This window comes from Lepidochelys olivacea (genome assembly GCF_965140295.1).
Source record: "Lepidochelys olivacea isolate rLepOli2 genome assembly, chromosome: 4".
Lineage (NCBI taxonomy): Eukaryota > Metazoa > Chordata > Testudines > Cheloniidae > Lepidochelys > Lepidochelys olivacea.
The window spans coordinates 127,925,735-127,997,823 of NC_140414.1; positions in this window are offsets into that span (position 1 = coordinate 127,925,735).

A 72,089-nucleotide genomic window follows, 5' to 3' on the forward strand; every position below is an offset into this window, starting at 1 on the left:
AAAACACCAGAATTAAATGATTAGAGGACTTAAGTTTTTTTATTATAAGAGGAGAAGTCTTGGTAGAATACAACAGAGAGCTGGGAAACTATAGCCTAAAATAACAGTTCACGGCAGCACTATGATCATCACAATGACAGTATTTCTAGCTTCACTGAATTATAAAATTGTATACAGAAAATGTGAGTTCAAGTTCATGAAAGTAAACACAGTGAAGTCCTAACATTGCTATGCCCCCAGGGAAAGAGAATAACCGTGATTTACCTCTAACGGGGGTTGGCGTTGAAAAAATGAGGCTAGATTCCCTTCTGCCAGAGCTCTGTTTAGGATTCGTGAGGGGAGGCACGGGTACTAGGGAGCTAGTTTTGTCTCCTTGATTCCCCACCTCCAGTGCCACTTTGAGCTGCTGCAGGGTAGCTCTAAAATGCCACAGTGTGACATATGGTCCCTATGCCATTAAAAGATTGGCATGGAAGAATGGAGCTCTGCTGTGCCCTCTTTCCCAGCCAGCCCCTGACATGTCCCCATGCCAGGAGGCAGTGCTAGGCCTGGTGGCAGCATACTTGTGCATAGGGTGACCAGACAGCAAATGTGAAAAATCGGGACGGGTGGGGGGTAATAGGAGCCTATATAAGAAAAAGACACAAAAATTGGGACGGTCCCTATAAAATCGGGACATCTGGTCACCCTACTTGTGCAAGCAAGGAGTTTCCCTCCAAGAAGAGAACTCTGCTGCCCATTTGCACCACTTGAGTGCTGCAATGTGGCAGGATCTCAGAAGAGAATCCAATCCAGAAACTTTAATCTATTTAAATACATGATGACTAGCACCTTCTCCTCTAGTTAGGAAGAATTAATATCATGTGGTTATAAGATGCAATATAAATGTCACCAACAAATTGATAATTGACACAACAAAGTCACTGACATGCTGCACATTGTATTTACTTGAGAAAGGCACAGATTGTAGGTCTCTTGTGCTGTTTATAGAAACCAGGGTTTCTACTGTTCAGAAATTACTCATTTTGGAGCATTCTCTGTTTATACCAGGTCATAAGGATACCATGAATGCTATAAATGGGGGACAATGGATCAGGGTTCATGATTCGTCCCCTGTAAGTACCCAGATGCAACTGTGGTCTGGAAAAACGGATGATCTGAATAGCAGACCGAATTCGAGGATTATCACGAATCTCGGTCAACCGCTTTGCATATGCCAAATAATAAATACTTTAAATGAAACAGGAGGCTCTCTCCTCTCTGCAGGGTACTGTTAAGGGGGAATGCACAGAAACACGGGGATTTGAGATAGGATGTTTTGCTTGTCTGCAAGAGTAAATCATGGGAAATCCTGGCTTTGGAGAACATCTAAAATCCTCTTGAAGAGTAATTTGACACCTGACATGCTATGCTACTAGAATATACATTACTTTAGCATCAAAGCTACATGCATCTCCCTGGAGACCTGTATTATCTATAATATTCTTTAAAAATAAGGACAGTGTTTCCTATTTTATTTAAGCATGTGGAGAGGGAGCAGGATTGACAGTCCCGTGCATCTTATTCTGGATGTGTAAATAGAGGATCTTTTCCTTTTTTGGTCCCTATATCTTTTCGCTTCAAAGGGAAGGCACATAACTTCAGCTGTGCCTAGCTGCTTACTTCATTATCTGACATTATGTAGTTAAAAGATTAGAGTTAGACAATTTTGGGGGGCCAAAAAACGCAGTTTGTCAACCCAAAATTATTTACAAATTTGTCATGACTTTGCCAAAGAGTTTCAGCCCCAAATATTTGGTGAGGGAGTGCAAGCTAGAGTCACAAGAGGCCCTATTCACAAAACACAACTGGAGTTGGTGCTTGCCTTTAACCCAGTGGTTATGGCACTCACATGGGATGTGCAAGGCCTTGGTTTGAATCCCTGCTCTGGCAAAGGGAATTACACCTAGGTCTCACCCATCCCAGATGAGTGTCATAACCACTGAGCTAAATGTTATAAGGGAGACATCACTACTACTGATTCTGCTTCCAGCCACTCTGTGGATTTAGCCTTTGATTGCCTTTAATTTTATTTTTAAAATGCCCAAGAAAAAAAACATTTCATAAGACCCAATACAAAATTTGTATCGACTTTTTTGATTTGCTGAAATTTTTCAGAATTTATGATAGCTGTTTGACACAAAACATTTTTTATTTTTATTTTGGGACTACCAGCATACTGAAAAATCAGTTATTTGCCCAGCTCTATAAATGATACCAACTGAAAATAACCTAGCAATATGAAACCATTGTTACACTAGTAGAAAGAAATCAAAGGATATCTGGTGTAATAAATCAATGTATGAAAAAGTAGCTGGCATGCACACTAATGAGTCAATCTATAAATAAAAATGTCTCAATCCTGCAGGTTTCGTTTAGGAAAAATCCCATTCCAGTCAATGGGATTTGAATAAATCTTTTCAAAAAGAAAATTCCCAGTCATGAGAGAATTTCTGCTTTAACGTTGAATATTTTGGAAAGTGCTGAGTGTATGAAAAAGGAAGCCATAGCAGAAATTGTTTTGCAACCTTAACTACAGTGGTTATTCGTGCCTGCTGTAATAGGACTATCCAACATGGGGTGTAAGACATTGGCTAGGTTTATCTGGGTATATCTCACTGAATCAATTCCCTGTCATTGCAGAAGCCTCAGGTATTGGTGCAACTCAGTCCTTCCTGTTCTCTACCTGTGGCACATGATGGTTTAGTCTCCTGAGGGCTGTAATATTTTGGTCTAATTCTGGTTGTTGGCTTGGTGTGGGGTGGCTGGGTGGTTTTTGGCCTGTGATATACAGGAGGCCAGAGCAGATGGATCTGGTAGTCCCTTCTGGACTTCAATTCTATGACTCTGTTGATTAAAGTGAGATGGGATACTTCTTTTCATGGGCCTATGATTGGTCCTTTATAAAGCTAAGTTTTAGTCTAGTTGGCATCTTGCTTCAGAACATCCTTGCGTTAGCTCTGGGAAATGTTTCCAACAGTGTTTTATTATCTAGCTTTTACCTGTGCTGAGAGGAATAAAGAAAAAAGAAATTTTGAACTAGATATCACATGAAAGTGGAGGTTTCCCACTACAACACACTGCATACACTGCAATTACTTTTTGATGTTTCTATCTATGAGAAATTGGTTTCCTAATATAGGCAGACAGTAGAGTGGTTTTGGATTTAGAAGCTTAAGTCACTGGCACTCTTGATAATTTTACCCAGGGTATCAAATATATATTGAATACAATTGGTGGCAGGAAAGAACCTTGCAGTACCCCTCATGAGAAGACTTTCAGGGGCAGGAGTGCAGTTGCCCAATACTACTGAAGGGGACCACCTTGAGAGAAACAACCAATTACATAAAGGGCCACTCTGCAATACTTTGTGGCCAAATAGTACCAAACACAGATGATGGATCTAAAAGAATCAGGATGATGCCTGGTCTGTGTGAAGGACTAACAGGAAACCATCACCAGAGTTATTTCCACACCATGCTGAGATCTAAAACAAGATTGAATAAGAACATAAGAATGGCCATACTGGGTCAGATCAATGGTCCTTCTAGCCCTGTCTTCCAACAGTGGCCAATGCCTACAACAGGGGTCCAGTTGCAAGATCGCAAGCTTAATCTCTAGTGTTTCTTGTTTTCCAAGACTTCCATTTTCAACCTTAAATATTGTACTGTTTTTTTTCCTGATTTGTCAATATATTCATGTTTTCCTTCTGAACCAGGCTTTGTCATAAGACTATTTGAATTGGTGTCAATATTTTGTAAACTCACAAATGAACTGAACTGTTTTCATTTCAATTTTAAAAAGAAATGCTAACTAAATTACTGCATGTTTTAGCTAGTTTGAAACTTTTTCAGGTAGACAAATCATCACTTCATTATGAAAACAATTTTAAATATAGCTCTAGAAATGTTGAAATGAGTGATCAGAGGAAGCTTAGCACAACAAACCCGTGCTCTCAGCTACAGCTAGTTATAGTCTGTATTGTGGTATTATCTGAGCCCTTTCTATCCTTATTTTCTTCCACTTACTCAGAAAAGTAAGTATTGTTCATAAGAAATATTTCTTTTTCAATTCACCTTAGTAGAGGGGCTCGAAACATAAAAACTGGATCAAGATTTTGAACACCAAATTTCAGGTGTACTCAAATCCAGGATTAAGGTTCAAACCACTATAAAAATCTGGGTCCAAAAGCCCAGTTCCCCAATTCATCTAAGTTAAGAGCTTCAGATGAGAGGATTTGGTTTGCCTCCATGGTAATACTATCAGGGCAAACCAGCACAGTTTTCCTCTGGATTGGTGGATGTCATCTACATTTAAAAAACTGTTCACACACTCGGGGCTCTCACAGTTCTCAGGTGTGCAGCAGCACTCAGAGTATTTCAGGAAGGGACAAAAGGTGGCTTAACACCACCTTCACCTTCCTCTTTTGGATCCTGGAGCCAGCTAGGGGGTAGTTTGGCCTTCAGCAAAATTTAAAATGGTGACAGGGTTCATACATTAATGATTTTGTACCTATTCTTGAGATACTATAGTCATGCATTCCAGGCAATATCCACAAATATCAGTAGCAACTTGAATGTCTTTTTGAGGGAAACACTATTCATTTTCTCCCAGAAAAGGATGGTGTATTCCATGTACAGTACGTTGTTTACTAAACATTTACATTCTGTGATTTTAGGATCTTTTTCTCCTTCTGATGTTTTCCAGTCTTCTTGTTTGAACAGGATGAATGCAATAGTTGAGGTAGTTTTCTGGAGGTTGTTTGAAAGAAAGATTGTCTTTGACTCATTCCAGAAAGTAAAGCATTGCAATAGTGCAGAATTTTTATAAATATAGGTAATTACCGACAGAACTCTCTACTGTGTATATACTATGTGTTGAAATGTAACAGTAAGAATCCACTCATGCATCTAAACGTCAACATTTCAAACTCATTTAATTTAACAAATTTAGAAGATTAAAAAAAATCATTTTTAGGCTCTCCCAACACATCCAGGATCCTTCATTCCCTCGCTCTCCCCCACACCTGGTCCCAAAGCACAATGCGGGCTGGAGCCCCCGTGGTGTTCCAAGGGGGACTGACCCATTAAGAAGACCCCAGGATCCTTTAGAAAGAAATAGTGCAGCAGCACCCACTGAGATATTAGGAGCCACCTGATGTCACATATAACCAGTCCCCTGCAAAGCCAGGATTCTAGAGATACGTAGCCCTAGCAGCTCCCCTTGACTCCTCCCTATCAGCTCAAGAAGACTGATGCATTCAGGAATCCTAATGATGTCAGAAGTTCCAGACTCCATGAGCAGCTTCGTGGGCCTGTGAGATTGAGTGTTGAGTGGGGAAGTGGGCCACTGAATAGTCAGACATCAGTTGCACCTTCACAGCCCCAGACTACCGTAACATCAGAGCATATTCATTCTAACTGCTCAGAGCATTTTCTGTCCTCTGCCTTCTTTGGGGACTCGCACCTGCTCTTTGGAGAAGCAGCAAAGTGAAATGAGTGAGATGACTGTTAGCTTTACTACTCCACTTGAAGCAGGCATCCCAAGGGAAAGAGGCTTTATATAGAGGGAGGAGGCCCATCATGGGAAGCAGTTGTGTGGACAGTGTAAATTGCAAGAGGAGAAAATGTAAAGAGAGCTTATGGGCTATGGTTTGTTTATCCTTCTAAAAAATCCCTACTTAAAATGCTACCTCATGTAAGTGCTGGATCTTAGCTCCTATTCTTCTCCTCTTCCCCCTGATTCTGCTGTCCCTTGTCTTTAGAGTGTGAGCTCAGAAGCAAGGGACTGTGTCTTTCTGTGGATGTGTATAACACCTAGCACAACTGGCCTGAATTTCTGATTTTTTCGGGGGTTACTAAAATATTAAGCAATTTTCCTCATCCGTTGGGTCCCAATCCTAGAAAGAATTAGGCATGTTATTAACTCGATGCACTGTGAGCAGCCCCACTGAAATTAATGGGACTACTCACGGTGCATAAAGTAAAAAAAAAACACCACGCTCAAGTCTTGGGAGGACCTTTTATAGGCCACATTTTCATCCTCAGGAGGGAGTAAATGTAACTTGAACATTCTTTCTCTATCCAATAAACATCAGACTTTAAAAGAAGTTATGGCCCCCTATAAAGGCCAGAGCTGACTCATTTCAGTACTACATGCTTCACCAAAGGATGTTGTTCTAAACAATGGAAATTTTTAAATGTTAAGAAGAGGTTGGATATATCATTCCACAATTGAAAGTTTCAGCTTAATGTAAAAATAAATAAATAAAAATCTGCTTTTAGGTAGGGGGAATTATTTCTGAGAGTAGGAGTTGGTAGAAAAATAAGAGTAGCACTCAAGATTAAGCAAGGTGTAGGAGGAAATGTCTGTAGAGGAGAAAGTGGAATTTAATATCCTTAAGTAACAAAGTTAAACCAAAAGGAAGCTAAAGTTACTTTAGCCATCAGAAATAATACCAGTAAAAAAGAGAATGCAAAGATATAGAGCATTCTTTGTTACACTACATGGCTACTTGGCCTAGGTTACATGGCTATTATGCTTTAAATACCTCAGTAACAGGGTAAAAAAGTGATTCATGTACATCTATATCCTGGAACTGGGTACTGGTTGATCTCATTCATACTTCCACTTAAGTCTGACTGTGTACTTGTTGGAAGCATAGATATTCAAGTTGAAAATGGTCCTCAGAGTACTTGCCTGGTGGTCTGTGGAGAGCTGGGAAGTCCAGAAGGTGCTGGCTCCTCCTCCTTGTTTCCAGCTAAGATAAATGGAGCAGATGGGAGCGAATGGAGAGCAAAAGCAGACAATGGGTGAAGTCCTGGCCCAGTGAAGTCAGTTGTAAAACTCCCATTGACTTCAGTGGGGAGCCAGGATTTCACCCATTGTCTAATTTTATTAAAAAAAAAACACTTAACATTCAAGACATAAACACTTTCCTCCTCTTACTTTCTCCATCTAAACAATTGCTTTAGTTCCAGGAATGTTGTCCATTTGTGAAGGGAGGAAGTGGTCTGTTCAATGGCAGATCAGAGGGAGAGTGGTCCACAACACAGTCGCTCTAAGAAGTTATAGTGCACATTATGAACAAACTTGTGAACCCCTTTATTAGTGGTTTATGTAAATCCCAATCCCTATGCTAGTGTAGCATGTTTTCCCATAGCATAATGTATCATCTGCTTAGTCCAGTCTATATTTAAATCTCCAAAAGGATAAAGTAGTCACCACCACTCCTCCACAATCTAATCTGAGTCCCAGGAACTCTGTCCATCTATTCAGCTGAAATATTCCCAAACTTAGTCTGATTCCATGATTCTAGGTAGAGGACTCATACTACCCTCGTCACTGAGGCATTTGAACATTAACAAATTGTCACTGGAATATCAAATATATGGTCCAGTTTATTCTTCTTTTCCATATGCAGCCTGGGGAATTTTTCTTCCCTTTTTCTCCTAGTCCTGTTTCTTTCTTTTCCCCTTTCCTCCTCCCACCCCACCCAACTTTGTTGCCCTTGTTGAGACTGTGGGAAAGCTAAATTTAAGATTGTGACAGGGTGCTGGGCAGGAACACCCGAGCCAGCCCTCTGTCATGCCAGTTCCAATTAAGGGAAGTAAATTGGAGCTGGCTAGAGAATCCTGTGCCTGATTGGCAAAGGGGAAACAGCTGTCAGCCTGATTAGCCTGGGGCTGCATAAAAGCCTCAGAGGAAGGCAGGTAAGGGGACAGACAGAAAGGGGGAAGTTAGAGAGTGGCAGTGTGTCTTTCCTGGCTGTAGAGCCTGAGAAGTCCCTAAAGCAGAAAACCCCAAACTGTACATGGTGAGAATTGCACACTGTAAATAAACTGCATTGGTGATTGCTGAGCCAGAAGGTCTCTGAGTGGTTTTTGTAGCAGAGGCGGGAGCCCTGCTATGTCCTGTTACAGAAATGAGTTTTACCACTGTGCTTGAAAGCCAGGTGAGTTGTGGTCTGCTTCTCTTCCATAGTCTTGAGGTAACTGCTGAAAAAGCTCGGTCTCCTGTTCTCATGACTTTCACCTTCAAGATAGGCAGTTTCATATTCAGTGAGTAACATATCAGTCTCGGATGACTGTTGTCAGATATGCAGAAGCAGCCTCTTAAGAAACATAGGTCAGTTCCATGCAGGGATATAAGAATGGGGATATAGGCCTTGAATTTGACCCAGTGTTTCCAATGCCCATAGGATACATTTCCATCCACCGATGAAATGTCAGTTTAGTTCCTGTTTTTAGTCTTTATGTTGGAGATTCAGAAGAAATACCAAGAACTGAAATTACACTGGGACATGAATAATTCTCAACCTTAGATGTAGTCACCCCAGGACAAGATTAAGGCACACTCATGCTGCAGTGTGAATGATCTGCATTACTTAAAGCTCATGGATAAAGAATAAATGGAGGGCTTAATTTCCACGGTTGGCAATTCAGCACCTCTTTTAAGTTCAATGCTAAATTAATTTAAAATAAGTGTGACTGAGTGCTGGAAAACAGCACTCTGTCACTGCAGCTACAAGTAGTTGCTCTGGAGTAGCTGTGATTAGGAAGAGCTGTGCCAAATTGATGGATTGGGATGAAGTGAGGAGAGCCCAAAAGGCTGATTAGCACACACGCAAGAGGTAGAAAAGGCACAGGAAGGAAGTGCTAAGGGGGAAGAGGCAGGCTCGCAGAACCAGGAAAGATTCCTTCTGTCTCTCCCCCTCCAGCCCCTCCTTGGCCAAGTGAGATAAGGATAGCATGGTAGTGTAAATACAGAATGGCATGAGTTTGTTTGGGTGATGGGGAGAACGTGGTGAAATAAACCATGAGGAGTTTGACCAGAAGGTCTCCAAGCAGTTTGTTGCTCAGAAAGAGAGAGGCTCCAGACACTACCCTGTCATAAACAGATTTCTATCCAGACAACAACATACCACTAACCTTCCTATCCATATATTATATACCTGCATAAATCTAACATTTGTCTTTGTGAATCATTTGAAACATTTATAATCATACTTACTCTTAAAAACCGCTATAGAGTGATCCCAGGCTGACAGTTTAATAGCTTTATCTCTACCTACTGTTCACAGAAAAAGCTCAGAGGAACAAAAGTGGCTGTGTATGGATGACAGAATCCCTGACGTTTTAAATGTAACAAATTTTAAAGCAAAGATGTTTTTATTGTTCCCTGTGTAAAATCATGATACAGACTAAATAATAATCCTACTATAAATTAAATAAAAACAGAATTTCCCCTTGTCCCTGGGTAGAGTATGAGAGAAAGTTGGTTTCTGGCACTTTGCAATGGATACTTGACTGAGCCATCTTCATAGCAATTCTTCGTTCTACCTCTGCCTTGCCACAGAAGAGAGCCTCAATCTTTTATACTGCTGAGTTGGGGCTAATGAGATCTGCTGGGTGAGTCAGCAGAAAAGCTCTATACCTCCAAGCAGAGTCATCGAGCCTAATCTCCCCCCAAAAAACCCAATACTTGCTCCCCAAATGGTTATATCCAAACTCTCATTGTTACTGTAACTCCTGTTTATAAGGCCAAGGGGGGGTGGGGTGGAGACACAAGGTAACAAATATCCCAGCAAAAACAAACAAAACCCCATGCTCCTGTTATGCAAAACTAATTACACAAGGATGGTTGTTTCAAAGTCCTGGGAATTTGCCATTTTCTACAGTATAGATGAAGAGGCTGGAGAAAAATGTGTCAGATAGGGTCTCAAAGGTCATTAGACTGTCTTACCCTCTCGGCAGTTATGTTGGCTACTAGTAACACATTATCAGCCCTATGGTATGCCATGTATTTACTTCTGATAGTACAATAATATGCCACTCTCCAAAAGTTGCTTGATTAGGGACTGGTCAAGGAGGGATTAACTTGAATACTTGACATGGCCTTTTGATGTTACTCCAGACTCCAAACACCTAGACTTTGTCCTGGTCTGCACTAGAAAATTAAGTAGGCTTAACTATGTTGCTTAGGGGAGTGAAAAATCCACACCTATGAGCAGCAGAGTTAAGCCAACCTACCCCTCAGTGCAGACACCCCTAGACTAATAAAATAATTATTCTGTCAATCTAGCTATCACTGCTCGGGGAGGTGGATTACCAATGGCGACAGGAGACCCTTCCCATTGGTGTAGGTCAGGCCTACACTGAAGAGCTACTGTGGCCCAGCTGTGCCACTGTAGCATTTTAAGTGTAGACATACCCTGTGTCAAGACAAGATTTGACATAGCTACACTCTATCATAGCTGCTCCCATTCCTAGCTAATCTTCTATCATCATTAGAGCTAATTAGAAAATTCTGGGGGGACAGGGCACTTGCAAACTTCTTTTTCCATTTTCTGACCATCTTGAGTCAGAACATGATCAATGTATCATGGTTGCTTCTGCTCTTGGTTAAAGTCACCCATTGTGTCATCATAGATCCAAAAGGTGGGCATTTATCTTGCCTCTGAAACTGGTTACATCTTAGTTGTACCATGCTGCATGGCCCAGTAAAACACTGACTGCTATGGGGCATTATTCAAACTCCTTGAACCAAGTGATGCTATATTCCTATTTCATATCCTTCACCCATTTTCACTTCATTGTATTGGGAACATATCACAACAAGATTGGCCCTTTGTCACAGAAATTATATCCCCTTCTCTTAGCAACTTTTAAAAAACTTCATTTGTATTGTGGAAAGCCAGTTCACTCTTCAGTGGAGGAGATATAAATAGGGAAGTCAGAAGCAAATATACATTTGCTAAAGAGTTGGTCTGAAAACAGAATTTCCATCCCATGGTCAATTCTGACACTTAAAAGTTTGTTTTTGTTTCAGTTCAGAATGAAAACAAGCCTATTTTCCACGGAATGGAAATTTCCAAAAATCTATTTGGAACCACTGAAATATTTTGTTTTAAACTAAAAACATAATGCATTAATGTAGTAAAATTAATATGTCAGAACAAAATAAGATGAAAATGGTTTGTTTCTACTTTATCAAAATGAAACAACAAAGTGGAAAGAAATCTTTCTTCTATCAAAACTGTCATCAAAATTGACACAGTCCTGTAATAAGTGTAGATTTTGACAAAACTGCATTTTCAAAAAAAAAAAAAGCCAACATTCATCTCTGGTTTGAAGGTTTGCACAAAAAGGAAGAAAGTGCATAAAGGAAAATCCTCTGTACAAGGTTAAAAAGAGCAGACTAATCTACTGGTGTTAATAGAAGTGAGGGTTTATTAAACCCTAGCAGAGGGCAAACAGTAAGAAGCCAAAGGTTTGTGATTAGAAAGGGAATGCTCAGTGGTAAAATAAAAAGGCCAGTGCATTTGTAAAGTCTATTATAGTTTGGCCAAAAAAAGAGACAGACCTGGAGAGAACCAACTCAAACCAGTTTTAGAGGTGCTTGGTTCTTGCAGGAAGAGCTGTTTGCTCTAAAGGAGGTTTGCGATGGGCATTTGCAGCATCCTGCTGGGGACTCCACAATGCCAACCCCAAGAGAAAAACAACAGGAAAGGTGAGTTCTCAAAGCTTGCCTAGAGAGAATTCCCCAGAGCAGCCATTTTGGAAACCACAGAGACCTGGTCCTTCAAGGGCTACAGCAGCTAGCAACAGCCAGTCATGGCCCAGATAAAAGGAGCTGCTGCATGGCCTCAGCAAGGCAGTTTCTAGCTGGAACCAGAGGAGTGAGGAAGGGGTCTGGTTGATAGAACCTGACCATTAGACAGAGTTTATGGCTGGCTGAGCTTACATAGTTGGGATTGCTGGAAGTAGAACCTGAAGATGTTGGTCCTGAGGTAGGGCTGGAAAAAAGGGCCCAGTAGAAAGAGGCCTAGGGAAATAGCAGTGATGGATTGGAATAAGGAGTATGTGGCTGCTGTTTATAGGGTCCCTGAGTTGGAATTTAGTGTCATGGGCAGGCCTGGGTTCCTCTACTTGCCACAGGTAAATTGCCATAAACCCTAAGAAGGGGACAAGGGTAATTAGGAAGCCCAAACAAAGGGTTGAATTTAAAGGGCCCAGAACAGGGACTGAAGACACTAGTGAGAGTAAATAGACTGTTTGTTTATTGGACTCTTTAATACCCTGGAAGAGATGCTGTCATAAATATAAAGGGAAGGGTAACCACCTTTCCGTGTACAGTGCTATAAAATCCCTCCTGGCCAGAGGCAGAATGAACACACTTGTAAAGGGTTAAGAAGCTAAGGTAACCTAGCTGGCACCTGACCCAAAATGACTCAAGATACTTTCAAATCTGGAGGGGGGACAAAGGGTTAGTCTGTCTGTCTGATGCTTTTGCCAGAAACAGATCAGGAATGCAGATTTACGACTCCTGTTAAGTTTGTAAGTAAGCTAGCTACAAATTTTGTTTAATGGCTTTTGTTGAATGGCTGGTAAAATAAGCTGTGCTCGATGGAATTTATATTCCTGTTTTTGTGTCTTTTTGTAACTTAAGGCTTTGCCTAGAGGGATTTTCTATGTTTTGAATCTGATTACCCTGTAAGGTATTTACCATCCTGATTTTACAGAGGTGATTCTTTTACCTTTTCTTTAATTAAAATTCTTCTTTTAAGAACCTGATTGATTTTTTCATTGTTCTTAAGATCCAAGGGTTTGGGTCTGTGTTCACCTGTACAAATTGGTGAGGATTCTTATCAAGCCTCCCCAGGAAAGGGGGTGTGTAGGGCTTAGGGAGGATATTTTGGGGGAAGATGTCTCCAAATGGTCTCTTTCCCTGTTCTTTGTTTAAAACGCTTGGTGGTAGCAGCATACGGTTCAAGGACAAGGCAAAGTTTGTACCTTGGGGAAGTTTTTAACCTAAGCTGGTAAAAATAAGCTTAGGGGGTCTTTCATGCAGGTCCCCACATCTGTACCCTAGAGTTCAGAGTGGGGAAGGAACCTTGACAGATGCACTTGGACTTTGTGACTTGGCCAGAGGACCAAGCCACCGAAGACCTGCCAAGGTCAGCTGGCAGCCTGCAGCAAGGACCAGGGATGAAAAAAGGAGTGTGATACCATACCCAGCTGCTTGGAGGTGTTCACAAGGCCCCTTTACAAGGTCCTATGTTGAAGAGTGGGATGGGGGGGAAAGAGAGCACATAGCCTAGGAAGTCTTGGCCCAGGGAAGTGGATGATGTGGCATGGTACGATCCTATTAAGCTGACTGATGATTAATGGAAATAAACTGAGCATTGGTTGTCACAAATGTGAACTAGTTTATACAAAAGAGAACTTATTTTACATCCTTTTATACAAACTTCCCTTAAACTCCTATATAGCACAGAGATAATTCCTTAGCCCTGGTCTACACTACAAACTTATGTCAGTAGAACTACGTCACTCAGGGGTGTACTGACCAAACTCCTGGTGTAGACAGCGCTATGTTGATGGGAGGGCTTCTCTTGTCAATGTAGCTACTGCCTCTGGGGAGGTGGAGTTCCTATGCCTACAGGAGAAGCTGTCCCATCGGCACAGGTAGCGTCTTCAGTAAGTACTACAGTGGTGCAGCTGCACCAATGCAGTTGCACTGCTGCAGCGCTGTATGTGTAGACAAGCCTTGAGGCACTCAGGCTGAAATTCACCAAGCAGCATTAGGGCTGCATGAGGCCTGTGCAGTGGAACTACTATGTGTATCATGACCAATGGAACTGGAGTCAGGGCCCATATTTTCAGGAGGGACTGTTATTGACATGACACCAGTAGAACTGGGAATGCAGTTAGGCTGGAAGCAACTCAGCCACATGAACAGAGCAGTGCAAAGAGCGTAACAGAGTTCCAGTTGTTCAGCTTGACCTGCATTCAGCTTCGCTCTTTGCAAAGGAAACATGGTGGCAGTGTTTGATCTGTGAGTTGTCTGCAGTGCAGCAGGTGGCAGCACGAGCCATGGAACTCAATCTGAAGCCCCCTAAAGTCTCGGATTTTGCAGACATAAACCTAGCCCAGTGATGGACCTGGTGGAAGGAGGAATTTGAGCTGCATGCAGCTGTGACCATGCAGGAGGATGACAGCAGCAGGAAAGTACAACTACAATTTTACCTTATTGGGGAACAAGGCAGAGAGATCTGTACCACTCTGAAACATACCAGTTGTCCAAGCCTCACAGCAGTCCTAGGAGCCCTGGGGGCCTGTTGTTCCCCAAAACAGAACAAAACTGTCCAGTAACAGAGGTTTTTCACCAGAGACCAATCTGAAGGGGAGGGGCTAGACCCTATGTCACTGCCTTAAGCACACTGGCAGCTACATGCAATTTTGGGGACTTAGACTCCCTGATGTAATTTTGAATGCTAATATGTATTATCCTGTTCAGCCACTAGGTGGCACTGCATGTAAAAATACCTTATTTAAATGAACCCGAGCCATACCTGGCAGACCATTAAAGGATCTTTTGCCCAACATACTTGGTGTGTATAAGCAAGCTCTGTAATCTGTCTAGGTCTGATACAATAGTATGACACCTCATTCAGGACAGGATAGCCTGTGGCACTTAGGATCAACACTTTTGGGACTGGTTGCTCCAGGAAGGCAATCTCATGTTAGAGAGATTCTTAGACATGGGGCATGCAGTGGAAGCCTCAAGAGAGAATGAAAGCCCTAGGAGACAATACCCAGAGAGACCCTACAGAAAACTCAGAATGGAGAGGCAGACAACCATCCAGAGTCCAGCTCTACAGGGAAGGAGAAGACTCCACAGAAAGATAGTTTGCTAGAGTCAGAGATCGGTCATTCCTGGTGAGGTCGCCTGTTGCGGAGACCACACTATCTCAAAGACTATGTAACTAGCTGGGTCTGTGCTAAAGATGAGACTCCAACTCAGCTATGTACTAGCAACCTGTGGCCAAAGGATTTAGCATTATGAATTAAATTGGAAAAGAGGTCCCATGTTCCCTTGAGGGACAATTATTGAGGGGCACCAGTAGAACAGGGAATGCAGGGAGTTAGGCCAGAAGCAACTCAGCCCCATGGACAGAATAATCCACAGGGTTTAATGAAGTTCCGCATGACCTACCTTCAGCATCATACTTTGTGAATGACACACTGAGGTTCCAATATGTGGGTAACGGCAGCTGAAAAATGGGTGAGCAGGCAGCACCTTCACCCTTGCATGCAGAAGAATTGAGATCTGTCAGCTCTGCCTAGGCCAGGGGTCGGCAACCCTGCTACCAGCCAGGGTCCCGGCCACCGGCCCCGCTCAGCCCACTGCCCGTCCGGAGTCTCGGCTGCCAGCCCCGCTCAGCCCGCTACCGGTCTGGGGTTCTGTTCGCCGGCCTCTTGCCAGCCGGGGTCTCAAAGTATATAGTGTAGGAGTGCAATGGTGGGAAGGCAGTCCCCACTTGGCCATAGATGCTACCAAACATTCACTGTCCCAGACTCTCCAGTGGGAGGGAGGAGAGAGTGTTCTGGGGGTATATGATACATGAAGTAGGTCCAGGGTGTCTGCTCCCCAGGACCAAACCAGCCACTGGAGGATAGTAGGATTCAGGGACCATAGCCAGGGGACCCTGCCCACCAGCACAATCATGTTTGGTGCAGAGGCTGTGATAGCACTGCCTAGCCCTCCTCAGGGCTCAACTCCCCGATCCATAACTAACATGGGGCTGCAAAGAGCCCCTATCCCCCCTGGCAGCCTCTGGTCTCTTCTCTGGCTGGGCAGCTCCATGGTGCCGGTGTTGTGTATGGGATTTTGCTCTCTGAGCCCCACCCATGGCTGCCCCACCCATGGCTGCCCCGGCCCAACACAGTGCCACTGCACAAGGTTGGGCTACTGAGCTTCCTCTGGGGGCTGCTCTCATGGCCGAGTCCACAATGCAGAGCTGCTGGAGAGATACAACTGCTGAACCAGCATGGGGACCCCCAGCTTCGAGGTTGGGAGTGGGAGAGGAGCCCAGAGCTGATGGAGGCTCGAGGATCCAGGTTCAAATTCCAAATCAATGTAAACTTCACCATGTTCAGATCCACCTCTTTGGCTTGAATCAATCTCAAAAGCTACACACTCCACCATCACCACTTTAAGATTTCCATGGAAGGAGTGGCTGTGGTTGGGTTAGGGAGATGGCACCAAAAGGACTTTTCTCCTCCCTGTGCCATTGGCTGCAGACAAGTGCCATAACACTTTTGGTGTCTCAGTTTAAACATCAACACAATGGGGATAAAACTACCTAGCTGATCTCGTCTGAGTACTGCAAGGCTAAATCAATATTTGTAATGTGCTCTAAGAACCTTTTATTACTCCTTAATATTCAGTACAGTGGGATTTGGCAGGTTCCTATGGGTGAGATTAGGGAGGGAGAGGTCACTGAGGTAAATGCCGCTTGGTATGTTAAAGTGACCTACATCACAAGTAGACCAATGCCTGGCCAAAAGATTGAGAGCTCCAAGGTGATGTTCAGGAGCCAGGATTAAAACCTAGGATTACTTTGTAGAATAATGTACTCGGTAAAAATGATTCATTAAACCATTAGATAAAGGAGTATGCAGAGATGCAAATTGCACTATGGAGTCCTGTTACAGGAACTGCAGAAAGTAACTGAGCTGCACAAATCACAACCAAATGATTTCACTACTGGCATTAAAAGACTGAGGCTTTTACATAATAAGCCTGTTTATATTCAAGACAATGTTTTTAGTTAAATCTTTATTCTCAGCACAAAAGTGCAAAGAGAATCTGTAGAAAATCTACTGCTAATTCTAAAATCACTGGACTGTTCATTTTTCAAATGAATAATTTATTCACCGAAAAATTCAGTTTTGGCCAACCCAAAACTATTTGTGAATTTGACCTGATCATTTTGGCCAAGGAAAAGTTTTTCAGGTCCCATGGATTGACTCACTCTCTCTGTCTCTTCTTCTTTAACCCAGTGCTTATGAAACTTTCCTGGGACATATGAGACTTAGGTTTGACTCCCCACTCTGGAGCAGAGATTTGATCTCAGACTCCTGCCAGATAAGCACCATAATCACGAGGCTATAGCCTTTTCTGGGATGGGCTGTTCTCAATATCTCCTGTTGAATGTGTTCCACTTCCTCTAAATACTTAAATAGTCATTCCATCAGAGAGTGAAAGAGAATGACTATATAGCCTGGTGATTAAGCCACTTCTTTCTTTGGCCCAATGAATATTTAAGTATTTATACAAAGTGGAACAGCTTCAACAAGAGAGACTGAAAGCAGAATAACCTATAGCCTGGTGGTTAGTATGAGGTGGGAAAGAGTAAATTGAAAATGACAAGTAAATTTCATCCGCTGTGATGGGGTGCACTCACCCCACACTGGACTGGGAAGGATTAACGCCTCATTGTGGGCTGAGGAAGCCATGCCCCCACATCCTTATAGGGCATGCTCCAGGTGCAGCACTAGTATAAAAGGGAGGAGCCCAGGTCACTCTGGGATGACTGCTGAGGAGGAAGGATACTCCCTGCTGGTGCCAGCCTGGGAGTAGCTGGAATCCCTGACCGCAGGAGCTGGAGACACCAAGACCATGTGCATGCAGACACCCAAGAGGGATCAGAGTCACTGGGAACCGTGTGCACCGAGAAGCCCAGAGACCCCAACGATGACTTAATGGCAGCTCCAAGAGACGTGGTAGGAAGTGGCCTGGGGCGTGGGGGGACTGGCTATAGCCCTATGGGAAGTTGATGTGTTTCGTTTGGAGCCCTGCTGACTCAGTCGTGGAGCCACTGCTAGAGCCCTGGGCCGTGGAGTAGTGTAGGCCTGAGTCCTCCTACCCTAGCTGCCATCCCTGCCAAGGTGGCAGGACACTGGCTCTGCCTGCAAGGCCTTACTGCCCCGTCTGTGAGGGCAACTCTGACTCTGGCAATAGGGCCCCACAGCCCTGAGGCACAGGGCACTCCCATTGACTCTGGCTGTTGGGCCACACAGCCCTGAAGGAGAGGTTATCCATATGTACCCTTACCGTTGGGTTTTTCTAGCCCTGAGAATGAGAGCAGGTGAATTGATTCTGACCACTAGGCCATACCATCCCAGAGGCAGAGGCAATCATAGCAACTGTAGCCATTTGGCCTCATTGCTCTGAGGTAGAAGGGGGCTTGGAGGACTAGGTGCACTCACCCTGCACAGGATGGGGTTCCCCCACCTCGTCACATCCCCCAAATTACTAAAAATATAAATCTAGAGTAACAAGAATTGGCAGGCCAGCTCTTACTATCTTTCTTCAGAGATGTGACTCTCACTATTGAGTCATAGGGGTTCTTTTATGTACCTTAGGGGACACCAGAAATACAAACAAGCAAAATAATTACAATTATTAACCATGGCTATTTCCTTATTAAAGAAAGGAAAAGGAAACATTGAGAAAAACAGAACACAAACGATAAACAATGGTTACTTCTATTACAATCCCTCTCTGTAGAGTTATTAACAAGGATTATACCTTTGTGATTGGGCCCAACAATGGGGGGGGGAACTTTCACTAGGAGGGTGGTGAAGCACTGGAATGGGTTACCTAGAGAGGTGGTGGAATCTCTTTCATTAGAGGTTTTTAAGGTCAGGCTTGACAAAGCCCTGGCAGGGATGACTTAGTTGGGGTTGGTCCTGCTTTGAGCAGGAGGTTGGGCTAGATGATCTCCTGAGGTCGCTTCCAACCCTGATATTCTATGACTCTCCTCTGTTGGTAAATAAAGACGGAAGTATTTCTGAAATTAGCAGTGAGTCCAATTTTAGTACACCTTAGATCAGTGGTTTTCAAACTTTTTTCATTTGCGGACCCCTAAAATATTTCAAATGGAGGTGTGGACCCCTTGGAAATCTTAGACATAGTCTGTGGATCTCCAGGGATCCGCAGACCATAGGTTGAAAACCACTACCTTAGATAATTTAAACAGTCCATAGACCATAGAATCATAGAATTGTAGGACTGGAAGGAACCTTGAAAGGTCTTCTAGTCCAGTCCCCTGTACTTAAGGCAGGACTAAGTATTGTCTATACCATCCCTGACAGGTGTTTGTCCAACCTGCTCTTAAAAATCTCCACTGACAGATTCTGCAACCTCCCTAGGCAATTTATTCCAGTGTTTAATGACCCTGACAATTAGGAAGTTTTTCCTAATGTCCAACCTAAACCACCCTTGCTGCAGTTTAAGCCCATTGCTTCTTGTCCTATCCTCAGTGATTAATGAGAACAATTTTTCTCCCTCTTCCTTGTAACATTTGATGTACTTGAAAACTGTTATGTCACCCCTCAGTCTTCTCTTCTCCAGACTAAACAAACCCAGTTTTTTCAATCTTCCCCCATAGGTCATATTTTCTAAACCTTTAATCATTTTTGTTGCTCTTCTCTGGACTTTCTCCAATTCGTCCACATCTGTCCCGAAATGTGGCATCCAGAACTAGACACAATGCTCCAGTTGTGGCCTAATCAGTGCAGAGTAGAGTGGAAGAATTATTACATGTGTCTTGCTTACAACACTCTGCTAATTTATCCCAGAATGGTGTTTGTTTTTTTTGCAATGGTGTTACACTGTTGACTCATTTTCACTTGTGATCCAGATCTCTTTCCACAATACTCCTTTCTAGGCACTCCATTCCCATTTTTAAGTGTACAACTGATTGTTCCTTCCTAAATGGAGTACTTTACATTTGTCCTTTATTGAATTTCATCCTATTTACTTCAGACCATTTCTTTAGTTTGTCCAGATCATTTTGAATTTTAATCCTATCCTCCAAAGCACTTGCAACCCCTCCCAACGTGGTATCATCTGCAAACGTTGTAAATGTACACTCTCTACCATTATCTAAATCTCTGATGAAGATATTGAACAGAACTGGACCCAGAACTTGTCCTGGTGGGACCCCACTTGATATGCCCTTCCACCTTGACTTTGAACCACTAATAGCTACTCTCTGGGAACAGTTTTCTAATCAGTTATTCACCCACCATCTAGGTTGTATTTCCCTACGTTATTTATGAGACTGTCATATGAGACCGTATCAAAAGCCCTTACTAAAGTCAAGATATACCACGTCTACCACTTCTCCCCCGCCATCCACAAGACTTGTTACCTACCCTGTCAAAGAAAGCTATCAGGTTGACAGATTTCTTCTTGACAAATCCACGCTGACTGTTACTGATCACCTGACTATCTGCTAGGTGATAAGCAAATTGATTGCTTAATTATTTGCTCCATTATCTTTCCAGGTACTTAAGGGTAAGAATTACAGACCAGTCATCTTATCTTATTCCCCTTTCTATAGATGGGCACTGTATTTTCCCTTTTCCAGTCCTCTAGAATCACTCCTGTCTTCCATGGCTTTACGAAGATAATCACTAATGACTCAGATATCTCCTGATCAGCTTCTTGAGTATTCTAGGATGTATTTAATCAGGCCTTGATGACTTGAATACATCTAACTTGTCTATGTAATTTTTAACTTGTTCTTTCCCTATTTTAGCTTCTGATCCTACCTTATTTTCATTGGCATTCATTAAATTAGATGTCCAATTGCTACTACATTTTTTGGAGAAAACTGAAAAAAGTCATTTAGCACTTCTGCAATTTCAATATTTTCTGTTACTGTCCCCTCCTCCCCCCAGCCATTGAGTGAGTAACGGGCCTACTTTGTCATTGGTCTTCCTCTTGTTTCTAATGTATTTATTTCTCTAGCTAATTTAATCTCATTTTTTGCCTTGTCCTTTCTAATTTTGTCCCTATATACTTGTGTTATATGCTTGTAGTCATCCTTTGTAATTTGACCTAGTTTCCACTTTTTGTAGGACTTTTTTTTTTTTTTTTAGTTTCAGATAATTGAAGATCTCTTGGTTAAGCCAGATTGGTCTCTTGCCATACTTACTATCTTTCCTATGCAATGGGTTAGTTTGCTCTTGTGCCTTTAATAATGTCTGTTTGAAAAACTGCCAACTCTCAAACTTTTTTTCCCCTTAAGATCTCCTGGGAAGCAATTCTGCCTACCAATTCCCTGAGTTTGCTAAAGTCTGCCTTCTTGAAATCCATTATCCTTATTGTACTGTTTTGCCTCCTACCATTCCTTAGAATCATGAACTGGGCAAAAGAAACTGCTTAAAGACAGGTGAGCCCAGTTTGGTTTAACATCAGTAACATCAACAGTTCAAAAATGGGCAAAATATGTATATTAACTAAATCCTATGACCTCGAAGAATTTAAATCACTTTCTTAGAAGCAGGCATTCACAGAGCCATTTTTGTAAAAGGCCAATTAATGAATTGTTTTAAGAGATGGTTGAGGAATTCACTGAACTGTTAATGTATATTTTCCATAAGTCTTGGAGCACTGGGCAAGTTCCAGAAGACTGGAAGAAAGATAAACAGGATGATCTGGGTAATTATAGACCTGTCAGTCTAACATCAATCCCAGGCAACATAGTGGAGCAAGGAACATGGGGCTAGATTAATGAAGAATCACAGGAGGATTATATAATTAATGACAATCAACACAGGTTTATGGAAAATAGATCCCATCAAACTAACTTAACTCTTTGTTTTACAAGTTTAATTGATAATGTACTGTTGCAGTAATATACTTGGACTTCTGTAAGGCATTTGACTTGGTAACATGACATTTTGATTTAAAAAAAAAACAACTCTAGAACATAAAATGAATATGGCACTCATTAAATGGATTAAAAGTTGGTTAACTGATAGGTCTCAAAATGTAATTGTAAACAGGGACTCCTCCTCAAATGGGTGTGTTCCTAGTTGGGCCCATAGAGACTGGTTCTTGGTCCTACTCTTTAACACTTTTATTAATGACCTGGAAGAAAATATAAAGTCATCACTGATAAAGCTTGCAGATGACACAAAACTGGGGGATTGGTAAATGATGAAGAGGACAGGTCCCTGATATAGAGCAATCTGGATTGCTCTATAAGTGGAGTGAGAGCAAAAAATATGTGCTATCATGTGGGTAAGTGTAAATGTATACATATAGCAACAAATAATGTAGACCACACTTTCAGGATGCGGGACTCTATTCTGGGAAACAGTGATTCTGGAAAAGATTTGGAGGTCGTGGTGGAAAATCAGGCAAACATGAGCTCCCAGTGCAACTCTATGGCCAAAAAGGGCTAGTTTAATCATGGGATGCATAAATAGGGGAATTTCAATTAGGAGTAGAGAGGTTATATTACTTCTGTATTTGGCACTGGTGACCACTGCTGGAGTACTGTGTGCAGTCGTGGTGTCTGCAATTTAAGAAAGATGTTGATAAACTGGAAAGGGTTCAGACAAGAGCCATGATGATAGTTAAAGGATTTGAAAATCTCCTTTATAGTGATAGTCAGCTCCTTTAGTCTAACCAATTTATTAGAGCATAAGCTTTCGTGAGCTACAGCTCACTTCCTCAGATGCATATCGTGGAAACTGCAGCAGGCTTTATATATACACAGAGAATATGAAACAATACCTATTCCCACCCCACTGTCCTGCTGGTAATAGCTTATCTAAAGTGATCATCAGGTGGGCCATTTCCAGCACAAATCCAGGTTTTCTCACCCTCCACCCCCCCACACACAAATTCACTCTCCTGCTGGTGATAGCCCATCCAAAGTGACAACTCTTTACACAATGTGCATGACAATCAAGTTGGGCTATTTCCTGCACAAATCCAGGTTTTCTCACATCCCCCCCACCCCCATACACACACAAACTCACTCTCCTGCTGGTAATAGCTCATCCAAACTGACCACTCTTCAAGTTAAAATCCAAGTTAAACCAGAACATCTGGGGGGGGGGGAGGGGGGTAGGAAAAAAACAAGAGGAAACAGGCTACCTTGCATAATGACTTAGCCACTCCCAGTCTCTATTTAAGCCTAAATTAATAGTATCCAATTTGCAAATGAATTCCAATTCAGCAGTTTCTCGCTGGAGTCTGGATTTGAAGTTTTTTTGTTTTAAGATAGCGACCTTCATGTCTGTGATCGCGTGACCAGAGAGATTGAAGTGTTCTCCGACTGGTTTATGAATGTTATAATTCTTGACATCTGATTTGTGTCCATTTATTCTTTTACGTAGAGACTGTCCAGTTTGACCAATGTACATGGCAGAGGGGCATTGCTGGCACATGATGGCATATATCACATTGGTGGATGTGCAGGTGAACGAGCCTCCAGACTCCAGCGAGAAACTGCTGAATTGGAATTCATTTGCAAATTGGATACTATTAATTTAGGCTTAAATAGAGACTGGGAGTGGCTAAGTCATTATGCAAGGTAGCCTGTTTCCTCTTGTTTTTTTCCTACCCCCCTCCCCCCCAGATGTTCTGGTTTAACTTGGATTTTAACTTGAAGAGTGGTCAGTTTGGATGAGCTATTACCAGCAGGAGAGTGAGTTTGTGTGTGTATGGGGGTGGGGGGGATGTGAGAAAACATGGATTTGTGCAGGAAATAGCCCAACTTGATTGTCATGCACATTGTGTAAAGAGTTGTCACTTTGGATGGGCTATCACCAGCAGGAGAGTGAATTTGTGTGTGGGGGTGGAGGGTGAGAAAACCTGGATTTGTGCTGGAAATGGCCCACCTGATGATCACTTTAGATAAGCTATTACCAGCAGGACAGTGGGGTGGGAATAGGTATTGTTTCATATTCTCTGTGTATATATAAAGCCTGCTGCAGTTTCCACGATATGCATCTGAGGAAGTGAGCTGTAGCTCACGAAAGCTTATGCTCTAATAAATTGGTTAGTCTCTAAGGTGCTACAAGTACTCCTTTTCTTTTTGCGAATACAGACTAACACGGCTGTTACTCTGAAACCTCCTTTAGTCTATTTCACTTAACAATGAGAAGGTTAAGGGGTGACTTGATTACAGTCTGTAAGTACCTACATGGGGAATAAATATGAAATAATGGGCTCTTCAGTCTAGCAGGTAAATGTACAATATGACCAAATGGCTGGATAAAGTCAGACTGGAAACAAGGCATCAATTTTTAAAAGTGAGAGTAATTAATCATTGGAGCAATTTACCAAGGGTTGTGGTGGATTCTCTATCATTGATGATTTTTAAATCAAGACTGGATGTCTTCCTAAAAGATATGTTCTAGGAATTATTTTGGGGAAGTTCTGCAGCTGGTGTTGTACAGGAGGTCAGACTAGATGATCACAATAGTCCCTTCTGGCCTTGAAATCTGTGAATAATAATCTTCCATCCAAATTAAATCTCACTATTTCTCTGTTTTCCAATGTTTAGCCCCCATCTCTTGTCCAGGAATACATAATCTAAACCAGGGTTTCTCAAACTTTATTACATCGTGACCCCCTTCTGACAAGAAAAATTACTACATGAGCCCGGGCAGGGGGACTAAAGCCTGAGCCCCACTGCTCTGGGAAGGGGTGGGGGCAAACACAAAATCTGAGCCCCGCTGCCTGCGGGGAGGGGGACCAAGCTGAAGTTGGAGGGCTTCAGCCCTGGGCAGTGGGGCTCTGACTTTGGCTTCAGGCCCAGGCCCCAGCAAGTCTAATGCCAGCCTTGGCGACCCCATTAAAACAGGTCATGACCCACTTGGGGGTCCCAATCCACAGTTTGAGAACCACTACTCTAAACAATTGGGTTAGCAGGAGAAACTTAATATTTTAAGTTATAATCACATTTCAGTATTCCAATAAAGTCCTCACAATATTTTTTTTAATTTGATCCCTTGACAATATTAGCTAATTTCCTTCTCACTGCTCCATGTTGAAGGACTGGTGATGTCATCTGGACTGAAAGATTATTTTTGCTACTGTGTAGCTGTTCCGTCCTTTTCTTGTTAGCTGTCTGTGACCACTTGCCTGTAGAGATGGACACGATGAGTTGATGAGCACTCTAAAGTTGCAAAGAGAGAGAGCTGGTGCTCAACTCAAATGTGTAGTCCCCTCCTGTTCTTGATTCCATGAAATCACAGGAAAACACACCTCTTTCAGGCTCTTAGTGCCCTCTTGGGTTGGTTTTGGTGACAACTTCAGCTCCTGAATATGCAGTCCACTTAATGAATATGCCACATATGTCTAATTTCCTTTGTTCTTCTGTGGCAGAAATGTCTCAGATTAACTTTAAAGACTGATTTCAGAGTAACAGCCGTGTTAGTCTGTATTCGCAAATGCATCCGATGAAGTGAGCTGTAGCTCACGAAAGCTTATGCTCAAATAAATTGGTTAGTCTCTAAGGTGCCACAAGTACTCCTTTTTTTTTTAAAGACTGAGTTTTACCTCTTTCTATTTCATCCATTTTCTGAGACATTTCTTCAGTTTTATTAGGGTTCAACAGGAACTGAAATTTTGTTTCTAAAGAGTTCAAACACTCCTGTTTACCATATAAAAGTATTCAGTTCTTAAAAGAGTCTTTTACAATTCAATAATTCTTTCGTCTTTGAACTGGAATAGTTATTGAAGTTGTTGTTCATCCTAAGCACTCTTTGAAGACATGACTCTTGTTCTTCCGAGTGGGTGAGGAGTTGCTTAAACTTGCCGATTAATTCCAAAATAATATAAATATTCTACACTTAAATGGCTTCTTACATCATTAATCAGTTTAGCCAGATTATTAGATTTCATGTTGGTACGGAAGGCATTTTACCATTTACATTTCATTACATTAATATTTCAATGATATTAAGAAATTACATTAGAGGCTTTCCATTTATTTGAAATATTTGCCAATATTTATTTCAAAAGGATTGCCATTTCAACATTTAAGAAATAAAGGTGTTTCTACAAAACATTCCCAACTAAAGTTTCAAGGATGTAGACTTTAGAGGGCTTATAAAGGAATTACTTCTCATAAGAATTTGGTGGGTTTTGACTGGGGTTGTTTGTGCAAAGGGGGAGGAGTGCAAAGAAAATCCTATTTATGTTTTAAGATTTTTTTCCATAGCTTTTGATAACAGTCTTTGTTACTTCTCTTCTGAAGCAGCTTTACCTTCTTTTATATAATCACATCCTTTCTAAGACAGGAATATTCTACAGCATTAGCTTTCTTGAGATAAAGATTATTTATACCAAAGTGGTATCTTGAAGAGGAAGTTTGCCTTTGCAACCAAATGATGCCTTCAAGTTGGAGCACAATTACAAGCTTCACACAAAGACTCCTATGTCAAACACTTCATACAACAAACACAACCAACACCTATATACATCCTTCAAATCTTAAAACAAAAGAGAACTTCATAAAATGTCCAAGCTGCATTTCAGAGCTCAAAAACAGGATGGTATTTTCCATTGACAGGCAACAGAACTCCCAGAGATTTACTTTTTGCTTGAACATTTTGTGATTAAATAAACTAAAATATATAAGCATTGAGCTACTTTTTTTTAAGTATCATGTGTGAAAGAAACTATCAATTCATCCTAAAATTCAGTGAAGGCACGGGCAGAATTGTAATAACATCACTTTATTAAAAATAAATTAATAGACATTTTTCATCAATATTGAGGTGTCTTCCCCACATTAGGGTGCTCACCTGGGAGGAAAGAGATCTGAATTCAAGCCCATGTTCCAGCAGGGGGATTCAAAACTGGATCTTCTGCATCTCTCACACACATCATGGTTTGGTGGACTAAAATGGACTTTTCCATTTTGCTAACAAATTCCAAACATTCTTGGAATCAAATGGAATATTTTCCCTGATCTTTAAGTTTGCTGGCTGAACCGAAAAATCAATTATTTGCCTCACTGTTTGGGTAACTCAATTGTCAGTTCCCATTACTGTATCAGACAAAATTCTAATGCTTAGTTAAAGGGAACAACCCATCACATTCACATGGGATATGTTACAAACTAAGGAACACTATGTAAGCATACTGCAGTGTCACAAGGTGATTGGCCCCTTTAAGAAGGAGCAGGGCCCAGTGCACCTGTGATTCATTACCTGCTGCCCAATTAGTTTTAAGGGAAGGCACCTGGGCCTAATAACGGCAAATGGATGTGCCCAGGATGAAGAGAAAGAGGAGAGGAGCTGCTGCTGTGAAAGAAAGCACCCAAGGAAGCTGCTGGAGTCCCACAAATACAGGTCCAAGAAAGGGGTTTGTATAACCCCTGCCTTCAAGGAGAGAGACTGAATCAGCAGGGCCTGGGAAGGGCTGATAGTTATACCTAGTGGAGAGCTTGGAACTAGTCAGACCTCAGGGAGCACTGTGCTCAGTGAAACACTGGGATAAGTTGTGGTGGGGAGAGAAACCTTCACTTCACCTTTGTGTTTATTTTATGTTAATAAACCAGTCCCCAAGAAAGGGGTTTGTGATTGGACATAAACCTCTGTACATTATTCCTAGGAACCTGTACAGGGAAAATTAAGGCAGGGTGATGCAGAGCTATGCTTGGCCAGCTGAGGATGCTACAGGCCAGGCTTGTCCCTTGACATACAGCTTTAAGAGCTGTACATCAAATCATAGGACTGGAAGGGGGCTCAAGAGATCATCTAGTCCAGTCCCCTGCACTCATGAAGGACTAAGTATTATCTAGACCATCCTTGATAGGTGTTTATCAAATGATCAGAAAACTGTCTTATTACTAAGAGATCATCTTGGGTGTCTACAATGCAGCTGTCTTATAGGGCCAAATTTTCACAGGCATCTTAACCTGGTCTCTGTATGACAAAGACTTGCATGCATTTTTTTTTTTGAACTCTTGCACCTGTATGCCCAGTTGATAGATTCTTATCCTGTGAGTGCTGGACGTGGATGTTGTAGCGTAAAATTGTCATCTGAGCATATAGGTGTGTGTTAGAATCTATAATCTGCCTGCTCAGGTACTGGTTCTCCAAAAGTCCAAAGACAGATGTTTGCATATGCGCAATTAGAGGCCATTGTTTTGAAAAGTTGTGCTATCTTGTTACCATAACTTTATGGTTACATTATATAAAAAATTGTTCTGAATCAATCATGCAGCAGACTGTGGGTCTGCATTCTGATCTCAGACACTATACATCCAGAGAAGCTACTGAATTCAAGTGATTCTAGTGACTGTTTCACCACTGTAAGTCTGGAATAATTGTACTCAGCGTCAGCGCGCCAGAGATACAACCATGTAGCTGAGATCAGAATCCTGTCAACTGAAAAGTACATTTTGTAGTATTCTTTTCCCATTAAAGAACACATGTATATTTACAATAGGATTATGAAATGACACAGACCCAGAATTTGTATAGCGTTGACCACTTGGATAAAAGCCCTTTTTATCTTGACATTGGCTAGTGTCTGGTTGAATATGGAGGGAAATTATTTACTGAGCACAATTAATGTGCTCAGTGGTGTCTTAACATCAAGAAAGACCAGGCACCTGCCACAGGAGTTTGCTGTAATTCTACCTTTCTGCAAACGAAAGATGTTCAGTTTCTCTGTTCCTCTTTGTTTTGTAATCTGGGCCTATTTTCTCCCTGGGGAAGTGAGAGCTGTCACCATGTCCTCTTTATATCCCCTGTTCCAATGGGCCCTTAACTGACTCCTTCCCGGTCTCCTTTGTGTTCAGTAAGTACACAATAATATTGTAGTATTTACAATTGTGTAATTCCTCCACAAATACACCCTTCCCTGCCAAAACTGCAAAACTAAAAACGGACCATCAAGATCAATACAACACATTTGACATTTGTAGGCCAAAACGTTTTGGCAATACAGTGAGCCAATATCAGATAGGTAGACCAATAAATAAGGAAACTTTTTTTTCCATCAGTGTCAGTGAAAATTTTAAAATTTCTTCCCTTCCCTCCTCCTCCCCTGTGCAAAAGAACCACTTTGCTGAAAAAAGCTACCTTGGTGACATGACATTTTGAGGGATAGATAGTTTGAAACTGATATTTTTAATAGGATATTATAGGATAATATGTAGCTTCAGCCTTAATAATGGAGCGACTGCTTTCACTCCAAAATGCAGACTGTCTTGTGAAAGTTCAGGCATCTCTAGACATACTCATTTGCCTGTTAAGTAGGAATTTTATTGCCCACATATCCACACAAGTGTTGCCATCTCTCTTGAAGTGCTGATCTCCTTGCTTGGAAGCACTATTCCCTTACACTCAGTTCTTTTGGAAGTGTTTCATTGTACCAAGTCGTTGGCTATGTGGGTGTAAGCTGGTATTTGTGAAATGGATGTAGGCAGCAGAATTTCAAGGTGAGGAAAGAAAAGTGGTCTGTGGGCTATAGACTTGAAATCAGTTACAGAAGTCAGCATAACTCAGAGCTAAATCTGATCCTACTGGAGAAGAAAAATAGTCAAATGGAAAAAGTGTTTCATTGGCTACACAGAAAGATGTAACACAGTGTAACTAATAGAGATGGTTGATAAGCTGAAAAATAATGTACAAACACTTTGAAAATGATTTTTCCAATGTTCATTAAAATTTCATGTTGATTAACATTTTCCAACCAGATTTATGAAATATTAAATAAAGCACTGAAGTCCTCCGGGAATGAAACAAAGAAGCTGACACACAGCTCTGTAAAACTGAAACATGGTACATTTATCATTTTTTATCTACCTAAGTCACCCATCATGGTGTCCAAGTGTCACTCACCGTGGCAACTTTAATTGTTAGTATGAATGACAACCCATTACACAATTGATTTTGTTCTCTTCTCTTTGAGTTCATGTCAGCTTTTCAACCCAGGCTTGATCTTATTTTTAATTTCAGTGGGAGTACTAAGATAAGGCAAAGATACATGCTTCATAGGACTGCCTTAGAAACTGGAGGAAGAGCGTTAATAAACATGCTTTACCCCTAAATGTAAGATAAAAGGAAAATGGCTTGTTCTGCATGGTTTCTTTAGCACTGTCTTTCGTGCAGATAAGGGGGCTATTAGTACTGTTCCGTATAGATTCTTAAGTTGGTGACCATTTGACTTGGTCCTGTGTTATCCACAAATATAATTTATGACCCTAAAGGCATTTTATGTGACCTCCACATGTAAACAAATTGTTTCAAGTGCAAAAAAAGGAGAATTTGGAAGTTTCAAAGATTTCATTTTGGAATTTCTGAAATGAAGGATTTTGACTTTTCGGAATGATATTTCATTTTGGAATTTACCTAAATCTAATTAACACTTAAACCCCCAAAGAAAACAAAAGGGTAAAGATTTGTGTCAGGTGAAACGAAACACCTTGTTCAACCTTCAATGAAATATTTTTGGTTTGGTCAAGAACCTGAGAAATTCTCATTTTGGTTCAATCAAAACAATTGTTCAGTTCTCCCAGGAAAGTGAAAAAATCAGTCACTTGCCTGAGCTGACTTCAAGGCAATCTCCTCCCTTCATGCCCTGCTAAATATATATTTTCCTTGCTACTAGTACCTATTTCACATCTCTTCTTTGTGCATTTCCATTTGTCTCTAATTAGAAAGGCCCATACTGGACTGTCTCCTAGCCTGAGCACACCACAAACTTGGAAACCCTGGGGCCCATGAGATTGTCTCCTCTCCCCCATGTTTCTCATTTTCCCTTGGGAAAAGAGAGCAGATCTTAAGATTTTTTTTTTTTTCACCCAGGCAGTGCATGCTTAGGCATGAGTTTAAGTTTTATGGGGGAAACCCAGAGTCCGTTTAAACGACAAGACTGCAATGTGAGGCTGAGCAGAAGCCCTGTTGAATTGCACTGCATGAGGGGGAAAGCACTGGGACGCTTCTAGGGGCAGAAATTTGACAGAAATTGGAGGAAGGGTCTTAGGCCACTCCTTAAAAGGACATCTGCCACCATAAGGAGTAATAAAACTATCAGACTGGCAGCTGCCAGTACAGGATCAATGTGTTTGAACAGGCAACATGCAGTAGGGGGTCAGCTGGCCACTAAACTTTGCACCCAGTACTTCTCGTACCATGCTGGTTCCGCCACCAATGCAAGGCAGAAGTTGGGGCTAGAGCAGCTCCCAAAGCAGGGAGTGGGATTCCCCCCATGTTAGACACTTTAGCCTTGCAAAGACTCCAGTGCCAGCTGCCTGAGCTGTGCATTTGGGGAGGCCCCAAGCAAAGCTGCTACTCAAGTGCCCCTGAAGTAAGGTGGTACCAGCAACCTTTGCCCTGGTCAGCAGGCCCCAAGAAGGGGCTTATTCTCAGTGCTGTTGGAACATTTGTTTTTCATTTTCCACTAGCAAAGAACGTGGGGAGACCCACAGGTGGCCTGAGAGGCAGAAACCCTGACACATTAGTAGGTGGATGTAACAAAGGATCCCAACCCCACTGGGTGCGGGTCCGGGGGTTCCCTAGAGAAACTCAGTTACAGTACCACATCTGACTTAGCAGAATTCCTCCTGAGAGTCTGGTTACATTATAGTCCCTCCTCACCCCCTTCCAGCATGTACCTATATCTGCCTACAAAAGCCAGAATCTAATTCAGAATTAGGGATTAAGAACTTGTTGCAATATAAGTAAGAGGGCATCAACATTTGCATTCTATGTTCTGGGATAGACTTTGTATGAAACACTCTAGAAAATAAAGCTGTGTTGTATCACAAGTCACTCACTGTGACAGCCACACCGAGTCAAATATGGAAGAAAAGGATTAGCCACTATCTCAGTGTCAGTTTAAGCAAATTGGCAAAATGAAACAATCCTGAAACACTGTACCAAACAAGAGTAAAACAGCTGCTCAGTGACAAGGGGAGAAAAGCAGAAAAATCAGACCTAGGGGGAAAGGGAGGCAGTTCAGAAGATTGCAAACAGGAGGAAAAGCAGCAAGGGAACGTTTGTGGGCTGAATCTGTAAAGACAGAGAGGATGTGAGTGATAGAATATTGTCAGATATTACAAGGCTGAATTCAATCATTTAAAACTGAAGTTATCCAAATTCAGAAGTTAAGTTCTTAAGCATGGAATATGACAGTGCTCAGTGTGAACCGATTTACCCTAATTAACATAAAAGTGTTTAACTGTTCCTGGCAATGGTTGTTAAATACTATGAACAGTTAAGATTTATGGTTTGCATTTTGAACAAAATAAACAAAAACCCCTTGTCCTACATGAAAAGAAGTGTCCGAGGAAGATATGAGGAAAAATTAAGAAGTCAACTCTCTTACTGGAAGGCTATAGAGAGTGCAGAAGATAGACAGCTTAGGGCCCAGTTTGTGTGTACAACTCCTGTATAAATAAATTTAATATGTATTTAATCAGTAACTCCCCATTCCAACTGCGGTGGGGGAAGAGACCATCCCCAACAAGTGATGGGTTGGGAGGAAGTACCTCTTTCAACCTTGGTATATAGCAATGAAGTGAGGCCAAGGGTCTATCTCCTCTCCACTGACGGCTTTTCTTCAGAAGAGTCATCTGTAGTACAATAGGCTTTCATTTCTCATCCCTGAACAAATCTAAACAACCAAAAAGACATGTCTTTGAGCCATGCAGACCCATTATTATTTTTCCCTCAACTGAGTCTGTAAACCAGCCCACTGTATTAGGGAAACCAAGGTGTTGTACATTCTCCAGCATCGATCTTAAGAGACTAGTTGCCAAATACCTCAATCTACTGGGGTGGAGTCACAGACTGTACCTCTGTGAAGGGGTCGTGAATAGCCATCTGATGTCTCTTCCACTCACTCAGTGTTGCCTTGGGCAAGTGGGAAAATGCTAGTACATACCAGAGAAGGGTGTATTAAGGATTAATTATTTAGTTAGTAATTGTACAGACTCTGTTGCATGCTCAGTATTTTAGCATTTATTAAAGCCTTAGCATTATCCAGCTGCTGCTGAGAAGGAGGTATCCAGCACTGGGAGTTGCCATTGGAGCTAGATCGCCTAGAAGGCTTGCAGAATTGGCCAGGCATTGTGGGCCGCTTGTGCTTTCTGCTGTGTGTGGTTTTAGAGAACAGGCTTGCTTGTTACAAATATTTGGTATCTGATACCACAGTGATGAGCTTGGTATAAGAACTAAGGCAGATCAGCTCAGATGGTCTCTGGGGCAGGAGCTATCCTCATGTTCTGTGTTTGCAGAGCTCCTAGCACAATGGAGTCTCTGTGCGTGACTAGGCCTCTTAGGCGTTTTGGTAATACAAATAATAATGTTTCCTTCAATCAGCCTGTTGCTCCCTTTCTGTCCTAGCTCCAGTGGCAGAATGAGAGGCATTTGTTCCTGGCTGCCAGTCTGTCTCATTCCATGTGCAGTAATCATGCCTCTCACGTCCAGAGCGCCTCCTAGCATCCGGGTGTGGTGTTGCAGGGGTTCTCTCAGTCTAATACCCAGTTGTTCTGATGCCACAATGGTCTGTCCTTGTGTGTGGCCCCAGGGTACATCTCACTCCATACCCCTTTTAGAATTAACACAGAAGTCTTTTAAAAAAAAAAAACCCCTCAAAGTCCAATATCTTTTAAAACCCAGCCTACAACTCCTGTCCAGGGCTTGTAGTTCTCGGCCACTTCCACTTCTAGTACTCGTACCTTCCTTCTTGGTTTGGAGGAGGGCAGGGGGACCCAGGCTTGCTCTTTCCTCTAGGGTCCAGCTCAGGGACCCTGTTTTGCATGGATAAGAACTGTGTTTTTGATCCCTTTGCCACTTCCCTGAGCTGCTCTGACCTTCACACCACTTATCAATGGTCTCTGGAATCTGCTGTTGCTGCCTGGATCTGTGGTTCTTCACAGCCTCCTCTTAACTAGCTCAGGAGGTACTTTGTCAAAGACGACTCCCAGCCCTTCTCTCCAGCAGCTGGGCTGTACTGCGAGCCGTCCCTCTGTCTCTCACTTTTAGAGCAGTCACTATCTCCCTGCTCCAGACAGGAGTTCCCCCTCAGCCCTCCCTCTGGGACTTGGGGTTGTATCTCAGGCTTCTTGCCTTAGGGCAATCTATCCTTCCTCTCCTTCTAGAAGTTCCCCCTCAGCCTCTTCCTGGAGTGGGGTTTGTGTCTCAGGCCTCTTGCCTTGGAATGGTCAGCTACAAGGCTTTTGCCAGCTCTGCTCAGTTGAACACGCTCGCCACTTAGCTTTCCAAGATGGACATCTCAGCAGGCTGCCTTCCCTGTCAGCATCTGTTTGCTGGGAGGGTGGAGGAAGCTTTTATGCTGGTCCCCTTCTCCCATTTCCTTCCCAGTTGATTGGATGAAAGGGGCCCCTTGCCCTCTGCAAGGCTTTTAGCCCTTAAAGGTACAGCGTCAGGATTCCGTCCCAAGCACAACTCATTCCCAGGACCCTTCTGAACCCTTAAAGTAGAGGTCCATGTTAGATGGCGGAGTGGACTGACCTCTAGGGACCTCAGGAAACTACTGCTCCTCCATGGCAGATTGCCCCACCACAGAGAGAATATTTAGAATTGTAAAGATGAAGGGTGATGGGAGGGCAGAATTCAAGACATTTGCATTAAGAATACCAACTAACTGCAATTTTGCCAGGGTTTAAAGAAATAAGGGCTGAAGAATGTAATTCACGATGAAGTTTACATCTAAATTAGGCACATCAGGAACTGCTCGGTGTCCAGGTATCAGACGAGGTATTGAATTTGCACTATTCATTTACATGCATAGCAAGGGAAACAGAGTTGCAAATCTTCTCACTTAAATGCAGATCCTTGCATCTAAGTGAGAGGAGATTCAACATCTTTGTCCTGTCCAAACTAACTCATACAACTTTGAATTTTAGACTTTGAATATCCTATAAATACAGCTGATTCCTTGTGAAGAATATACACATAGAGGATTATTCTACTTTAAAACAATGAATAAATTTGAGAAATAGGAAGCTGTTTGCATGCAATTTGCAAACAGAAGGATCGGCAGAAATCAATTTAAAACATGATTTGCTGTTACTTGCCCTGTTCCAAGTTATAGCAGCACAATTTTTACTCTATTACAACAGTTTAAATCTGGAGTAACTCAGATTTACATTGGTGTACTTCAGATTTCATTTAGCATAATGTAAGTTTGCCAAGCACTTCAAAAATGTTTGATCAAGGACACTAAATAGATGCCAATAATTTATCTTTTATGCTAGAACCCTGAAAGCAAACAGTTCCCCAGAGAATAGCTTGTTTGGAAGGAAAGCCTATCATTCAATCTGTAGGTCCAGATACTCAGCTGGGGGAAATCATTATAGCTCCATTGTCGTCAGTGAGCTGAAATGGGGTTATGTATAGAACTGACAAACTCAGGATTTCTAGTTCACAAGAAATTTCAACTTTTCAAAATTTGATTTAGTTCCAGTCAACACTAATTTTGTCTTTAAATTACTCACAAACTGGAAATTTAAAAAAAATAGTTTCAGAAACCCCAACACATGATGTTTCCAAAATGAAATTTGATTCCCAGGACCAGCAGCTGTTGAGTGAAATAAACAGTTGGCCTGAGAGACTGAAAGCCCTAGGATCTCCTGGCCTGGGGCAGCCCACATACTAGGGCTTCCAGGTTCCCAGGACTGTGACAGAGAGCCTGAGAACCCTGGCTCCAGCTCGGTCTTCCATGATCTCTACTCCAGAGCAGTGAGCCTGGAAGTCCTAGGATGGATGGCTGTCTTGGAGCCATGGACCCTGGAAGCAGGCGACATGATTTGATGGAAGCTCCTCAAATCCAACTCACTTTTGTGAGAAATGTTGGGTGCAATGAACCAGAAAATCTCCAACCAGCTCCAGTTACGTGTTTTTACAGCAGAATAAGTGATAGAATAAAATGGCTATATTTGTGAAGGTCTATGCTGTCAAATCCTCCCTTTTGCCATTATTATTTTAAAAGCTTCATTTTTGTTGTTGAGTGCATTTGAGAATATCCATTTGTGTCCTGCTCCACATAGCCAGGATTGCATCCCCCCTCGGATAACTGAGTGTAGTATAATTGTTGATACAATTTGTGTTTAGAATAAATCTGCCCAAAGCTCTATTGGAATAAAGGTCATTTGGTGTGATTCAAAACAGTGAAGGGCTATTGGATTTGCGAATTTACTAAGAGCTAACAAACTATTGCATACTTGTAGGGCCTTTCTTCAGGTTGTTTCAAAACACTGTATTTAATTTTTTATGCCAACTTTGTGACTTGCCATTGGATACCAAATGAGCAAGTGTTAGAGTCAGGAAGAGAATTTGTCACATGATGCTCAGTTTAACACTGATTATTTATATGACCTTGCTTCATAAGACCTGCATAATTGTAACACTATGCCAACAGAATGAGGCTATCCAGCTGGGCATTGGTAACAAAATGCCTTTTTATGAGCCAAATCAGTAATCCGCCTCATTCAGTTTCTACACGATATGTAATGAATTCAAAACTACAAGTGAAGCAGGTTTTGCTTATCCATTATACCTTTTTTAAAACCACAATGGGAACATTTCATATGCACCTTCTTACTGCCGCAGTCCTATCACTGCCTATAATGGACCAGTTTCCGATGTGATGTAAACGTAAACAGTAGGAGTGGGGAGGGGTGTCAGGGTTGTGTTGTTGATTCACCCTGCTAGGAGTAGTTAGAAGCAGTTGTAATCAACGGTAAACAGAATTTACCCACTTCTTATTTGGGGAATATAGTGTTTAGGTTAGTTTGCCCACTTTTTTTTAACTTCTATACCACTGGTTAGAACCCTGCATAAAGCTGCTGAAATTCTGCAAATGAGTGGCTTGTAACTTCCCCCTGAGACCTAAGGAAGGTTGAGTGGTTTTCTGGAGAGCGGGATCAAAGAAGCTAAGACCTGAGGAAAGCCTACAGGTGAACACAGCCGAACCCAGAGGATGTTTCAAGCTGAGATTTGTGATGGTGGTTAGCAGCAACTAGACAGGGGGTGACCTAGGACACTAACTCAGCTTCAGTGTGCAATGTAATGGGATAGGGATTTGGTTATTTACACTATGTATGTTGTTGCAATGGGTGGTGAAATGTCAGGGCTAGAGCAGGAAAGGCAACCGACAAGAGAGTGTAAGACACTGTAGTCTGCCATGTTCTACACCTGCTTACACTCGCCCCCTCTTGGTTGCTTTTCTTGCTGAACACCTGCTGCTATAACGCTGTCCCTACAACTCTTCCTCCCCCTTTCTCTCACTCCGCATGTACCTTACAGCGACTTACCAGTAAGTTGCATAACTTCAACCACGCAGTAGTTGCAATAGGCTAAGATTAGGCTATATATCTCATGTGCAAATATGAATGAACATTTTTTTCCATTAAAAATCTTGCGAAATGTTTAATGGCTTTGTGTAGGCCAGCAGTGGCTTGTTTACCAGAGCCAACTGTATACTGCATTTACGGTTAAGACTACAATGCTATTTAACTGTGTCTTCATAATTAATGAAAAATGTTCAAGACTGTGCTGAAGAGGGGGTGCCTTGAGATATTTATTATTATGGCTTATTCTGTAAAAAGGGGTAAGAGACTAGCAAAGAAAGAATGGCTTTGTTTCGTGCTTCAGGGGGTGACAAAGGTTTAAGAAGAATGGAAGAATAGTAGATTTTATTCTTATTCAACTAAAAAAGCTATAATCATGAAATCGTTTTATTCACTGAAATGAAGTTCTGGAGGTTTAACAGATACTCAGAATCACCATTGGCAGTCACAGTAAACCAGCATGAAAGATTTATCTCCCTCCATTCTGGTTTGCTGAGTTGTACTGAATTATATATTGGACAAGTTCATAGAATATCAGAGTTGAAAGGGATCTCAGGAGGTCATCTAGTCCAACCCCCTACTCAAAGCAGGACCAATCGCCATTTTTTGCCCCAGATCCCTAAATGGCCCCCTCAAGGATTGAGCTCACAACCCTGGGTTTAGCAGGCCAATGCTCAAACCACTGAGTTATCCCTCCCCCCATTGCTTATAAACAATTCTAAGAAGTAGAGAAGAACCTGATAGCACTAAACTTGTTTCACTGAGGATTTGTTTTTTGTTTTTTTAAATCTTGTCAAGGCCAATTTCAGAAGAATAATGTCTGAGAACACCCATTATGGCTCAAGCAAAAGCCTCTTTGGAATTTCCAGGAAACCCAATAGCTGCACCTTATTTCCATAGGTGTCGGTAGATAGTAATTTGTTCATCTTCAGTACAGAGATTAGATTCCGCAATGCAGTTTTCCCACAGGCCACAATTCCATATTAAACGATGGTAGGCTGTACTTTTGAATGCCATGGGCTGCTCTTGGCCCACAGACTGCATTTGGGACAACCTTGATTTTATATTCAGGGCAGACTTTATGGTATGTGAGGGCAGGTACTTGAGGTTTTTATAGTCACCCAGAAAACAGAATTGTTTAAAATGGAAGCAAAACCAAGCCAGACCCTAGGATCCAAAGACCCCCCATTTGTGAACTTTGTGTGGGGAGAGTGTTAAATTTGAACCTACTATACATTTTGCAATTGGTACCTATCTGTATCAGGCTGAACAAAAGCTCCTGAGTAAAACAATTCTGCAGTTAGAAGGTGTTTGAAATTCAAATTAGAATTCTGTGGCTTAAGCCTTTTTCTTGTCTAAAGATGACTTCTGTATGAGGTATTAGTGTAAATATTTTTTTCTAACTGATTCCAGCAAATGTTTTCACCAGTTATGGCCTGCTTCATTTAGTGTCAATTTCTTTTGGTGACATTAATTATCAGAGGTGCAGTAAGTATTACTTAAATTTAAGAAGCAGCCAGGTAGATTTTATGCAGTGACATGACAAAACGCCCAACACTAAAACAGCTTATGACAATATCAATCCCTCTTTGCATTTCAAATGTGGGCAGATGCATCTGTATCTTCTCTGGAATATATTCATCCTCACTGAAATTTTAAATAATGATGAATGAAAAATGTATCTTTGTGGCTGAAAGTGACATACATTTATGAACAGCAAATGTAAGTTAACAGAATAAGGTATGTACACATTATTGAAGTGTTTGGATATATAATGTGTAGCCTTTTATTCTATTTAATGTTAATCATATTTTAGTGGGTTCAGCTCTGGCGGCTATAGTCTCAAGTTCAACAGCATTATCTCTGTTTGCTCTAGATTTAGAGTTCATAGGAACAAATGAAACCATAGGCAAATAACACATACAATTACAAGAGCATCTATCTTTTAGTAGTTTTATTAAAGTTACCAACAAAGCTATAAATGTCACAGCATATACAATTCCTATAGATACGTATAATGAACCAAAGGAGGACTTGGGGCACCTTAGAGACTAACAAATTTATTTGAGCATAAGCTTTCGTGAACTACAGCTCACTTCATCGGATGCATGCAGTGGAAAATACAGTGGGGAGATTTATATACACACAGAACATGAAACAATGGGTGTCACCATACACACTGTAACAAGAGTGATCAGGTAAGGTGAGCTATTACCAGCTGGGGGGGGGGGAAACCTTTTGCAGTGATAATCAAGGTGGGCCATTTCTAGGAGTTGACAAGAACGTGTGAGGAATGGGGAGAGGGAAATAAACATGGGGAAATAGTTTTACTTTGTGTAATGACACATCCACTCCCAGTCTTTATTCAAGCCGAAGTTAATTGTGTCCAGTTTGCAAATTAATTCCAATTCAGCAGTCTCTCATTGGAGTCTGTTTCTGAAGTTTTTTTGTTGAAGAATTGCCACTTTTAGGTCTGTAATCGAGTGACCAGAGAGAGTGAAGTGTTCTCCAACTGGTTTTTGAATGTTATAATTCTACACGTCTGATTTGTGTCCATTTATTCTTTTACGTAGAGATTGTCCAGTTTGACCAATGTACATGGCAGAGGGGCATTGCTGGCACATGATGGTATATATCACATCGGTAGATGTGCAGGTGAACGAGCCTCTGATAATGTGGCTAATGTGATTAGGCCCTATGATGGTGTCCCCTGAATAGATATGTGGACACAGTTGGCAACGGGCTTTGTTGCAAGGATAGGTTCCTGGGTTAGTGTTTTTGTTCTGTGGTGTGTGGTTGCTGGTAAGTATTTGCTTCAGGTTGGGGGGCTGTCTGTAAGCAAGGACTGGTCTGTCTCCCAAGATCTGTGAGTGATGGGTTGTCCTTCAGGATAGGTTGTAGATCCTTGATGATGCATTGGAGAGGTTTTAGTTGGGGGCTGAAGGTGATGGCTAGTGGTGTTCTGTTATTTTCTTTGTTGGGCCTGTCCTGTAGTAGGTAACTTCTGGATACTCTTCTGGCTCTGTCAATCTGTTTCTTCACTTCAGCAGGTGAGTATTGTAGTTGTAAGAACACTTGATGGAGATCTTGTAGGTCTTTGTCTCTGTCTGAGGGGTTGGAGCAAATGCGATTGTATCATAGAGCTTGGCTGTAGACAATGGATCCTGTGGTGTGGTCTGGATGAAAGCTGGAGGCATGTAGGTAGGCATAGCGGTCAGTAGGTTTCCGGTATAGGGTGGTGGTTGTGTGACCATCGCTTATTAGCACCATAGTGTCCAGGAAGTGGATCTCTTGTGTGGACTGGTCCAGGCTGAGGTTGATGGTGGGATGGAAATTGTTGAAATCCTGGTGGAATTCCTCAAGGGCTTCTTTTCCATGGGTCCAGATGATGAAGATGTCATCAATGTAGCTCAAGTAGAGTAGGGGCTTTAGGGGACGAGAGCTGAGGAAGCGTTGTTCTAAATCAGCCATAAAAATGTTGGCATACTGTGGGGCCATGAGGGTACTCATCGCAGTGCCGCTGATTTGAAGGTATACATTGTCCCCAAATGTGAAATAGTTATGGGTGAGGACAAAGTCACAAAGTTCAGCCACCAGGTTTGCCATGACATTATCGGGGATACTGTTCCTGACGGCTTGTAGTCCATCTTTGTGTGGAATGATGGTGTAGAGGGCTTCTACATCCACAGTGGCATAAAGTAAAACTATTTCCCCATGTTTATTCCTCCCCCCCCCCCCTGCAACTGTTCCTCACACGTTCTTGTCAACTCCTGGAAATGGCCCACCTTGATTATCACTACAAAAGTTTTTTTTCCCCCCCCAGCTCTCCTGCTGGTAATAGCTCACCTTACCTGATCACTCTTGTTACAGTGTGTATGGTAACACCCATTGTTTCATGTTCTCTGTGTATATAAATCTCCCCACTGTATTTTCCACTGCATGCACCCGATGAAGTGAGCTGTAGCTCATGAAAGCTAATGCTCAAATAAATTTGTTAGTCTCTAAGTGCCACAAGTACTCCTTTTTCTTTTTGTGGATACAGACTAATATGGCTGCTACTCTGAAACCTATAATGAACCAGTTATACCTACAGACATACTCACATCCCCCTAGATAGCGTTAGAGTCTGTTGGCCCTCTCATGGATTGACTATCAATATGGAAGTGGTTCCTGCTGGAGTTTCCCATAGGAAGCCCAATTGTCCTGCTATGGGTACAGGACATACTGTGAGTCTGTCTATACCTACATTCTGTGCATGTACATGGAAGTGTCAGCCCTCTCTTTCTTATTGGTTGATGTCCCCTGGAAACACAAGGGACCCCAAATTCTATAGGCTGGGTAGATTCTTGCCAATGTTGATGTACCACCTTTGTCCTGTGGATAGGGCATGTGTTAGAGACAATATTTGTTAAGCATTTTATGATTAAATTTAATCTTCCCAGGTATACTTTCACAATATTACCAGTTTTCCATTATCTTTTGGATTATTTCTCGGTCATGAACTTGCACCATCATTTCTTGTCTCTAAGACCCAAAATAGCTAAGCTAGACTCTTGCAGGCTTCAGCCTACAGGCTTTTGCATTTCAACTTGTCTTACATATGTCTACTACATAGTTCCTCTAAATACTCATCAGTCTTACACTTTTGTAATCCTACAAATAAACTCCAAAGAACATACAGTGAATCTATGCAATATAACATTGATTAATAATAACATCACATGATAAATGGATACTAAACTAAAATCATTGCTTATAACTGGAAGTAAAGTGTAATAATAACTAACAGTATTATAGGGCATGTGGGGGGGGGGAGAAGCAATAAATCCAGTGCTGAAAATGGAGATGGAACTTATTAAAATAAGGATGAGCAATAATAATGTTCCCCAAAAATATCAACTCTGGGATAATGCTACAATGACTGTGAAAGCCTCTAGGGGTAACATGTGTAATGAATCTCTGGCCACCCACACTCAGTCATCACAATTGCCATCTTAAACCACACATGCAGCTTGAGGAGTAGAACTCAAAATTTCTGCTCTTTAAAAACAGTCCTCTGTCACTGGAGTTCAAATAAAATACTGTAGAGAATCACACTTCAACTTGCACCTCACTTGCAATATACAGTCCTATTTTAGCCCAGGGTAATTTTGAGTTGGGAAACTGGATTGGCCTGAAAACTAGCAGATTTTTTTTCTGATGTCAAGGGAGAATGTTTCTGCAAAGTCTGAAGAAAAATGTGTCAAATAGTTTGATTTGCACATCATTAAAATGACCCTGAGTTGAAATTTGGATTTTGTCTAACTCACTTTGTCTAGCTCTAGCTCAAAACTTGCTTGTTACTTCCTTCAAAATTTCCCCATCTGGTTAAATCTCTGTGAAAACCCCACACCAGCTCCATTTTGGGGGCTGGAGGGGATAGTATGTAATCAAGCAAAAATATTTACTTTGCTTTATCCTAGGTAGTTATGGGTCTTCTCCTATTCCACTTATGGGTGCAATAGCATTAAAGGTTTGTTTGTTTTTCTGGTCTTTTGTTGTTGACTTCATTAGGAGTATTATTTGTATGTCCGCTTGTTGCCTTCTATTGGATGGCGTCATCATAGAACAGATTGCTAAAATAGGCACATGTTGTTGTGTTGGTCTGTAGGAGTTAGTTAAGTCATGACATGTTTCTTTGGTACTAAAATACGTTTAGAACATCTTAAAGTGATGGTTAAAATTAGGAAAATGTATGGTGTTCTCTGTGGGTGAAACTGTTTCCTGATGTGGTTTAAAGGAGATTGCTGAATAGATAACCCAAATGTTGCGGGTGGGGGGGGCAGAATGCCATGACTAGTGTCCGTCTCAGTAGGGGTGCAAGTTGATACTATGAGGGATGGCTAAGCCAGTTTGAATAAAATACTGAATTTTTGCCCAAAACTCAAGTAGCGTATCTGTTTAGCATTTTAAGAATTTGATTAATTTTAGGTGTCTTGTAAATTAAGATGTCATTGAACCATAGAAATTGGAGATGGAAATTACTAAATTCTGATGCCCTTAGTTTTTAATCAGTTTGTACCTGGCCCTTAGATAAACTCACATCAGTGCCTGCTTCTGCCAACCTACCATCCTCCACTCAGTCTTGCCTCGCTGGCCAGCCTTCTTTCATCCATGCCCTAGTCTCAGCCAGATATTAGCTCAGACATTTCAGATACATTACTGAGCTCAGTGAAACAGTAACACAAAGCAGAGAGTAATTGGCACACAAACCCTACTCCTCATGTCTCTTCGCTAACCCTCCATTTACTCACCAAATGGTATAGACTTCTGCATTTGAGAACCTTTGGGGGGAAGTGGAGCAGTTGCTCACAGCTACCTGTTGTGATTTCTCTGTGGGAAAACAATAAAGCCACAAAAGAATATTTCCATCTTCTCTTGTTGCGGTATGCAGGTGAAACAGTTCCCAATTAATTGGATTGAAGGCAGCAGATATAATATGATAGTTATTCGTTTCCAGGAGAAAATCACCTGTCTCCATGCCAAATCTAGGTCCACACCCAGATGAACAAAGCAAATGGGAGGTATCCAGATATTGAGTCATTTCATCACAACCATCAAAAATCTTACTCAAAAATGAAAGATTGGACACTATACAGTATTTAAAAAGGTAGATGACATCATGATAGGTTCCTTAACTAAGACTGCACTCATGTGTCTTTCAGAGTAGACCCAGAGGTGCTAACAATCTACTCAAGTAATCAACCCAGAACTTCTTCACTAGCCACCACCAGCTGGGAAGGACATGGATCAAAAATGGCAGTTTAGGTGCCAAGTTTAACCTAGCATTTCCAGCTCATGCAGTGAGTAAAACTGGCCAAAATTGAAGCAGAGAAGATTTTGAATTAGTCACATACATACATACAGAGATGCAGAGAGCTTGCACTGAATCCACACCAAAAAAGAAAAAAGTTCCTCACAATTGATAGGATTCAGAGCAGTCACTCAGCAGAGACCGTCTAGATTAACCTGGCTATCTACAATCCAACACAAATCTATTTGGCGTTTTGTGGATGTGATGAGAGAAGCAAAGAGCCATTTCCCTGCCTCCTCACAGCCCTTAGAGCAGTGGTTCTCAAACCTTTCACACATCAAGACTCTGAGCACAACCCCCCTTGTTAATTAAAAACACTTTTTTTTAATATTTAACACTTATTATAAATGCTGGAGGCAAAGCGGGGTTTCGGGTGGAGGCTGACAGCTTGTGACCCCGGAGGTCATAACCTCATGACCCCTGGGGGGTCAAGACCCACAGTGTGAGAACCCCTACCTTAGAGCAGTGATGCTCAGACTGAGGCTCGGGAGCCGCAAGTGTCTTTAATGTGTCTCCCGTGGCTCTTTGCAGCACATGATATTAAAATACTGTGCAATTTCATTATTAACCAATCTAAGTTATTAACCAACCTAAGTTATTAACCAGTTGAGAGGCTTTTACTATGTTATTAAAATAATAATACGTGGTCAGTCATTCTGCACTGAGAATAATAATATATAAAGCTAAATATTTCCCTTCATACTGTTTAAATATGAATATATAGCACTATAGTAATTGAAAGAATGAATTCACACTACTGTGGCTCTTTTTCGTAATGCTGATCACTAATTTGTCTCCTAAACCACTGAGGTCTGAATATCACTGCTGTAGAGGATTTTAAAAAAAAGATTTTACCATTAGCTTGAGCCTGAAACCACTAACTCTATCCATCTCCCTTCTTTTTTCTTTTTTTTCTGCTGCTGATCACCTGAAAACCAGGGTGACCCATGAGGTCAGAGCTGGGGAAGAGGATGCCTGGGGGCTGCCCTATTGGTGATGAGGTAAAAGAGTATTATAAAGTCCCACTAGACTTTCAGTCAAGTTCTCTGTTGCAGGAGCAATGTCCTCCTTCAGAGCCTTCTGGAAGTTCTCTAATTCTATTATTAACCTCAAAGGGTGGACCATGAAAGGGTTTGTTTAGTCTGGAAAAGAGAAGACTGAGAGGGGACATGATAACAGTTTTCAGGTACGTAAAGTTTGTTACAAGGAGGAGGGAAAAGAATTGTTCTTCTTAACCTGTGAGGATAGGACAAGAAGCAATGGACTTAAATTGCAGCAAGGGAGGTTTAGGTTGAACTTTAGAAAAAAATTCCTAACTGTCAGGGTGGTTAAGCACTGGAATAAATTGCCTAGGGAGGTTATGGCATCTCCATCATTGGAGATTTTTAAGAGCAGGTTAGACAAACACCTGTCAGGGTTGGTCTAGATAATATTTAGTCCTGCCACGAGTGCAGGGGACTGGACTAGATGACCTCTCGAGGTCCCTTCCAGTCCTAAGATTCTATGAAACTGGGTCTCATCCCAAAAGGCAAGAGATGCTTCAAGCTCAAAGCTCAGGAGGCAAGTGTCTGTTACACAGATATGATTCCATCTGTTCTCTAATTACTGCTGCTCATTAATCTATGGCTGAAAAAAATGGCAACAGAAATTATACCATGAGATTTAAGTGACTGGTTCTACACCAAACATAATATATAGTGAAAGTGTGCAGTTTAGGCACTTGCTGGAGACCAAAAATTGCTCATGGAAACTATTCGGTGAATAGTTATGAACAATGTCCGTTCATGAAGGATGTCCAGGCAGGGCAAAAAAGAGTAAACATACAATGAATGTTATTTGCAGCAAATAATTAGACCAGCTCTATTCATTAATGAGTCAGACACATCCTCTTTATCAACAGGTATTCAAGTCAGTGAGGGATAGGAATCTGCTTCTGAAGATGCTAAACCATACTTGCCCTGTGTCTGGCTTTGTAATTTTTATTCATGGAAGACTTGTTCTTTCAACATTTAACTTCTAAAATGTGCTCTGTTGCTCTATTAAGATGCATGACTGTCTGGGTAATGAAGCACTGCCAAATGATCTGCTGTGTGTACAAGCTGGGCATAAATAGGGATGCACAAGATAATTACATTATTTATCAAATGACTTTTCAATCAGAGTCTACAAGCCTTTCTGAACTACATGCATAGTGAAGCAGGACTCTACTGCGCTGGTGGGAAATGAATTACAAAAAAGGGTCACTTAAATAATTCTATTTGTTTAATGTGGAAAATGTGAGAATTAAATGGAACAGAATTGAACAATATATTGTTTGTGCTTTTTTGGCTAAATTTTAACAGCATTAAGCAGGGAGATGCACACCTGACTATTATCGGTCAGATTTGAGCATGTATGTGCAGATAGATCCTCATCCATTACTTGCAAAGTTAGCTTAACATCTTAAAGACAACAGGCCCTGATTCTGCTCTGACTCACACTTCTGTAAATCTGGAACAGATCCACCGGAATCAATGCAGTTTAGACTAGCACAGAAATTATGCAAGTACAATCAGAATCAGGACCAAATCAGCATATGGAGAAAATTTTTTCCTATGAAGCAAATTATAGTAATAATTCACTTTCATATTCTGCCAAAATATACAGAAGTATAATTCCACTGCTGCAGTGTATAGTTATCTGCCTCTGCTAGCATTTTCATTAATAAAAAAATGTTTTGCAGGAATTTTTCAACATGATCTTAAAACTTCCCTCTGTATTCATCCTTAGTATGTACAGTTTCACCTTTGGAGCAATACTATATGCATTAAAAAAGATTAAACAAATGTGGTCATCAAGGTACAGCTTGTCCTCCCTTTCCCTTACCCTCCTCTCTGATTGATTCTTGTTCTCATACGCTGTACCAAATCTGGATTTACAATTCCAGAGCAGGATTACCACTATCCCTCTGTGCTGCCGTAGGGCCTCTACTTCCTGCTGATTCCCCTGCACACACTACCTGTATCACAGAGAGCGGCATGGAGGTGGGGGCAACTGTCCTTACCCCACCCACACAGGGAGGCAAGCAAAATGAGCCATACAGCTGAACTGCCACAGCAGGAATAGTAACCTGCTACAGGAATACACAAGTAACAATCTAGTTCCCCCTCCTCTGGAGTGAGATGGGCAACTAGGGACCAGATTTTGACAGTCTGGTTCCTGGAACAATGCAGCTATATGTTGCCCCTTATTCAGGGCAGATGGCTAACTGGCAAACTTGCCCAAATCTGCAAACTTTCCCTGACATGAATAGGGATTTGCAAGCATTCTCTGGCAGGGAAACTGTCTCTTTTTTTTTTTATTGTTCAGTGAAGAGCCATAAATATTTATTATCTATTGGCTCGATGCAAATTCCAATCATATTGTTGTGTAGGCTGATCATTAGTCACAGTCCATCTGATTAGCAGGAGTACAAGAGATTTGTGATCAGTAAAAAATTTAACAGATTGTAATTCATAAAGGAAAAATATTCTCCACTTGTGTTGCACTCAAAGTCTCTTCAGTCTAAGCACAACTCATTGAAGCATCAGTCTGCATCCTAGAGCAGTGCACCACTAAACTTCATGACCTTGCAATAATACTCCTAATTAATGGCTAACTCGCACACACAGTTTGTTTACTGGCAATTTAAAAAAAAAAGTACTAATGCTTCTGTTAGGAGTTCATAGAATCATAGAATATCAGGGTTGGAAGGGACCTCAGGAGGTCATCTAGTCCAACCCCCTGCTCAAAAGCAGGACCAATCCCCAATTAAATCATCCCAGCCAGGGCTTTGTCAAGCCTGACCTTAAAAACTTCTAAGGAAGGAGATTCCACCACCTCCCTAGGCAACGCATTCCAGTGTTTCACCACCCTCCCAGTGAAAAAGTTTTTCCTAATATCCAACCTAAACCTCCCCTACTGCAACTTGAGACCATTACTCCTTGTCCTGTCCTCTTCTACCACTGAGAATAGTCTAGAACCATCCTCTCTGGAACCACCTCTCAGGTAGTTGAAAGCAGCTATCAAATCCCCCCTCATTCTTCTCTTCTGCAGGCTAAACAATCCCAGTTCCCTCAGCCTCTCCTCATAAGTCATGTGTTCCAGACCCCTAATCATTTTTGTTGCCCTTCACTGGACTCTCTCCAATTTATCCACATCCTTCTTGTAGTGTGGGGTCCAAAACTGGACACAGTACTCCAGATGAGGCCTCACCAATGTTGAATAGAGGGGGACGATCACGTCCCTCGATCTGCTCACTATGCCCCTACTTATACATCCCAAAACGCCATTGGCCTTCTTGGCAACAAGGGCACACTGTTGACTCATATCCAGCTTCTCGTCCACTGTCACCCCTAGGTCCTTTTCCGCAGAACTGCTGCCTAGCCATTCGGTCCCTAGTCTGTAGCGGTGCATTGGATTCTTCCGTCCTAAGTGCAGGACCCTGCACTTATCCTTATTGAACCTCATCAGATTTCTTTTGGCCCAATCCTCCAATTTGTCCAGGTCCCTCTGTATCCTATCCCTGCCCTCCAGCGTATCTACCACTCCTCCCAGTTTAGTATCATCCGCAAATTTGCTGAGAGTGCAATCCACACCATCCTCCAGATCATTTATGAAAATATTGAACAAAACCGGCCCCAGGACCGACCCCTGGGGCACTCCACTTGACACCGGCTGCCAACTAGACATGGAGCCATTGATCACTACCCGTTGAGCCCGACAATCTAGCCAACTTTCTACCCACCTTATAGTGCATTAATCCAGCCTGTACTTCTTTAACTTGCTGACAAGAATACTGTGGGAGACAGTGTCAAAAGCTTTGCTAAAGTCAAGTTGTTTCACTCTAAATGCCTGTCCTTGCACTGTGTTCCAAGACCACCAGGTGCTTTCACTTTTGAGAAGCTCAGAGCTCCATCAGCTCCTCTATCAACCTGTAATCTGACTTCACTGTCACTGATGATTTAGACACCCAACCAACCAACATCCCCAGAACCCTAGCATTCCCTGGACAGGCACTCTAACTTCTCTCATGTGACACAGGAAGCAAAATGCTCTCTTCTTACCCTTGCAGTATTTGGCTGTCCAGGCTTGGCCTTGCCCATTATTTCCCTGCCATGCTGAATGAATGCAGGGCCTTGCATTTGCCTTTGGGGCAGTTTACAATACTCTTTGGCTCCTTTCACCCTCAGAGGATTGAGGCTTCTGCGTTTTCCTGTAATCTTTTCCTGGCTCCTCAAGCACTTACTTGGCTTTTTTTATTATGTTAGAATTACGGACAGGCTGTATGGCTTACTCCAGTCCAGGCCAAATTCTATTGTCAGTTTCCAGGAAAACATCCTGGACAATTTTGTCCCAGGTGAGTTCTTGTTTCCATTTCCTCCAAGCTCATAGGAGTCTGCCAATTCATACAAACTCCTTGTAAATGCGCCTGTTGTTTCCCCAGGCTTTGGGTCCCTCTGGTAGAAACATGTTGGCCTCATGAATTAAGGCATGTTCCCCAGGGAAACAAAATAATCATCCAGAGTTTCCCTATTGTAGAATCACTTTCATCCTCTTCACTCTCAAATAAGTACTTGAACAGTTTTGCTTCCCTTATCAGAACATTTATAAGGGAACTGTCACCAGGTTCTTTCCTCAGAGCTCCCCTGGGGGTGGGCCCTTGCACTTCCCCACGCCTCTTCTCTGCGATGTCTGGGTATTCCATCGTGCCAATCCAGTAGTAAGAGGCTCAGCCCTCTGCCTGAGCCCCAAGCAGTCAACTCCTTCCAGGGTTGTCAATAAATACAAATGAATCGTCCCACTGGTGGGCTAAGACTCTCTTCTGAGGGCTTCCTTTAGGCAGTGGCCTCAACTAGGCTCACAGGAAAATAGTCCCATCAAAGGTGGATCAAACCTTGAGGGAGGGGCCACTGAGCAGCAATCATCTGAGGAGTTCCAGCCTTCAGCCAGTCCTCTCCAGGAGCTGAAGACTGGAGGTCTGCTCCTCTCTAGTCTGCCACCAACTAGGCTATTTTCCTTTTTTTAAGCTCCTGCCACCAAGTTTGACATCTCCCACTGGTGTGGTGGGGCAGAGCCGACTGAACCCACAGTAGCTCATTAAGCCACTATATACTCCCTTACAGAACAAACGAGTACAGGGGAGAAAAAACAAACAAAAGGGGAGGAGGGAACAGGACACGGTAGCAATGAAATGGTTATATTCTGTACAGTGAGCAGCAGGCTCACCATGCAGCTGCCTAGCCATTACAGCAGGTCAGGAAACGGACTTTCTGTCCTGTGGGAAATTCTGATATTTTGACAGTTTGTCTCCATCTCAAAATCAAGACAAAGAGTTAATTATTGCATAGGGAGACTACACCATCCTTGACGATGGTAAAGTACTTCAGTAGCAGAGCTCCGTCTCTTCTCTGGGTCTGTTGGGGCACTCTGGGGGTACACTGAGGAACCAGTCCTTGCTGCCCCCCGGCCCCACACACTCACAAGGTCTTCAGTTGTGATGGGCATTTGGGTGGGTTTCGCAGGGGTGGAGGGAGAGGCTATTTCAGCCTCGCAATCTGAGCTTTCTCAGAAGGGCCAGTCACAATCTCTGGGTCTGGCACAGCATTCTGCCTTTGTGCTTGGCATGATATTCGCCTTCCTGTGTGTCAACTGCCTCCCTTCTCCTCTCTTTATCTAATTCTTCATTAACATGTGCGCACAGAGCTACAACAAGGTTAAATTACAGTTTTACAGTGAAAAATAACATGTAATTCAGCAGTTCTAAGCAAAACCTCCAAAACCTGCTCTCCATGGGGGCAGAATACACACCCAAGGGCCCATTCCACTTTTCTATTTTTATCTCTCCACCCTGGTTTTGCTGCCCTGTGAACCACAATGATCTGTTAGATTGAACACACAGCAAGTATTCTTATTTGGGGCCAAATCCTGCTAGCCTTAGTCATGCTGATTTTACTGAAGACACGGACACTGTGTCAATGTGTAAAAAGAGCAAGATTTGGCTCTTAAATAGGAAAATTACTGAGGCAGATATCTTGCTTTCTTATTTATCCTAAAGCATCGTGCTTATCTAGGGAGCTAGATAAATAAAGTTCAATATCACGGTTATTTTTTAATCATCACTAATTTAATCTCTCTTCCTCTTGTATTAATGGATCCAATAGTGAACATCAGTGTAAATGGGTAGGATCTGAGGCTAAATAAGGAAAGAACAAATTAAGAATTACTTAGACATATTAGATGTCCTCAAGTCGGCAGGGCCTGATGGAATACTAGAATACTTAAGGAACTGGCTGAAGAGATCTCTGAACCATTAGCAATTATTTTTGAGACCTCATGGAGTATGGGAAAGATCCCAGAGGACTAGAAAAGAGTAAATATAGTATCTGCTATAAATAGGGGAATAAGGAGAACCTCGGGAATTTATAGACCGGTCAGTTTAACTTCAGTACCTGGAAAGATAATGGAGGAAATAATCAATCAGTTTGTAAGCACCTAGAAGATAATAAGGGGATAAATAAGTCAACATGAATTTTTCCAAGAACAAATCATGTCAAACCAACTTAATATCCTTCTTTGATAGGGTGACAAGCCTTGTGGATCAGGGGAAAGCAGTAGATGTGATATATCTCAATTTTAGTAAGGCTTTTTGATACTGTGTCACATGACCTTCTCATAAGCAAACCAGGGAAATATAGCCAAGAAGAACCTACTACAAGGTGGGGGCACAACTAGTTGGAAAACTGTACCTGGAGAGTTATCAATCGTTCACAGTCAAGCTGGAAGTGTATGTTAAGTAGAGTCCCACAGGGATCTACCCTCAGTTTGAGTCTATTCAATATCTTCTTAAATGATTTGGATAATGGCACAGAGAGTACATTTATAAAGTTTGTGGGTAATACCAAGCTGGAAGGGGTTGGAAGTGCTTTGGAGGACAGGATTAGAATTAAAAATTCTCTTGATAAACAAATAGGATAAAATTTTATAAGGACAAATGCAAAATATTACACTTAGGAAGGAATAATCAATTGCACAAATACAAAATGGGAAATGACTCCTGGGAAGGAGTACTTCAGAAAATGATCTGGGGGTTATAGTGGATCACAAACTAAATATGAGTCAACAATGTAACATTGTTACAAAAAAACCCAAACATCATTCAGTAATATGTCCGGTTTCAGGCATCACACTTTGGGAAGGATATAGACAAATTGGAGAAAGTCCAGAGAAGAGCAACAATAATGATTAAAGATTTAGAAAACATGACCTACCAGGAAAGACTGAAAAATTGGTTTTGTTTCATCTGGAGAAGAGAAGACTGGGGGAATGGGGGACATGACGATAGTTTTCAAGTATGTAAAAGGTTGTCACAAAGAGCAGGGTTGTTCTCTTTATCCACTGAGGACAGGACAAGAAGTAATGAGTCTAAATTTCAGCGAGGGAGTTTTGGGTTAGACATTAGGAAAGCTTCCTGCTATAAGGGTGGTTAAGCACTGGAACAACTCACATAGGGAGGTTGTGAAATCTCCATCACTGGAGGGTTTTAAGAACAGGTTAGATAAACACCTGTCTGGGATTGTCTAGACAGTACTTGGTCCTGCCTCAGTGCAGGGGACTAGGCTAGATGATCCACCGAGGTACCTTCCAATCTATGATTCTGTGATTCTTTATTTTTGTTCCCTTTAGTCCTTTAAGCTAGCATTAAATTACTGCTATTTTGCTGCCATTATCCATTCCCCACAAGTCTAATAGGGCTCCTTGAATTCTTGTTTAGTTGCCTTCTCTCTATTCCTGGTATAGGTTTTCTATTTTTAATCTCAGAGTTTTGATCACTCCCTTGTGAAGCCCAATTCCCATTTCTTGTAACTTGCATTGTTCATTTTTTCATTATAGCCTATTGCACCTTAATGATGTTGTATGTCCCTCTGAACCAACTTAATTACATAGCTTTCAAGCTCTCTCTGCTCTCTGCTGTTTTAAATGTAGTCGTTGAACTATAGAGAGATCAAATATTGTACTGACCATTTCCCTGAACCTTCTCTGGTGCTTACAAGATAAAATTGCACTGTTCCATTAATAAACCACTATATCAGGTTCTGAGATTGAGTTTGCAAGGGCGAGATCATTTATGCTGATATCTAGTGCCTCTGTATTAGTCCCCAGGCCCACTCCTCTGTCATAATCGTACAGCTCCCTTTGGAGCCATGCTTTGATGGTTTTCCTGCCACCACATGTGAAGACTCTTCTGGTGCTTCTGCTGTCGACCAGTTTTGAGGCACTCAGACATCATGGCAACAGGTAATTTTATTACAACAGAGAGAAAAAGAGAGAGGGGGAGTCATGGAGTGCTGGGAAAGACACAGTTCTCACTATTTCCCATGGATATGTCTGCCTGATGACTAGCCTGTTTACTCATTGATTTGGCCCTGAAACACACAGCAGATGGTGTCAAGATAACTTTGTGCCATATGCCTAAACAATCTTTTTCTGAATGGGAGATATAAAGAAACTAGCTCGGGGCCAGCTATCACGTGGCCATAAGAAGGGTTGAGAGACTTATAGGTGATATTTCTAATTTACTTGGTAGCGGTCTGTAATAAACAGACAAATTAAATTCTCTGCTGGCAGAACTCTAATAAGGTCAGTGGAGTTACAGCAGCAGAGAATTTTGTCCAAGGTCTACAATGCGGGACTGAATCTTAACGTGTTGAGAACCCACAACTCCTGCTGGCTTCAATGGGAGTTGTGAATCCTCAGTGCCTGGCAGAATAAAGTGACGAGGAATGATCATCATCCCAAGATGGGTTGCAAGTACTTTGGAGGACAGGATTAAAAATTCAAAATGATCTGGACAAACTGGAGGAATGGTCTGAAGTAAATAGGATGAAATTCAGTAAGGACAAATGCAAAGTACTTCATTTAGGAAGGAATCATCAGTTGCACACATACAAAATGGCCCTACTATGGCAGGGGTGGACAAACATTTTGGCCTGAGGACCACATTTGAGTATAGAAATAGTATGGTGGGCCATGAATGCTCACAAAATTGGGGTTGGGGTGTGTCCAAGGGGGTGAGGGCTCCGGCTGGGGTGCAGGCTCCAGAATGGGGCCAGAAATGAGGAGGTCAGGGTGCAGGAGGGGGCTCTGGGCTGGGGTAGGGGGGGTGGCATGTGTTGGGGGGTGAGGGCTCCGGCTGGGGGTGCGGGCTTCGAGGTGAGGCTGGGGATGAGGGGTTTGAGGTATAGGAGGGTGCTCCAGGCTGGGACCAAGCAATTCGGAGGGCAGGAGGGGGATCAGGGCTGGGGCAGGGGCACGGAGGAGTGAGGGCTTCACCTGGGGGTGCAGGCTCTGGGGTGGGGGTGGGGCTGGGGATAAGGGGTTTGGTGTGCAGGAGGGTGCTCCGGGCTGGGACCAAGGGGTTCAGAGGGGGATCGGGCTGGGGCATGTGGGGGTGCCTCAGGGGTGTAGACTCTGGGTGACACTTACCTCAAGTGTCCCAGAAGCAGTGGCATGTCCTCCCTTCGGCTCCTACATGGAAGCGCAGCCAGGTGGCTCTGCTGCATGCTACTCCATCCACAGATGCCGCCCCTGCAGCTCCCATTGGCTGTGGTTCCCAGCCAATAAAAGTTGTAGGGGCAGTGCTTGGGGTGGGGACAGTGTGTGGAGTGGAGCCCTGTGGCTGCCTCTACATGTAGGAGCCATAAGGGGACCATGCCACTGCTTTCCAGAGCTGTGCAGAGCACCAGAGCTCCAGTGGGAGATCAAGGGCTGGATTAAAATGGCTGGTGTGCTGCATCCATCCCTCACCTAGCTCCATCCTCTTTGGCACCCCCATTCAGGTAGTTGAATGCTGCTATCAAATCCCTCCTCACTCTTCTCTTCTGCAGACTAAATAAGCCCAGTTCCCTCAGCCTCTCCTCATAAATCATGTACCCCAGTCTGCTAATCATTTTCGTTGTCCTCAGCTAGACTCTCTCTCCAATTTGTCCACATCCTTTCTGTAGTGGGGAGCCCAAAACTGGACGCAATACTCCAGATGTGGCCTTACCAGTACTGAATAGAGGGGAAAAATCACTTCCCTTGATCTCCTGGCAATGCTCCTACTAATGCAGCGCAATATGCCATTAGCCTTCTTGGCAACAAGGGCACACTGACTCATATTCAGCTTCTCATCCACTGTAACCCCTAGGTCCTTTTCTGCAGAACTGCTGCTTAGCCAGTCGGTCCTCAACCTGTAGCAGTGCATGGGATTCTTCTGTCCTAAGTGCAGGACTCTGCACTTGTCCTTATTGAACCTCATCAGATTTCTTTAGGCCCAATCCTCCAATTTGTCTAGGTCACTTTGGCCCTATTCCTACCCTCCAGCATATCTACCTCTCCCCCCAGCTTAGTGTGACCCACAAACTTGCTAAGAGTGCAATCCATCCCATCATCCAGATCATTAATGAAGATGAACAAAACCAGCCACAGGATCGACCCCTGGGGCACTCCACTTGATACCAGCTGCCAACTAAACATTGAGCTGTTGATCACTATCTGTTGAGCCCAATGATCTAGCTAGTTTTCTATCCACCTTATAGTCCATTCATGCAATCCATACTTTTTTAACTTGCTGGCAAAAATACTGTGGGAAACCATATCAAAAACTTTGCTAAAGTCAAGATATATCATGTCCACTGCTTTCCCCACATCCACAGAGCCAGTTATCTCACCATAGAAGGCAATCCAGGTTGGACAGGCATGATTTGCCCCTTGGTGAATCCATGTTGACTGTTCCTGATCACCTTCCTCTCCTCCAAGTGCTTCAAAATGGATTCCTTGAGGACCTGCTCCATGATTTTTCCAGGGACTGAGGTGAGGCTGACTAGTCTGTAATTCCCCAGATTCTCCTTCTTCCCTTTTTAAAAGATGGGCGCTATATTTGCCTTTTTCCAATCATCCAGGACCTCCCCCAATTGCCAAGAGTTTTCAAAGATAATGGCCAATGGTTCTGCAATCACATCAGCCAACTCCCTCAGCACCCTCAGACGTGTTAGATAGAAGGTAACAGGCATCTCTTGCCCGGTCTGGCCATTTCAGTATTGTATACCTCACGCTATATACCCATTTACAAACTAAGCCAGTGGCAAATTCAGATTACAAAAACATCTACAGCATGAAACAAACAAGAGGGTGTGTCCTGTATGAATAAAGACAAAGGATGGCACTGGTACATCTGGGCTGGGTGGGTTGGGGGGGGGGCAAAGAACACACTGAAACCTTCACCTGGGAGGCAGACTGGCAGCAGCCTTACCTTGTGAAAGGAGGATCACAGCCAGCTTGACTATAAAACACTGCAAGGATTTTGGGTGAGCAATACTCAAGACTCGGGGCTATCTTGTTAATTAAGTCTAGGCTCTAGAATGCATGTTTTTGTTTTATATGTAACCATTTGTTGTCAGTGCTTCTACTTGCCACTACTTAAATCTCAGTGCTTTGTTAAGTAAACATATACCTGATTTCACTATAAACATATCTAAGTGCTGTGTTCTAGGCAGAGTGGTTATGGGAAGTGGAACTGGTAAGCTGTTGCTTTGGAAGCAGAGAATCCATGAATACTGAATGTCCAATAGACCAAGGGTTGAGCACTCCAGGTTGATGCTCAGAGTGCTTAAGCACTGGAGTGTGCCAGTCACTATCCTGTAGAGTGGCAGCGGGGCCTGTGAGGCCTAGAGGGGAGAGATTGTGTTGCCCATGGCCAGTGAAGTGGGGGAGATGACCCATGGCAGGCACAGACAAGGCTTCCTCACACTCAGGCCAGGTGGTAGCGAGGTGCCTTACAGCCCTGCATACTCCTGGGAAGCATCACAGTTGCTATGAAGTTATCAAGAGCTTCCTCTAGTTGGTTCTCTTGGTCGCTGCATCCTGTTTAATGAAGTGCTGCATTTGTTTCCTGAGACTCCACAGTACTGAAAACTTTTTTTAAAAAAAACAAACCCACCTTCCCAAATGGCTAAGTGATAACATTAAAGGTGAGCAACTCTAGACTAAAGGGCTGAACAAAACATGGAGGCTCTCTCCTCTGCACTCATTTCCACATCTCAGTGTGCCGAGCTAACTGCAGGTATGCATTAACATGATTCCTTGTAAACCCCACTGTAGCCATACCATCCGTCTCTCCATGCTGAAATTTGAATTTCAAGCAAATTTGCTCACTGATCATAACTCCATGTACTGTGCATGTCACTATCATCAAACAGCTTCTTTTATCCTTGTGAATTAAGTATTATAAATGCACCGATACTCACACTGAAAAGATCAGAGACTTGTTGCCCTAGCAACAAGAACATAACTTTTTTTACTTTCATTTACTTCTAACTTGTTTTCTATTAAACATTCATAGATCCTCCCAAATTTAAATTTTGCAATTTTAAATAAAATCAATAAGAGTTTGGGTGGATTAAGGTATTGTAAGCAGGCTTCAGACCCTTTCACCTCTGTCCCTGTATCAAAATCTGCCCTGGTTGGCATGACCAAAAGTTGTTTTCATGTGATGAGTCTCCGGTGGCTCATGGGTTTTAGCCCTACCCTAATTCCTACCTAGAGTCTGGTTTAACACAACAGTTTTAAACAAAAATTACTATAGAGCTGTATGCTTTAAAATCTGCTTTTGTGCTTCCCTGATTGTGGCGGCTGCTGGGAACTCATTCAACCCTTTGCATATCTTAGATCAAATTCAGGGTGGTCTGTGATTTGCTGGTATGCTTCACTCATGTCCCCTTTCCTATCTCTGGCACCCACACCCATACCATGGTGCTTCTGCACAATCCAAGACTTCCCTTACACTGGGGGGAATCCCCACCTGTCCAATTAGGGTAGCTTTACAGCACAACAGACCCATATTTTAGGCCAGGTTTTAGCCCAATATCATTCTAATAATAATAATCAAATGAGACGTTTCAGGAAAAAGTTTATGGAAATATTTGAACTGAAGTGCTGGAAATGTAACCTCTTGTTCACAATCAGTTGCTTAAAGTTGTTCGGTCTCAATAGGATATATTTTTTTCTGGAGACCTTTATCTTACCTTACATTTCAATTAACTACTGCAAAACTTATAGGAGGTAACAAGTTATGACAGTGAAAATCAGCAAAAGATTGTGAGATTATGTGATAAATGTTTCAGATTAACTGTGGAATGTGTAAATTTCACCTAGCTTTACTGAATGTTACTTACTTTTCCCTGTAAAACATTTTGAGATCTTCAGTTGAAATATGCTTTACATAGCATGAGATATTATGAAAGCCCAGTGAAATTCAGTAAAAAATATTCTAGGCTGAACACTACCACAGGTATTGTGACTATATGATGACAAGTAGAGATGAGGTTTTGATGTAATAGTTTCAGTAAAAACAGCAGGTGAAATCCTGGCCTCAAAGTCAATGGGATTTTTGCCACTGAGTTCAATAAAGCCAGGATTTCACCCAGCATGTTTTTGTGTTAGAATCGCATTTAAGTTCTGCATTCATGTTGTGCCAATTTCCCCATAGCTCCCATTGGAATGAATGTCATTCAAAGGATGCTCAAAATTTTTGTCCAGGGTGATGATTGCTATCTGCGCAGAGAGTGATTTTTATGTTGGTTTAGTCAGTAATGAAAAGAAATAAATACAGTGCTCTGATCTGAGGATAGGAACTAAGGCTCGGGAGCTGGAGCTCATAGAGAAGGCAATGTTGCTCGCATTAAGTCATGTAATCAAATTCTGGGCTGACTTGCACCCCCTGTGATCCCAGTAACCTTGAGGGTCTTAAACTGCTGTAAACCAGAGTGGAATTTTGCCGAACGTTCTTGTTGTCAGAGCCCTGGAATTCTAGATTGTGTTCCCTTTAGGCATTTTCCCACTTTGAACAGAGGTCCAAAGAGAGTGGCTCAGCTTCTAGACAACCAAAAAGCATTGAGACTTCTGGCATGAGTTTGTTGGCAAAGAAATGAGTTGGGACACCATCAGGCCAGATTCTTGCCTACATAGTCTGTTTGTTTATTTACAATGTATAAAAATTCAGCCAAAGACAGTCTGTACCATAATCTTTATGCCACTTAAGTGGCACTAAAGGATGCGGCACTACTCCAAGGGATGGGTGGCTGCAGGCACAGGCTGACCCACAACGATAATGGTGCCAACACGAGAGGAAAGAACAGAGGAGCGCAGACACGAATCAGAGAGTTAAACCTTCGAGTTTGTTTGGTTTTTTTGTCCCATGCAGTTCTCATTCATTGAACTTGGTGGTCAGTGACGCAGCGTCAGCTTCTAGTGAGGCTGCTGAATTTTTTAATGTAATTCAAAGCATCTGTGTATTTCTCTGCATCAACTGATTGATTGCAAATTTTGAAGCAACATCTGGGAACATCCTCTCTGACACTGAAACCACTGAGTGCCACACAATGGGAAAGTCGAGTGAGGTAATAAAGCCTATCAAACACCAAATTGAGAAGATAGATGATGCCATAGTTGCCATTATGGAGGATAATGCTATGACAGGAACTGTTCGTGGGAGAACAGTGGCAGAGGGAAATGGAATCACCAGAAACATACATAACTTCAAATTTCTGTGTGGCTTAGTGTTGTAGCGTGACATACTGTTTGAAATAAATGTTGTGAGCAAGAGACTCCAAGGTGTTGACCTTGATATATCTGGAGCAATGGAACTGGACAAAGCAAACTCATACCTACAGTCAAAAGAGGGATTTCAAAACGTTCTGAAGGGTGCACAGAAGTTGGCAGAGAAACTTCACACTGAAGATATTTTCCCACCCATTCAAGAATACAAGAATCACCAAAGAAGAAGACATTTTGATTACAAGGCACAGGATAATCCCATAAGAGACCCCCAAACAACAACTCAAGGTTGAATTCTTTAACCAGGTGCCAAATTGTGCAATACAGTCAGTTGAAGAACGTTTCATGCAGCTCAAGGAACATAGCAGTATATTTGGGATGTTGTATGATATTCCAAAACTCCGCACTATACCTGAAGAAGACATACACCAGCAATGCAGGGCACTAGAGACAGTGTTGACACATGATATGTGCAATATTGATGCAAGTGATTTAGCTGATGAACTGAAAGCCCTTTCAAGATACATTTCAGCAGGATCAATTCCAAAGGCTGTTCTGGAATATATGTGCATAAATAAGATGACCACCCCCTTTCCAAATGCTTTTGTTGCTCTGCACATACTTCTAACCGTTTCTGTAACAGTTGCCAATGGAGAACGCAGCTTCTCCAAGCTGAAGTTAATAAAAACACATCTACGCTCCACAATGACACAGGAGAGGCTAGTCAGCCTTGCAACCATCTCAATAGAGCATGAGCTGGCCCAGACTGTGGACCTTCAGAGGAAGCAGTTCAAAGCTTTGCAACCACGAAGGCACGGAAAGCACCACTTTGATTATTCAAACAGATAAAAATGCCAGTGTTTACTATGAAGACAAGAAAAGTTACATTTGCTGTTCAGGAGTTTGAAAGTTAAGTGTTACTTAAAATTTTTGAACAAGGCATTTTAAGTTGTTAGTTCTCCTTTATGGGGGTAGGTAGCAGAGCAGTGCCATGAGAGGAGTAGAACAGGAAGAAGGCAGAATTGAGACTTTTCAAAGTTTTGGCCCAAGAGGGGGGGCATGGAGGTGTCATTTGAACTCCCCACCTCAGGTGCCAAAATGTTGTGGGCCAGCCCTGCCCACAGGCCTGTATCCTAGAAGACAGCAGTTCTCAAACTTTAGCAACCTGAGGACCCCCATTTTGATGTAGAAAATTTTGGGAACCCCAAGTCCCTCTACTTAGCCCTTGTCCTGCTGTCTTCCCTGAGGCCCCGCCCCTGCTCACTCTATCCCCCTCCCTCCATTGCTCACTCTCCTGCACCCTCACTCACTTTCACCAGGATGGGGCACGGTCTTGGGGTGCGGGCTCTGGGAGGGAGTTTTGGTGTGTGGGGGGGGTGCAGGAGCAGTGAGGAGCTGGGGCCCCACTGTGCCTCTGGACTTTTAGCATGCAGGAGGCGCTGGGAGGGAAGGGGAGGAGTTGATCAGCGGGGGCCACAGACACCCCCCCTCCAGGGGTCTGCAGACCCCAGCTTGAGAAACACTACTAAAGACATTAGCTTCAGCAGTTAGCATAAGGCTTGAGGCCTAAGAACTCTGGCAAAGATAAACGTCCCAAAGGCAACCCCTACGTTTTGGGGAACTGGAAATAGAGCGTATGGGGGACTTTTGTTCATAATGACATAAGCCAACCACAGAAACATGAGCTAACACCAACTTTTGGAAAATTTGAAAAAAACATCCAGCCACAAGAGAGCCCTGGCAATGAATTGACTTGTATGATCAGTTGAGATCATAATATCTTCACCTATAAGAGAAGGGCACCTCAGCATTAGTAGGCTGAGGAAATACAAATAAGGAAGAGGAGAAGTACCCCTACTGGCTATGCATTAGATAGAGTGGTGTCGGCATACATTACAAAAGTTACATGCTAGCTTGTGGACAGCATGGGAGAGAGAGATGTAGCCCTCAGGTGGTGCCAGAATGATGGACATTGTTGATTATGAAGCTGTGACGGGTTAAATCACAGAAACCCCCTTGGGCCTGCCACCTGACATGCTGGGACTACCTCTGAGCCTGTTTTCCCTGGCAGCTTGGGACTTCAGTGCCCTGCCTGGTTGTGCCAGACACGCTAGCCTGCTGCAACACAGACCCAGGTCTGAACTACATCCCCCGCAAAGCTGCAGGCTTAACTGAAAACAGCTTAAGAAGTGTTCATGTCTCCAACACCCAGATACCTGGTTCCCAATGGGATCCAAACCCTGAGTAAATCTGTTTTAACCTGTATAAAGCTTATACAGGGTAAATTCATAAATTGTTCTCTCTCTATAACACTGATAGATATGCACAGCTGTTTTGCTCCCCCAGGAATTAATACTTGCTCTGGGTTCATTAATAAGTAAAAGTGATTTTATTAAATATAAAAAGGAGGATTTAACTGGTTCCAAGTAATAACACACAGAACAAAGTGAATTACCAAGGAAAATAAAATAAAACATGCAGGTCTAAGCCTAATACAGTAAGAAACTAAATACAGGTAAATCTCACCCTCAGAGATTTTCCAAGCCTCTTTTAGTCTGGGTCTAGCAATCACTCCCACCCCTGTAGTTACTGTCCTTTGTTCCAGTTTCTTTCAGGCATCTCTTTGGGAGGAGAGGCTATCTTTTGTACCTGCTGAAAACAAAATGGAGGGATTTCCCAGGGCTTTTTTAGTCTCTCTCTTGTGGGTGGAAACCCCTCGTGTTTTCCTATGCAGCATCACAGCTACAAGATGGAGTTTTGAAGTCACATAGGCAAGTCACATGTCCATGCATGACTCAGTTATTTACAGGCCAATGCCATGGTTCACATGTGAGCCCAAATGTTCCCAGGAAAGCTCAAGTGTGGATTGGCGTCTATAAATGTCTATTGTCATCTTAAGTGTTCCTTGACTGGACACTTACTGAGAATGGCTGGAGCCCCAGGCCCTTTAAATCGCCTCCAGAGCCCCGCTGCTGGAGCCCTGGGGTAGCAGCTGTGGGGCTCCCCTGCTTCTACCACCCTGGCCCTTTAAATAGCCGCCAGAGCTCCGCCACCACTACTCCAGGGCTCTGGGGGCTATTTAAAGGGCTGGGGCAGTAGAAGCAGGGGAACCACAGGCTCTTTAAATAGCCTCCGGAGTCCTGGGGTAGCGGGGGCTCCAGCTGCCTCTGCTGCCCCGGTCCTTTAAATAACCGCTGGAGCCGCGCCGTTTCCCCAGGGCTCTGGTGGCTAATTAAAGGACCGGGGCAGTAGAAGCAGGGGAGCCCAGGGCCCTTTAAATAGACCCCGGAGACCCGGGCTGCTGCTGCTACCCCAGTGGGGGAGGGAGGGAGGGAAGGAGGAAGAGGAGAAGGGGGGAGCACGTACCTTGCAGGGCGGCCTGACTCTGACCCCCTCAGCCCCGCCCCTTCCGCCCTAGGCCCCGCCCCTTCCCAGGGCCAGAGCTGGCTCCAGCGTACCGGTAAGTCATTTGACTTACTTTCACCCCGGGCATATCTAGTACAAAACACATTCCAGTTATGTAATATATATGAGAAAATACACACACTGAAACACCCAAACAGTCCTCATGCTCCTAATGTTAAAAAAAAAAAAAAAAGGAAAGAGAGAGGAAGAGATTTCTAAATGGCCACCCTGCCAGAATTGTACAGCTCCACAAATGAAACCAGTGGGAGGGACATTACACAGAAAGGGGAATGGAAAGCTGCTCAAATTGAGATGATGTGGAAAGCTACAGCCCCATCACTACTCCTTGTAGTCACACTTCTTGCAACAGCTGATGAACTTCCAGGTGCTTTTCACATCAGAGCCCACTCCAGGGGAACACCTTGAGAAGCTTCCTGTAGGTTGCCTAGTTCAGCTGGTCAGAGTGTGGCACTAATGAAGCCAAGATGGGGCAAAGGAGCCCCTGGGTGGCTGTGGGCCTGAGGAGGATGGATTTTGATTTTTGGCCTGACTGCTACGGACAGCAAGGCCAAGAGTCAGCTGCCTGGCTAGCTGGCCGACCAGCCCACCCACCATGAGCCCTCAGTCAACTGCTTGGAGAATGTGGGTATCAACCCCACTACCTCTCGCATATAAAGTGAGCGCTCTACTGCTTGAGCTAATTCCCCACAGCTAGCCAGACTCCCAGGCACCAGGGAAAAAAGGCAAGGGCTCCATGGCCCGAAGCACAACACAGCCTGAGTTGGGGGGCTACCCAGAGTTGGGGAAGGGGCCCCAAGTCCCTGCCAAGAACCTCGGCATAAACACCAATGCTCCCTCCCTGGAGTGTGTCGGGGGGTGAGAGTTAGCCCCTGAAACAAGCACAGAATTTAAGACAACACAGGGATAGACCACTTGATGATTGCCTACTCTTACCATTGCCTCTGAAACACCTGGCATCGGCTACTGTCAAAAGACATGATACTCGGCTAGATGGACCATTGGTCTCACCCAGGAGGGCCATTCTGATCTTCACCACTTTCCTCTAACCCAAGCAAAGCCAGGAGCAGGCCCAGCTCAGGAACTCTAGCAGGGCTCACACAGGCTCCCTAGCCCCGGCACAGCATACAGCAAAACAACCCTGCCTCCACCAGGATAGACACCCACAGACTCATTGGTCCAGACCAACGCAGCCCTGCCCCGCTTTGGCTTTCTCCAAGCCGTCTGTGTGCTCTGGTCCACGGCTGCCATGCTGGCTGAGATCAGGAGGCTGTGTGGTTTACATGATCTCAGCTGAGCTGGTATCATGTGCCCCACCCCCTCGCCCATCTCCTCATTCCCTTCATGGACCCCTGGGATGTGAGTAATTCTGTATTTGAGTGGCACTCCCTCCCAGCCAATCAGCCTTCTGTCGACTAGCAGGGAGGGACAGAGTAGGAAAGGGATCGTGCTCTAGTGACAGCTCAGCAAGAAAGGGGCAGGTCCCCCACTACAGCAGAGCAGGCTGGAGAATATGTGTGTCGATGTCACTACTAAAAAAGGGAAGAAGGAGGATCCTGGGAACTACAGGCCAGTCAGCCTCACCTCAGTCCCTGGAAAAATCATGGAGCAGGTCCTCAAAGAATCAATCCTGAAGCACTTGCATGAGAGGAAAGTGATCAGGAACAGCCAGCATGGATTCACCAAGGGAAGGTCATGCCTGACTAATCTAATCGCCTTTTATGGTGAGATTACTGGTTCTGTGGATGAAGGGAAAGCAGTGGATGTATTGTTTCTTGACTTTAGCAAAGCTTTTGACACGCTCTCCCACAGTATTCTTGTCAGCAAGTTAAAGAAGTATGGGCTGGATGAATGCACTATAAGGTGGGTAGAAAGCTGGCTAGATTGTCGGGCTCAACGGGTAGTGATCAATGGCTCCATGTCTAGTTGGCAGCCGGTATCAAGTGGAGTACCCCAAGGGTCGGTCCTGGGGCCGGTTTTGTTCAATATCTTCATAAATGATCTGGAGGATGGTGTGGATTGCATTCTCAGCAAATTTGCGGATGATACTAAACTGGGAGGAGTGGTAGATACGCTGGAGGGGAGGGATAGGATACAGAAGGACCTAGACAAATTGGAGGATAGGGCCAAAAGAAATCTGATGAGGTTCAATAAGGATAAGTGCAGGGTCCTGCACTTAGGACGGAAGAACCCAATGCACAGCTACAGACTAGGGACCGAATGGCTAGGCAGCAGTTCTGCGGAAAAGGACCTAGGGGTGACAGTGGACGAGAAGCTGGATATGAGTCAGCAGTGTGCCCTTGTTGCCAAGAAGGCCAATGGCGTTTTGGGATGTATAAGTAGGGGCATAGTGAGCAGATCGAGGGACGTGATCGTTCCCCTCTATTCGACATTGGTGAGGCCTCATCTGGAGTACTGTGTCCAGTTTTGGGCCCCACACTTCAAGAAGGATGTGGATAAATTGGAGAGAGTCCAGCGAAGGGCAACAAAAATGATTAGGGGACTGGAACACATGACTTATGAGGAGAGGCTGAGGGAGCTGGGATTGTTTAGCCTGCAGAAGAGAAGAATGAGGGCGGATTTGATAGCTGCTTTCAACTACCTGAAAGGGGGTTCCAAAGAGGATGGCTCTAGACTGTTCTCAATGGTAGCAGATGACAGAACGAGGAGTAATGGTCTCAAGATGCAGTGGGGGAGGTTTAGATTGGATATTAGGAAAAACTTTTTCACTAAGAGGGTGGTGAAACACTGGAATGCGTTACCTAGGGAGGTGGTAGAATCTCCTTCTTTAGAGGTTTTTAAGGTCAGGCTTGACAAAGCCCTGGCTGGGATGATTTAACTGGGAATTGGTCCTGCTTCGAGCAGGGGGTTGGACTAGATGACCTTCTGGGGTCCCTTCCAACCCTGATATTCTATGATTCTATGATTCTCCCATGCTCTTCCATTTGAGCTGACTTCCCCAACCTGTCTCCAGCCTCCCAGCCACTGGAAAGGGGAGAAGGGCCATGGACAAACAGCTTTCTGCTCCGCAAGGGCTGGCTTTTTGGGAGGCCAAGCCAGAAGAGGGATGGAGGCCACTGGAGGAGCTCAGCTGCCTGACTGTCAATGGCTTCTAAAAGAAAGGACTGTGGCTCCCTTGCTGCTGGAGAATGCGGGTATTGATCCCACTACCTCTCGCATGCGAAGCGAGCGCTCTACCACTTGAGCTAATTCCCCTGTCTTGCCCACAAGCTGCTTGATCCACTCATGTCATACCTGAGTCCTCACTGTCCCTGCGCCAGGCGGTGGTTCCTTCCAAAAGGGTCAGGCAAGTACCTGTTTCCTGTGGGCTGGCTAGCTCAGCTGGTTAGAGCGTGGTGCTAATAACACCAAGGTCATGGCTTCAAGCCCCATGTTGGCCACTCTGTGTGCTGGATGGAGAGTGGGGCTTCTGCTCTTTTCAATGACTGCTAGGGGTCTGAGAGGCTAAAGGGAGATGGGCTGAGGGGCTTGCAGGAAGCAGGCAAGAGCCCTGTTGGGGGAAGGGGCTGGCCAGCCAGCACAGAGGCTGTCAGGACAAGGCTCTGTCCACCTCCTTTCCTCCCCTCTCTGGGCTCCTTCCTTGACCTGTGACTGAAAGAGATGGGCCCGGGGAGGGGAGGAGAAGGTTGAACCTGGTCAGCTGCCTTTCCAGCTCATAGGAGATAAGGATTGAGCTGACGGCCCAGGAAGCAAAATCGCAGGGCTGCTGACTTGTCCCCAGTGGGTTGACCTGATGGCCCGAATTCTTCCCGGCCGCCATCTCCACCCAAATGTACCCAAGAGTGGATCATGCTCTCCAGCCCAAGCCACAGAGGAAGGCTTAATACTCGGCACCCCAAGCTAGGGGAGAGGCTTCAGAGTCAGCCTGCGCAAGGTGAGCTTGGGAGTTCCCTGGACCCCAGCCTCCCACTGCCCATAGGCAGCCCCAAAGCCCACACTGGAGCCCAGACAGGAAGGAACAGGAGGAGCACTCGGCCCAAGGGCACCACCACTCTAAGTCAGCTTGAATTGTTTTCTCTTCTACCCCTTTTCTTCCAAATTCTGCTGGCCTCAGTAGCCATCCCTGGGACACAAGGAAGACGCAGGCAAGGGACTCTACCTAGTGGAAGCCAAACGCACATACCAAGAGTTTATCGCAGGCTATTGAGGCACTGTAGAAACCCCATTCAGATGCATTGGCATAGCTAAACTTTACTTCCATAGCCCTACTTGTGCAGAAAGCCAACAAATAAAAAGATAAAGCATGTATTGAATAAACTAGTCCATTTATCTAATTCGGAACACTTATGTTAATATACCTCACATATCAGTATGAATTGTATACTTGTAGTCTACAATAAAATTGGAGTCTTTTAGCTCTCCAAAGTGAGCACAAATTAGACAAATCAGTAATGATTGATTAAATATCCAAAACAGTACAATACATCAGTGACTGATTACTTTTTAATTACCTCTGTTAGGTACAGTATATTTTCCTTCGTCATTCTTTCCCTTGTAAATGAGAAAAAGCAGCAGAAATATATGGGTTAATCTTCTACCATGTGGATTAAAGAATTTACTTCTTGGTTCTCCTGATAATTATTCTTGCCTGCAGCACTAGAACACTAGTCTCATTTCCCCGCGATAGATTTGACCTCCATTGTGGTACTAAATACATAGTTTAATCAGTTAAGTTATTATCTTCAGAAAGCCATATGCATGAATAGCTGCATTATTGTAGAATCTAGACAGCCCCATCATCCTGCAAGCTGTCCCAAGCACCCCCTAGTGGCTGGGCATGGTGTTGGAGCTGAATTCCCCGCCCCCCCCCCCCCCCACAGCATATCCAGTCCTGACAAACCTTTTGTATACTAAAGAGCACCCAGCCCATTTGAAGACTTATCTTTATTAACAGAGAGGCCAATGCAAAACAAACACAACCTTCACCTCAGCATCTTATCTGGATGACCAACTCATTCTTCGTTCATTTGTCCCCCACTTGAGTCCAGTGTTCTCTTCCATCCAGGCTCTTCACCAGGTTCAGGTCTCCATCCTTGGGGTTAGCACTCTTGCCATTACCAGAGGAAGAGCTTCCTTTGAAGTCAGGGGTTTGTGGAGGTCCATCCACTGCAGTTCTTCCCCAGGGGCAGCATGTAGTATTATTCAAACTGGGCTTCCTGCCAGTGTCTTTGGTACCTTCTGGAGGCCTCCCAACTGCAGCTCTCCCTCTAGGAGCACCTCTTCTAGGCTCCCTACTCTAGTGGGCTCCGCAGAGAACTCTGTCTACGGTAGCACACCTCTCTAGGTTCCCTGCTCGGGCCTCTTAGACGACTCCTGTGGAAAGGAGCTTCCATCTTAGGAGTCTCTCTCTAACTGAGCTTGGGTAATGGTTATTAGGATCAGGTGCTCATTTGCTAATTAACCCTTAATTATCCACCTGGGGCAATCCGTTATTCCAAGATGGGCCCTGATTCCGCATAAAGGGTCCAGTTGCTCTGTGGCAGCCCTTGTAATTAATTTTATTCTGGCATATAGCTTATGAGACTTTCTTCCTAAAACTTAGACCCAAATGTTAATAAGATACTAGACACAAAATAAGCTTTCTTGCTTGACACAAAATTGTCTATTTACTTGGTTTTCCCCCTAATTATCTTCTAATTTGTATTTTAATTGCTTCCAGGAAAATGTCTGTCCTCTGTTTTCCTCATCTACAATGCAAATATAAGTCTTGCACAGAAGGGAAACAAACTCAGCCCAGATTGGTTGTAGTGATCAAAAAACCCACATATTTTAATGGTCATGTGGAGGCCCATGATGGTCTTATGCAGTGTAACTATAGCTGTGTTGATCCCAGGATATTAGACAGGCAAGGTGGGTGAGGTAATATCTGTTATTGGACCAACTTCTGTTGGGGAGAGAGAAGAGCTCTGTGTGGCTCGAAAGCTTGTCTCTCACCAACAGAAGTTTGTTCCAGGAAAAGATATTACCTCACCCACCTCATCTCTATGATGATGTTAGTCCATGTCCTAGTGGACATGGGTCCACATCACAAATGCACACAGCACCGTGACAATAACTGGAGGTCTTGTTGGTAGTCTGAGCAGAAGTAAAAGAATGAATAGGTATGTCTGTGCTATTCTCAATCTCCTAGAAGTGATCCTTGCTGGAAAGGGTTCGGTATTGTTAGGTAGGGTGAGGAGTCTCCACTGCTACTGACTGTACTGTACCTGTTCTGGGAATGGAGAGCTTACTTTTTTCCACTGAGCATTTTTTCATAAGTTCACATGCACACACAATTTGCCAAGGCATAAATAAACACAATTCCCACTTAACTCAATGGTGACCCTTGTATAGTGAAATGCAGAAAAATAACTGAATGGGTCATTTCTTCAGTAACTGGTGCACTGTGGGATAGCAATAGGACTACTTGCATCATTTTGTTAAATTAAAAGTGGGATGAATTTCACTCTGTCATTTAACTCTGATTCAGAGTTGTATTGGCTGTGAATTGGAGTGACTTCAACTGACTTAAGACTAGATAACTACTGGTGTGTATGTGTGTGTGTGTGTGTGTGTGTGTGTGTGTGTGTGTTTTGGTTCCAAGAATGTACAGTAAATATGCACAGTAAAATCTCTGCACATCTCAGCAATTATTTACTTTTTTATGAATAGAGGATTAAATGTATTTTACTATTTATCCTTCCTCTGCTCACCCTAATCTTTAATTACAAAAATATAGAAAAATGAAAATATTTTTATTATGGGATTGTGCTGGCTAAACCCACAACTAATTCTGATTGCTAAATGGAGTGTCTTTCTGATTTTAGAGAGAGACCCCTTTTTGCTAGAGAAAGAACTGTCTTGTTTTCAGGTGGTACAAGTCTGAGTGTCCTTCTTACTATTTAAATCACTCCAAACACTTCATCTTCTTTCCCTGCAGTAGAAATCTCGGTGCCATCTTTGAATCTGACTCCCCAACCCCCGCCCCGGGGAAGTTTCCGGCTTGTAATTCGCCACATCTGGAATGTTGCCAGGATACAATCTTGCCTCTAATGAAATCATTACACCCGTCTTAATATCGTCCTGTGTTGGTAATTGTAATTTCTTTCATCCCTTTTTTTCATAATGGGCTTAAATAAGGTCCTAATCTAGTGGCGATCTAAGAACATACATAACTGCATGCTCATGAGCAGCCCATAGACTACAGTAGGATTACTTCCAAAATCTTGGCTTTCTGAACATCGGAGTGCAGAATGCTCTGGCTAAACTGCTGTCTTGTTCCAGGAAAAGGGGTCATCTCAATCCATTATCTTCACTGGCTTGCTGTTCATTGTATAGATACAGGACCCTCCTTACCCATACGCAAAGTATGCAGCTGCGTAGGGCACCAGCCCCTGCTCCGGCTCTTCCCCAGGGCCCCCACCCCTGTTCCGCCCCGCCCCTTCCCCACCCCAGCCCCGCCCCCGCTCCCCTGAGCTCTACAGCTGGGCTGGGCCTGCACTCACCGGCAGCAGAAGTGCAGCGACGCAGCCTCAGCCGCGCTCCCGGTGAGTGCTGGGGGTGGTTTCCTCCTGCCCCCCAAGCCAGCCCCCCACCCCCCCGCAAAGGCCTGGGGCCAGCCCACCCACTCCCCCCCGCAGAGGCCTCCCCCCGCGTGGGGGCTGTGTAGGGCCCCAGAATTGCTAGGGACGGCCCTGTACAGATAAAATTCCAGATTGCTTTTCTGTATCTGGCAACATTCAGTGTTGCAAACATATAAGTTTCCAGGTGGAGAAGAGGAAAAGGAGTCTATAACACTTGCATATATGCATATAGTGCCAACCTACTGTTTTGGAGCTAATTACTGACAACTGAACAACTAACCCCCCGCGAGCCTTTCCTCCCACCGCAACTCCCTCCCTAATAAGTAGGGCCGTACCAAATTCACGGCCATGAAAAACGCATCAGAGACCATGATGACTGGACTTAGTGTACTTTTGCCCTATACTCTAGGGCAAACATATACAGAAGTACACAGCAGTTCTCAAAATAGGGGTCCTACCCAAAAGGGGGTCAAGCCTATTGTAGGGGGGCCATGGTATTGCCACCCGTACTTCTGTGCTGCCTTCAGAGCTGGGGGGGCCGGCGAGCAGTGGCTGCAGCACAGCTGCCTCCAGCAGCGCAGAAGTCAGGGTGGGATGGTATGTGCAGGGGGGAGTTGTCACTTTTGGGGAGAGGGTCAATCACAGCCTGGGTAACTTACAAACATCAGCGTAGTACAGTACAATGCTAGTTCATACAGTGTGCATATATATGCAACACATCAGCAAAATTTGCTATTTATGCCGTGACCAACCTGTGGAAAATGTGATTTCTCCATGATTTAAGTAGACCCCTACTAATAAGCTTCTGATTCATACAATGTCGTTTGGTGTACAACCGAGAACATGTAGGTTTTTAATTTGGAAGAGCACAGTGCCCAGCATGTGGGTTCTAATAACAGGCCATCTGCTTCCACCATAGGGTAGTAATAAGCTCCCCTCAAAGGGGGACCAGGAGTGCGGGATGGCTGCTGCAGTAGCCCCCAAATATCCAAGCTGTGACCAGGATATGAAAATGAATCCTGGTGTACTGGGGAGTCTAAATCCGGGGTTTTCAAAGCAATCTAAGTGAGTTAGGATCCAAATCCCATTGAATTTTGATGGAAATTGAACACCTGTCTTCCATAGGAGCCTTTGAAAAGCCCAGCGTATATGTTTTAGAGAGGCTTCAGAACTAAAGCATTGGGCTTCCGGAATTTGTCCATCTAAACTGGAAGTCAGAAGAATTGACACCACAGAGGCTGTCAGAAATGCAAAGAGCATAGTAAATAGGAGTGACCTTAATGGGGGAGAAAAGGAGGGAGTTGATTTTTTTTGGTCTATAAAATAAGAATTTATTTGAGATTATTATAAAATGAGTGGGTCTGACCCATCTTTCAGATATGCAAATATAAGTCACGCCCCTGGAGTCAATGGAGATGCACTGCTGTGACACTGAGATGAGAATCGCTAAGAAAAAGCAGGTGCAGCAGCACCGCAGGAGGTCAAGTGAAACATGTGAGAGATTTGATGCAAATTGCTGTAGTCTCCAACTGGTGTCCTTGCGTGAGCCACTATTGGTCTGAGGATCAGTGTTACCATTTAGCACGGTGTACGAATCTTGCCGAATAAGCTTTGTTGTTATTAAATGTATTTTCTT